At 40.7% G+C, this 72,089-nt stretch overlaps 1 protein-coding gene across 4 annotated transcripts; it reads left to right on the forward strand.

Moving 5' to 3' along the window:
• Positions 1–8,029: 8,029 nt before the first annotated feature.
• ZC2HC1A (zinc finger C2HC-type containing 1A) lies at positions 8,030–49,803 on the forward strand. 4 transcript variants are annotated; one of them, XM_070747954.1, is made up of 10 exons: positions 8,046–8,278; positions 26,170–26,246; positions 28,175–28,291; positions 29,717–29,858; positions 30,708–30,856; positions 38,429–38,504; positions 42,842–42,944; positions 45,491–45,601; positions 45,883–45,968; positions 48,653–49,803. In XM_070747954.1, exons 1-10 carry the CDS (start codon positions 8,263–8,265, stop codon positions 48,814–48,816), a joined length of 1,041 nt encoding a protein of 346 aa, XP_070604055.1. In that variant the 5' UTR covers positions 8,046–8,262; the 3' UTR covers positions 48,817–49,803. The 4 variants fall into 4 exon arrangements, with proteins under 4 accessions (XP_070604057.1, XP_070604055.1, XP_070604058.1 ...); XM_070747955.1 differs by lacking the exon at positions 8,046–8,278 and adding an exon at positions 8,459–8,689; XM_070747956.1 differs by lacking the exon at positions 45,883–45,968 and having other exon boundaries at positions 8,030–8,278.
• Positions 49,804–72,089: the final 22,286 nt, after the last annotated feature.

Below are 72,089 nucleotides of genomic sequence, written 5' to 3' on the forward strand. Positions count from 1 at the left end.
TGTTAGCATCTCTCTCTCTCATTGATTTTATCTCAGAACCAGTGTTTAGGTATCCATTACATCATTGGTTCTCAACCTGGGCGTCGGATCTCCTTTGGGGGGTCGAATGACCATTTCCCCGGGGGTCGCCTAAGATCATGGGAAGAGACAAATGACGTTAGGATCTAAAGCTTCTATTCTGGTGCCTTGGTACATATTTTTATAATCCGACCAATCAGGCATTTATAGTGGGGGTGTTCCTCTGACCTTCCTGCCAATCAGCTTAAAGCTCTGCTGGGAGAATTGGCACTAGACTTATGGTTGAGGCTCACCACAACAGAAGGAACTGTATTAAGGGGTCAAGGCATTAGAAATGTTGAGAACCACTGAGTTAGATGGTCTTGAGGGATTTAAATCCCCATGCACTGAGGCAAAATTTATCCAAGTGTGTTATAAATCCAAATCTGAGGATAGTTTTAATTGGGGGTATCATATATGCAAAGCCTGTGAATTCTGTGAGAACTCAGATCTGCTTTGCCTGGACAAGATATCTAGCAAGAAGAGAACCAAGTTCTTGTATGACTCATCTTTGCATTCATAAAGCTGAAGTCCAGAAGACAATGGCGGTCACATTGTCCCACTTGTTTGGCATACAGGAGTTGCAAGGAAGGACCTCTCTTATGTGGCGGCCACCAACTAATTGACAGCAAACACATCAAATCAATAGGGAATGGGAACTATTGTTTTGCTGTTGAGAGAAGAAAGTATCTCTCAATTGGCTCAACTTTGCAAAGTCAAAACCTTGTAAGAATTCTTGTTTTGCACATGCAAATTTTTTACTTTGTTCTCAGAAGACAACAAGTCCTGAAAGAGTTCTAACTGCATATATAAATGGGATAATTGATAATGAAGAACCCATTAAATGTTAAACAAATTGTACATTCACTGTTACCAAGATAGAGCTTGTTAGATATATTTATGAATGGAAGGGGTTCATTAATTACCATTTTAGAGAATCATGAGATTACAAAGTTTGCTAATGTGCTAAGTGTGTTGCAGAAATCTTACCATCCACAGAAACGTTATAGTGAATACATTTGCAATTGTAAGAAAAAATATGAAGTTTGTAGATGCTGTCTTTGTTGAAATAACCTGAATGCCAAAAATATGATAAGCAGAAATGCTAGCCAGTCACACCACAGTTTTGGACATGATATTAGGACTTTCTTAGCAAAGCTGCAAGTATGTACAGACATCAAATTGCAAATCTGCAACATACATAACTATCTAACAATATTTCCTTTATTACCAAAAGACATCACTGACATCAAAACAGGATGGAAGTCTTGAACAAACATGTAAATAGGATCACATTTCAAGTTGCTTTAAATGATAACTGTCCCTTTGGTCTGGTTTTGGCTTTAAGTATTTTGGAAGCCAAAAAAAAATAAATTCAATTGTCTTGTTCAAACTTAAAATTATTTATCCCTGCCCTCTTATTCAGGCTCCAGATCATATAAAGAAAACACATATCAAAGGAGAAACAAATGATAGTGACAGTGATAGTAATCTCACATTGTGTTAAGCCATGAATAAGTTACAATTGCTGGCTTTGCATAGTGTACTATACTAAAAATCAAATTTTACATAATCTTAATTTAAATAAACATATTCTAGATAATGTGGGAATCCAGCCTATGTGTAGGGGGCGTACTTTGTCAGCATTGAGTAACAGGTTGGTGGGGGAGCATTACCATACATCATTCTGGAGCTGCAGAACTTTCTTCAAACTTGAAAGAGGGCATTGAAGAAATTAATTTCCAATTTTCTTCAAGGAACTAATTTTTACTAAGAAAACATGAACAAAGGAAAACATTCTAAAGCCTGAGCATCCCTTAGCAGAAGTATGCAATCTAAGCCATTCTAGATATTTTTGACAGCTCTATTTCTGGCCATGAACTAATGGGTTATGGTATTTGTATTCCAAAATTTCTGCAAAACATCAAATTCTTCCTCTATTCTTTAATGTAGAGTATAATCAAGTAACATCTAGCCCAATTAAATTTTTAAATTAAAAGTTGCACAATAAATCAGAGGTCCCCAACCCCTGGTGGCTGTGGAAGCAGCTCCACTTGCAACCACAGCAGTCAGGTGAGCATGTACTTGCACATTAGGCACCACATCATCACCATTTGCAACCTCTGCCTGCAGCCCTGTGACTTTGCTTCTTGGCAGCTAGCAGTAAAGGTAATAGCAAGTAGCAATCCTATGACCAGGAGATACTCTCGCTATCAACTGAACTGGCTGGCAAGCATCCAAATTGTTATCACATGATCACAGGGATGCTACAACACCCCACAAAAATTAGAAGTCCCCTAGTTCACCAATATCATTACTTGTAAAAGACTATCTACTACTGTATTGCAAATTTTTGCAGAATTATTCTTCAGAGCCAGCAGGGGGTGTTCTAACATTACGTTTTCACCTTTATAAATTATTTCTAAAAACAATGTTTTTGTTTCTAGACGTTTTGCTAGAAAAGCATCGACAATTGTATGTTTTTGTGATTTAATTAGAATTTGCTTATTTGTTCATAATCTTGCATATCTAATGAAGCACTGAACTTTTGACTGTCATTGAAGTTATAATGTTCATAGCACATATTTGTTCATGATTTAATGGTTGACTCAAACATACTGTACTTACATATGTACATAATCATTTCATTTTATTTCACATTTTGCTGTATTAGAATTCCTTAATTAAAAATGATATTGCATCGTGTATTTTTTTCCTAATTTTCAAAATGTTCCTTTTCCCTGTGAAAAATAATTCTGTGTTTGAACCTCATTTAAAATTTCTTGCAAATGTATTTTTAGAGATATTTACAAGATTACTATACCAGCAAACTGACAAAGACTGCTTCCTTTGAAACAAAATCCCAAAGCAGATTTTTTTCATTATGTATTTCCTGGGATTTAATCAAAAAATGGCAAAAGAAAGGCCAGCGATAACTGTACAGGTACTGGATATACAGCAGACTAAACCCTCACAAATACTGACCCCCACCCTCCCCTCACTACCTGTTTTAGGAATAAGTACAAGAACTGAATCTCCCCCTTGGGAAAAGCTCATCAGTTCTGATATTCTTAAAAGTAAAAGGGGAAACAAAGGAACATACTACCAAACAAACAGTAAGAAGGCAACACATTACTGATACAGAATTAGCAGGCATGTTACTGTTTTCGGTGTCCATTTTCAAGCTGCCAAGTACGAGGGTCACCCAGACGTAATGCACCACATTTTTTTCTCAGCCTACAGTAATGCTACGAATGCGAAACTTTAGATATACATTATTTGAATTGTCAGGAGTGCGTGTGTAAATTTTGCGTTTCTTCAGACAGCATAGCTGCAGCAGTGTTTCAAAATGGTGTCTGTAAGTGATGTACGTTACAAGCAGCGTGTCGCCATTGAATTTCTCACTGCGGAGAAAGAAACTGTTGGAGACATTCACAAATGTTTGTGTACAGTTTATTGAGAATCTGCAGTCGACAGAAGTACGGTTAGTCGCTGAGCACAGAGGGTGAGGCCATTAGAAGAGGGTGAGGCCATTAGAAGATGGTTCGGCAGAGCTCCAACCTTCGTGACCAGAACAAGGAGTGGTACCAACGGCATACAAATCCTTGTGTCTCGCTGGAGGAAGGCCATAGAATGGGACGGAGATTACATGGAAAAATAGGGAGTATAGAAGAAACATATTGTGTAAGTTTCATTGTGTTCAATAAATAATTGTTGAAGAACAAAATGTGGTGCATTACTTTCTGGGTGACCTTCGTAAGTTTCCAATGGTTTTTAAATCTCAACTATCAACTAGTAACTCTTTAATGCCAAAAATTGCAGTGCTGTCATTTATATACAACACTATTTTTTGCTAATCTTAGAAATAACATGTCTATCACTGATATAATTAATGGTTTAATCTTGAAACATAAATTATGAAGAAATTCAACTTAAATAATAGTAGCCATTCATGCACATTATTGTGCTATATCTATCTACTGTAAGTATTACATTTTTCCCAATTCAAGAAGAAAATTTCCCACATCCAAATGTGTCAACAGTCCTGGTCTTTAAGCTCTTTTTTTTTTAAAGGTTGGTAGTTGAAGAAAACTTATACAATAATTAAAATGCTATTCATTGACGGAAGACAATAAACCTGAAGAGATAAACAAAGTCGAGAAAGAATGATTTTTGAATACTGGTAGACAAGTCATTAGATAAGCCATGCAGAGAATGAGGAAAGACAGGTGAGGCATACCCATTTTACTTTGCAAGACCTCTCTGGGCTTGTTTCAGCTTCAATTTGGATCAAGAATAAAATGTAAAGAAATTGACCTTTATTTTTATTCAGAAAAATGCCTCACTGACTGTTTAAAAGCCTTCTGCCTGTATTCAGTTGTCTCTGCCTATCCCATCATCTCTTGACAAGGTGGACACACTTCACTTACCCTCAGTTAAACAGTGGCAACTTGTGGGACTGCAGAAATGTGTCTATTTCTATTCCTGCCCTCTAAAATAGCATTCATCCAGGCCCATCCCTCCTCTGCTTTAAAAGGGCATTTAAAAAGCCTTTTTAAATAAGGCCGTAGACCCAAGTGGTTCTATGACCACAGCTGAGTGATGAATGATGAGGGATGGTGTAACTATACATTTTTGTTCTCTATTTGAAAATGATGTTCGCTTTTTTGCATCTTGGTTGTTTTTTACTGAACCGCTAATGCAGGAGTGTCCCACTTTGAAGTCTTGTGGACTTCATTTCCCAGAATTCTCTAGTCAGCCATGTTGCCTGTCAACGAAGCAGTGGAAGTGATGTGCCAGTGTCTGGAGGCTGTTGGGGCCTGGATGGGTGTCAACAGACTCAAACTCAACCCCGATAAGACGGAGTGGCTGTGGGTTTTGCCTCCCAAGGACAATTCCATCTGTCCTTCCATTACCCTGGGGGGGGAACTAATGACCCCCTCGGAGAGGGTCCGCAACTTGGGCGTCCTCCTCGATCCACAGCTCACATTAGAGAACCATCTTTCAGCTGTGACGAGGGGGGCGTTTGCCCAGGTTCGCCTGGTGCACCAGTTGCGGCCCTATGTGGACCGGGACTCACTGCTCAGTCACTCATGCCCTCATCACCACGAGGTTCGACTACTGTAATGCTCTCTACATGGGGCTACCTTTGAAAAGTGTTTGGAAACTTCAGATCATGCAGAATGCAGCTGCGAGAGCAGTCATGGGCCTACCTAGGTATGCCCATGTTTCACCAACACTCCGCAGTCTGCATTGGCTGCCAATCAACTTCCGGTCACAATTCAAAGTGTTGGTTATGACCTTTAAAGCCCTTCATGGCACTGGACCAGAATATCTCCGAGACCGCCTCCTGCCGCACGAATCCCAGCGACCGATTAGGTCCCACAGAGTGGGCCTTCTCCGGGTCCTGTCAACTAAACAATGTCGGTTGGCGGGCCCCAGGGGAAGAGCCTTCTCTGTGGTGGCCCCGGCCCTCTGGAACCAACTCCCCCCGAAGGTTAGAACTGCCCCTACTCTCCTTGCCTTTCGTAAGCTCCTTAAGACCCAGCTGTGTCGTCAGGCATGGGGGAATTGAGACATCTCCCCCGGGCATATACAATTTATGAATGGTATGTGTGTATGTATGTGTGTTTAGAAAATGGGGTTTTTAAAATGTTTTTAGTAGAAATTTAGATTTGTTGTAAACTGTTTTTTCACTTTGTTGTGAGCCACCCCGAATCTGCGGAGAAGGGCGGCATACAAATCTAAATAAACATAAACATAAACAATTCTGGGAGTTGAAGTCCCCAAGTCTTTTAAGATGTCAAGGTTGGAGAATTGTGCTCTAATACGGCCGACTTTAACTTCACCTGATCTGATATTGATTCACGGTCCATACATTATTACTAATAATTTATTAGGAGATCCAAAAGACATTCCTCCAGTCACCAGGATTCCAATCATGCCAACAACTCCTGTGTGAATCCTCGCCTTCCTGTGGAGAGGGGGGGGGAAATCCTGTCTTGTATTTCTGCTGGGCGTGGTGCAAAAGAAAAATATTTGTTTTATTTGTCAAACATGTATATGATAGTAGTAGTTTGTATAAACATAAGTAAAAAGTAAGGATAAGAAGACAATAGGACACACCCCTTAGAGACCTCTTAGAAACAGGGAGAGGTCCACTGTAGACAATCTAAGGTTAAAGTTTTTGGGGTTTGGGGAAGAAACCATAGAGTCAGGTAGTGCATTCCTGGCATTGATCACTTTGTTGCTGAAGTCACATTTTCGGTAGTTGAGTATGGAGCCGTTTACATTTAGTTTGAATCTACTACGTGCTCGTGTATTGCTGCGGTTGAAGGTGAAGTAGTCATTTAAAAGGAAGGATATTTTGGTATATGATTTTATGAACTACATTTAGATCGGATGGGAGGCAACATCGTTGTAAATTGTCTAATCCCAGTATTTCAAGTCTGGTGAAATAAGTTATTTTGTTGTATGTTTGGCCAGAAGGGTAGGGGGAAGTCATGGGCTGCCATTTTTTTTTTACTGCCACTGTGGGCGTGGCTTATTTTGTGGATGTGGTTTGATGGTCATGTGATCAGGTAGGACTAGCTTCACAATCATGTGACAGGGTAGCTTAAAGGTCATGTGACAGGGTGAGAGTGGCTTACCAACCAAGTACCCTTTTTCAGTTGATTATTTGAATAGCCACAAAAGGGACAAATGATAGACAGCATTATTTGTTGAGGAGCACAGTAACATTTTAAGGTTTTGTACTGAACTCACAAGATTCAGCATGATAACAGATTAGTCAAGTACAATAGTTAATTTATTTTAGGATGGATTTATGTTTCTCCCAGGCATGTTTAAATTCAGTTACTGTGAATTTACCAACCACATCTGCTGAAAGTTTGTTCCAAGCATCTAGTACTCTTTCAGTAAAATAATATTTTCTCCCGTTGCTTCTGATCTTTCCCCCAACTAACCTGATTGTGCCCCCTTGTTCTTGTGTTCACTTTCCTATTAAAAACACTTTCCTCATGAACTTTATTTAATCCTTTTAACATATTTAAATGTTTTGATCATATTCCCCCTCCTTTCCTTTCTGTCCTCCAGACTATATAGTATGCACAGTATATATACAGTACAGTATCTCCTAATATTTTATGCCCTGTATACAATATACAATACACTACATACAATATATAGTATCTCCTAACATTCTATGCACTATACAATAAATACTGCATAAACTTTCTATGCTCACTGCATCCCCCCTCCAGCAGCCCATTACTGACATTCTCCCAGATGTTCCATTTTATGTATGATTTGTTTGGATTGTATGACTGTTTTTTTAATAAGGGTTTTTAAAATTGTTTTTAATATTGGATTTGTATCTCGTATATTACTTGTTGTGAGCCGCTCCGAGTCTTCGGAGAGGAGCGGCATACAAGTCTAAATAATAATAATAATAATAATAATAATCATCATCATCATCATCTCTGGCATAAACCAGTGAAAGTGATCCCAGTGGTACTTGGCACGCTGGGCGCAGTGCCAAAGGATCTCAGCTGACATTTGAAAACCATCAGAATTGACAAAATCTCCATCTGTCAATTGCAAAAGGCCACTTTACTGGGATCAGCACACATAATTCGCCGCTACATCACGCAGTCCTGGTGCTTGGGAAGCGCCCAACTGGTGATGAAATACAAAATCCACCATAGTGAACTTGTTTGCTGTGTTGTATTGATGATGATGATGATGATGATGATGATGATGATGATGATGATGATGATGATAACAACGCAGTCCTAGGTACTTGGGAAGCGCCCGACTGGTGATGAAATACGAAATCCAGCAGTGATCTCGTTTGCTGTGTTGTATGGATAATAATAACAATGATGATGATGATGATGGGGGATCCTTGGGAGATAGGACCAATTAAAGGTATCGAGAGCAGAAAAAGGAATTAAAAGACACCGAAAAGCCCGCCCTTTTCCACGCCAGGGCGGCGACCGCGGAGAAGAAAGAAGCCGCGGCCCCTCCGACGGGAGCCGCAGCCGCAGCCTAGCCCGGCCCATCCGCACTGCGTGTGCCGCGCCGCCCTCCACCCACCCCCCTCCTCGTGCCGGGAAACCCAATAGACGCCGGGGATGTTAGCGGCTGGGAGGTGGCCGTGTTGCTACAGCAGCGCCCGGGAGCCGGAGACAGGCCGGGAGCGCCATGGAAGAAGTAGCGGGTAAGGGCGGGGACTGCGAGAAGAGCCGCCGACCCTTCGCCCCTCCGGGCTGGGCGGGAAGAGAGGGAGACGCCAGGCCCCAGGGAGCGAGGGAGGGAAAGGGGGGAAGAAGGCGGGAGGGGCTCTTCCGATGCCGAAACCCCCCTCCGCTTCCGGGAAGGCGGGAGGAGGCTCTTCTCCCGGGAAGGGGCCGAGGAGGAAAGAGGGGAGGGGGAGTCTTCCGAAGGGTTTACATCCCCTTCCCCGCAGCCAAGGCGCGCCTCCTGCGCGTTAGTTTGCTGGGCGTGTCGGGGCTGCCTGCCTGATTCCAGCCGCTGCACCGTCCCTCCTGCGGCTTCTCGGTGAATGCCGGGGCGTTTGGGACCCCTGCGGTCGTTTTGGAAGACGGGGTTGGAGGAGGAGGGATGGCTGGTGAGTTCCTAAACGGGGCCTTTCTTTGCCAGTCGGTGTCATTCAAGCCCGCATCTTTTTTCTCAACCGGTGCAAGTCGGTCACGCTGAAGCCCGAGGTCGGGTTTTTATTTTATTTTATTTTATTTACATATATAAGCCGCCCTTCTCCAGTGGCCTGGGGGGGATGTTTTGAACTCCAGGTGTGCTAATGGGATGATTTTTTATTTTATTTCATTTTATTTTTTTATTTATGTTGTTTTGTCAAGTACATATTAGTGATATATAAAGATATAATGATACCCATATACATGATACTAGTAAAAAAGAAACATTAGGACAGGGGACGGAAGGCAAGGTGGTGCACTTATGTACACCTCTTACTGACCTCTTAGGAATCGGGAAAGGTCAACAGTGGAAAATCTAAGGGTAAAGTTTTGGGGGTTTAGGTGTTGATACTACACAGTCTGGTAGTGAGTTCCATGCATCAACTACTCGGTTACTAAAGCCGCAGTCGAGTTTAGAGCGGTTTGCATTTGTTGTGTGCTCGTGTGTTGTTGTGGTTGAAGCTGAAGTAGTCGGTGATGCTAGGGAAAGTTGGGACTAGCATGCAATTTATATGATGAATATTAGCATGGAAATACTGAGAGAACTGTTTTTAATGTAAATATGTATTTAGACCAGTGGTTCCCATACTTTTTTGTGGCCTGCCCCACCTAAACATTTCTAAAACCCTGATGTGCCTCCCCCCCCCCCCATATAATTCTTACTATTCAAAAATGAACTCCTACTCTCGTGGAGGAAGCTTAAAAGGCCATTAACTTGGTTTAAACAAGGTTCCAATTGCGCCCCTCAAAAATCAAATTGTCCTCCTATGGGGTGTGGGCCCCACATTGGGAACCAGGGATTTAGACCCAGTTGAGATTTTGTATTCAATTAGGGATGCAAAGGGGGGGGGCAAGGAGGAGGGAGGATAGATTTATTGTTATTTGTGGCAAAGGCCTACTAAACTCTTTACTCTTGGATAGAGCCCTTTGTTGGTTTTGAAAACCTACCCTGTAGTGGAATTGGGTTTGGCAAAGCTTTCTTGCCACATTTAGTCAACAGAATCCTCGCTGAGGGTGATGACAGCACTATTTAAAGTGTGTTGGCATCTCTGTTGTTCTTTGTGTGGATTGGCTTGGATTGATTTTCAGCCTCTTTTATTTCATAAATCAAAATCAGCAATGCTTTTCTTATTCATTACGTTTTTCATTTTATATGTAGTGCAGAGTTTTTATTAAGAAAAAGAACAGTATAAACTTCTTTTAAATGGATACACTCAATGCAAACTGAAAAGCTGTTATTTCTGTACACACAGGATTACTTTGGGTAAATTTGTGTTTAAAATATGTGGAGTTCTATGCATATATCTATAGTATTATTATTATTATGCATATATCTATATTATATTATTATATATTATATATTGTATAATAATACTATATTATATTATTATATATTAAATAATAATAATAACAACAACAACAATATTATTTGACCGATAAAATGAATCCCAAATGTGTATCTTCAATCTAAGTGTACATGGATGTTAAAATATTTATATTAAAAGCAAAAATGTATGTTTTATGAATTTGACTTAAATTTTACATTGAGTCATTATCAGAGAATCAGATCTAATTACAGTATTTCTACGCTTTTTTCTTAAGCATTGAGTTTGATAAAGAAAAGGAGTGTTAAACTAATCTCACTATGGCATCACACCAAGTATAACTAACAATGCTTTAAGCCTATGAATATGATTTGAGACTAAATTAATCCCATTTTAATTGCCTGCTCTTCAGTTCTCTTCAGAACTTTTGATATGTCAATTTAGGTAAATTAGCAACGCACCTCTATTCCATCTTCTGATGCCATCCAGATATTTTGTGCTGTGCTTCAATTCCATTAACTGCCCAGCATGGCTGATGCCAGTACAATGTATGAATTATGTTAAAAAAATATTTTTTGTATAAGTTCACGCAAGGTTCGACAAACCCAGGCGCCTGGTCGCCAGTGGCGCCTAGAAAATGTTGTCTGGCGCCTAGAAAATGTTGCCTGCTGTACTGTATGTATACAGCAGCGTTTCCCAACCGGTGTGCCGCCAAGCTCCGGCTGGGCGGGGCGCTGCCGGTACTTCCGTCCCGGGGCTCCCGCTCGCAGCTGTCCCCCGGCTCCTGCTCGATGCCGCGGTGGAGCCCAGCAGGAGAGCGCCGAAAACCGCGGCATCGAGCAGGAGCCGGGGGACAGCTGCGAGCGGGAGCCCTGGGACGGAAGTACCGGCAGCGCCCCGCCCAGCTGGAGCTTCTCTGTCATCCACGGCAAGTGTCCTTTGTGGCCCCGCGGGAGGGCACTGGCGTTGGGAGCGGGGGGGGCAGCCGCAGCAGCCGCAGGCAGTCGCGAGAAGATGTTGGCGGCGAGAGGGAGCTCTCTCTCTCTCAGCTGACTGCAAGCGGGAGCCCTGACGGTGGCGGTTGGACCTGCGGCAAGTGTCCTTTGTGGCCCGGCGGGAGGGCACTGGCGATGGGAGCGGGGGGGGGTGGCCGCAGCGGCCGCAGGCAGTCGCAGGGAGATGTCGGCGGCGAGAGGGAGCTCTCTCTCTCTCTCAGCTGACTGCAAGCGGGAGCCCTGACGGTGGCGGTTGGACGTGCTGCTGGCGCTGCGGGCCTGGCATATACGGTGTCCAGCAGCACGTCCAGCTGCCGCCGTCAGGGCTCCCGCTTGCAGTCAGCTGAGAGAGAGAGAGAAAGAAAGAGAGACATAGCAAGAGAGGCAGAGAAAGAGAGACAGAGCAAGAAAGAGAGGCAGAGAAAGAGAAAGAGAGATAGAGAAAGAGAGAGAGAAAGAGAGACATAGCAAGAGAGGCAGAGAGAGAGAGAAAGAAAGAGAGACATAGCAAGAGAAAAAGAGACTTAGCAAGAGAGGCAGAGAGAGAGAGAAAGAGAAAGAAAGAGAGACATAGCAAGAGAGACAGAGAGAGAGAAAGAGAGAAAGAAAGAGAGATAGCAAGAGAGGCAAAGAGAAAGAAAGAGACATATAGCAAGACAGTGAAAGAGAGAGAGAGAGCAAGAGAGAGAGAGAAAAGCAAGAAAGAGATAGCAAGAGAGACAGAGAGAGAGCAAGGGAGAGAGAAAGACATAGAGGAAGGGAAGGAGGGAGAGAGAAAGAGAGAAAAAAAGAGAGGAAGAAAGAAAGAAAGGAATGGAGAGAGAGAAGGGAAGGAAGGAAAAGAGAGAAAGAGGGAGAAATAGAGCGAAAGGGAGGAAGAGAGAGGGTTTTTTTGTCCAAACTTTTCTTTAGCCCGCCCCGCCCCCCTTCAGTGTTCCCCAGGATTTTGAAAATATGAATAATGTGCCGCGGCTCAAAAAAGGTTGGGAAACACTGGTATACAGTATATTTTTCCCGCCTTGTGTTTACGCCCAGAAATGGTACATCTTGGCTTCCGTAGCTCCGCCCATCAACCTCAGAGCGAGCTGCTTTCCCAGCGTCCCCTGCGCTTGCGTGCGTCTCTCCCTCCCCCCCTTGCCTCCATTCCGCCTCCTACTCGAACCCCTTCACTCCCCCCCACCGCACACAGACGCTCCGATCTTGGCCGCTCACCCGCCTTCGGAGAGAAGCGGAAGCCCCTCCCCTCCCGGCGTGAGGTTTTGTTCATTCCTCCTCCGGCCGCGTGCGCGGTGACTTCCGACCAGTAACCCCTCCTCCCCCCTCCCCCCCTCACCCGCGTCCCCGGCCCGGTCTCCCTTTCCTTCTTCTCTGTTTCGGTTTCTGACTAACGGTCTCCCCTCGGATCCCGACGGGAGTACAGTTGAGCCGGCTCGGCGGAGCCAGGCCTGCGCCGGGGGGGAGGGGGTGAAAGCGATGTCAGGTGGAGACTCGGCAAAAAACCAAGTTTGCTTAAAAAAAATTCTGGCTCCTAAATTTTTTGGCTGGCTCCTAGATTCTGAACAACTTTGTCGACCCCTGAGTTCACGTTCCTTGGTGAAATTATTGTCATGGTGGGGAGAATATATATAATAGTGTTTTCAGGAGAAGAAACAGTAACCTGAGCTTGGGTTCTGTATAATTTTAAGTTTTGGGGGTCACACGACCACAGGTGTCATGAAAAATTGCAGACTCGGGCCTTTATCTGCTGCTGTGGCAGAGGAGAGAATACAGGTGAGGAAGAAAAGAAGATAGCATCAAATAGGATGGGTAAATGATGAGTGGGCAGAAGAAAACCCAAGAGATCCGGGTAGCCTGTCCAAAAGAATAGCTATTTTGTTACAGCCAAAACAACTGACCAGAGAATAGAATAGTTTGTCTATTGTATATTTCATAGCTTGGTTAGGAAGGCCAGTGGCATAGTGTAACACAGAGGTCTTCAAACTTGGCAATCAAGCATAGCTGGCTGGAGAATTCTGGGAGTTGAAGTCCACAAGTCTTAAAATTACCAAATTTAGGGACCTCCCCCCCCCTCCATACAATTCTTACTATTCAAAAAGTGAACTCCTACTCATGCGGAGGAAGCCTAAAAGGCCATTAACCTGATTTAAACAAGGTTCCAATTGCCCGCCTCAAAAATCAAATTGCCCCCTTGTGGGAATCAGGGCACTAGATGTTTCTCCTTTGGGGATGGGATGGGATCTGCGGCATTTCCTGCCTCCCTGCTCTGAGATGGGTAAATGGATGGATGTGACCAGCAAGAGATGGTCCCTCAGATAACCTGGTCCAAATTCAAAAACTGATGAGAACAAAAAAAGCCTTTTCCAACTATTTGAAGAATATAACATAGAAAAAGATCTGGTCCCCTCGTACTAGAGTGCAAGACCAAATGAGTTATTAATTTCAAATTTGTTATGAATACTCAAATGGACTCATAAGAATGATGATTTTATGCAACAGAAAAGTATGATACCCATTACATATTAGAAAAACCTATTAAAAGAAACCAAATTTAAACCATCTTTTCAATTTATTGCTTTCCTTTTCATGTTTCTTACTGATTGTATTTTAAAATATTTATTGAAATAATAATATAATAATTTTTTTTAAACACAGAGTCTGCTAGAGCAGGGTTTTTCAACCAGTGTGCCGCAAGAGAGAGAGAGAAAGAGAACAAGAGAAAGAAAGCAAGAGAGAGAGAGAAAGCAATAGAGAGAGAGAAAGAAAGAGGGAAGGAGAGAAAGACATAGAGGGAGGCAGGGAGGGAGAGAGAAAGAGAGCAAAAAAGAGAGGAAGGAAGAGAAAGAAAGAGGGATGGAGAGAGAAAGTAGGAAGGTAGAGAAAGAGGGAGGGAGAGAGAAATAGAGCAAAAGGGAGGAAGAGAGAGAGAGGATTTTTTTGTCCAAACTTTTTTTAGCCCCCCCGCTCCCCCTGCTCAATGTGCCCCAGGGTTTTGTAAATGTAAAAAATGTGCCGCGGCTCAAAAAAGGTTGAAAATCACTGTGCTAGAGAACATGATGGACCTCTTTGTTGGATGTGTTCAAATAGAAGACAACCATCTTTGAAAACATTTTTAATTTGGATTGCTGCCTTAGGCACAATTTAGGCTAAGTGGTCTAAATCAGAGGTCCCCAACCGCCGGTCCGCGGACCGGCACCGGGCCGTTGGGGGTTTTCAGCCGGTCCGCGGCGCCAGGGCCCCCTCGGCCTTTCCGCACCACCAGCGGCGCTCCCCCCGCCAGCCAGCCAAGCCCCGCGCCCGCCGGAACCGGCTCCTCGCTCTCCCCCCGCCGCCCGCCACGTTTGCAGGAGGTGGGGAGGGTCGGGCGGCCCGCCAAGGCCAGGAGGGACGCCGCTGCCCCCCCTTCCCTCTCTCCGCCCGCCGCTGCGCCTCCTGGACGCCGAGAGGAAATGCCGGCAAAGGCTTTTCTCAGCGGAGGTCTTCAATGTCGGGGGCGCACGGGCGGTTGCACGCGCTCCCTATCTCCCTGCTAGCCCACTCGGAGTATTCAAAATAAGAAAAACCTTTGCCGGCGAAGGCTTTTCTTATTTTGAATATTCCGAGTGGGCTAGCAGGGAGATAGGGAGCGCGTGCAACCGCCTGTGCGCCCCCGACATTGAATATCACCTTCGCCGGCCCCACCTCTCCTGCAAACCCCCTTGCTGAGAGCCCGGGGCGAAAGTGCTCTCGCAAAGGTGAGGCGGGCAGGGCGTGCGCGCGTCACCGCTGAGAAGAACGGAGAACGAGAGTGAGTGATAGCAACAGACAGCAAGATAGAGAGAAAGTGAGAAAGAGAGAGTGAGAGAAAGGGGGGGAGAAAGAGATAGCAAGAGAGAGAACAAGAGAGAGAAAGAGCGTGAGAAAGAAAACAAGAAAGAGTGAGAGAGAGAGAAAGCAAAAGAGACAGAAAGAAAACAAGAGAGAGAAAGTGAGAAGAAGAGAGAGAAAGAGGGGGAGAGAGAGAGAAAGAGAGGGAGAGGGAGAAAGAGAGGGAGAGGGGGGAGAGATAGCGAGAGAGGGAGAGAGAGAAAGAGAGAGGGAAAGGGGGGAGAGATAGCAAGAGAGGGAGAGAGAGAAAGAGAGAGGGAAAGGGGAGAGAGGGGGGAGAGAAAGAGAGAGGGAGAGAGAGAGGAGATAAAGGAAGAGGAGAGAGAGAAAGGAAGAGAAAGAAAGAAAGAGGGATAGAAAGAGAGAGAGAGTGAGAGATGCTCAGTGAGCCTTTCTTTGAAGTTGCCTTTCTTTCTTTCTTTCTCTTTCTTGCTTTCTTTCTTGCTCTTTTTCTTTCTCTCTTTTACCTTCCCTTCCTCTATTTCTTCTTTTCTTTCTCCTTCCTACCTTCTTCCCTTACTCTCCCCTTTCATAAGTTTCCTTGCTTCCTTCCTCTGTTCCTGTCCCTTCCCCCCTTCTTTCTTTCTTTCTTTCTTTCCTTCCTTCCTTTCCTCCCTCCATTTCTTGCTTTCTTTTTCCTTCCTCCCTTCTTTCCTCCCTCATTCCCTTCTTTCACTCCTTCCTCTCTTACTCTCCCCTTTCACACCTTTCCTTGCTTCCTTTGCACCCTTCTTCTGTTCCTGTCCCTTCCCTCTTTCCTTCCTTCCTTCCCACCCTCCGTCCATTCATTCACCCATTCCTCTCTTGATCGCCCCTTTTACGGCGCCGCTGACAGCTAGCTCCCCCCCCCCCCACCGGGCCATGGAAAACTGGTCTAGCTTAAAGCCGGTCCCTGGTGCAAAAAAGGTTGGGGACCTCTGGTCTAAATGGCCACAATTTGATGGTTCATTATAGCTTCTATTTCAGTTCTAGAATTAGATATAGAGACTGTATAGAAACATAGAAGTCTGACGGCAGAAAAAGACCCCATGGTCCATCTAGTCTGCCCTTATACTATTTTCTGTATTTTATCTTAGGATGGATATATGTTTATCCCAGGCATGTTTAAATTCAGTTACTGTGGATTTATCTACCACGTCTGCTGGAAGTTTGTTCCAAGGATCTACTACTCTTTCAGTAAAATAATATTTTCTCATGTTGCTTTTGATCTTTCCCCCAACTAACCTCAGATTGTGTCCCCTTGTTCTTGTGTTCACTTTCCTATTAAAAACACTTCCCTCCTGGACCTTATTTAACCCTTTAATATATTTAAATGTTTCGATCATGTCCCCCCTTTTCCTTCTGTCCTCCAGACTATACAGATTGAGTTCATTAAGTCTTTCCTGATACGTTTTATACTTAAGACCTTCCACCATTCTTGTAGCCCGTCTTTGGACCCGTTCAATTTTGTCAATATCTTTTTGTAGGTGAGGTCTCCAGAACTGAACACAGTATTCCAAATGTGGTCTCACCAGCATTCTATATAGCGGGATCATAATCTCCCTCTTCCTGCTTGTTATACCTCTAGCTATGCAGCCAAGCATCCTACTTGCTTTCCCTACTGCCTGACTGCACTGTTCACCCGTTTTGAGACTGTCAGAAATCACTACGCCTAAATCCTTTTCTTTTGAAGTATTTGCTAACACAGAACTGCCAATACAATAGTCAGATTGAGGATTCCTTTTCCCCAAGTGCATTATTTTACATTTGGAAACATTAAACTGCAGTTTCCATTGTATGGAATAAGCAATAATACCCTGCACTTACATTTCTGTGAATGGCATCCAATTATTTCTCAGAAAAACAATATTACATCTAATAAATATTTTAATTAGTAAAAGGGAAACAATTTCACAGAATTTTTTGTTGTTGGAGGCAGCTTCTCTGCCTCCAACAACAAAATCCGGAGTATTTCTGCTGATATAAATTCTACTAGATCAAGTATCATTTAGCCAGAGAGAAACTCAACAAACATATTGAGATACCTTCCATGTTATTTTAAAACCACACCATATAATTAACCAAAATTGTAGTACAATAAAATTTGTGCTTTACATATTACTGAGTTAAAACAACCACTAAAAATAACAAAAATAAATGAAGGTAAATTGCTATAATTTCCCTAAACCAAGTTGAAGTCCACAAGTCTTAAAGTTGTCAAGCTTGGACACCCCTGATCTAATACGTTGGGCCAAGGCCTGAGAGGACAGCCAGGATTTTATGGCCTCATAAAAGACCAACAGAGTCCAGACAATCTGAACATGGGTAGAACAAAGGCTGGAGCAAAAAAACTATCATTGAAGGAACCGGGAGCAGATTAAAATTAATCAGAAATAGACCCACAAATAACATGTTCCTGCTCTATGCAGAAATTTATAGGTGGTAACCAACACCCGGAAGCCTGCTGGGAATCAGAACAGCTGACAAATTAGTGGTGTCACATGGTGTCCAGTTACTTTATATCTACTACATAGCATTCAAGAAAAATCCTATGTGTATTCAAATAATTCAAATAGGAGTTCAAATGAGCAACCAAGGCATGATTGTGAGCAAGACCTTTCTGGTTTGTACAGGTAGGCAGAGATAATGATGAAAGAATGTAAGATTTAGAAGAGCAGTAAGCAAAAAAAAATCATCTAAAGTATAAGAGTAGATAAAGGGAGACTGCCAGACTGTTGGGAGCAATATCAACCCTTCAAAGTGTACCGGAGCAGGAAAACAGACACATATTGGGTATTCTGCCAGAAATTTTCTTTTTTCTCTTATACCAGTCAGAATCAAGGCAGGTTATTTAAAGCTTCTTTCTTATGCTTACTCTCCTAGGATTACATTTCCTTTACAGATCTTTTATCCATTAGCAGCTCTTACAGTTCTCCTCCAACTATACTCTGTCTTTTTCTACACCAAGGGGGCTTGTAGGGGGCTTAGATATGGCCTGCAGGGTTGCCCTGGAAGCAGCTAATGACTAGCCTGTGGTGCCTCTGCCAGTGAAAATGGAGCTCAGGAATGCTGCAGGTGGCCCTTGCAAACTCTATTTTTGCTGGCAGAAGGTTGCAGGAAGCTGTCGCATCGGAAAACACAGCTCAGGAGCCTGTTTCACTGGTGGAGTATTCGGGCCAGTACAGGCACCCTCGACACAAGTGATGTCGAGCTAGCTATGCCTACCCTGGCCACACACCCTGGGCACCCCCGAGTCAAACACAACCCTGATACGGCCCACAGTGAAATCGAGTTTGAGACCCTCTGCTCTACACAATCCAAGAATGGATGCAGTTAGTACACAAGATTTCTGAAAATGCTTTCTGGCTACAGCCATTATCTGTTCTTCAAGCAGGAGCCAAGAATCCAAGAAGATCCCCAAATTGTGCACTTTACAAATTGTGAGTTTCTATTCCATCCCATACTAAAGATGGAAATTCTCCAGATCTGAAAGTTCCCAAACCCACAGCCATTGAATGTTGCCAAGGTTAGTATGAAGCCCGTTCTAATCCTATCAAATCTCCATAGTTTTCAACTACTAAGAAAATAATTTGACAGCTTTATTTGATCAGCCTGGGATAGAGATATACAGTAGCTGAGTATCATCACCATACTGATGGTACTAAGCCCCATGCTGACATCAGATTCATGTAGATATTAAACAGGAGCAAAGTATAAAACCTTGAGCCCACTCTACTAACGCCAACTAGGGCCAGCCCTGTAGAATCACAATATCATCCTCCAAACTTCCATCCTCCAAAACTATTCTGGGGGGAAAGGTAATGAAAATGGGTGAGAGATCAAGTAGGACGAGGGTGATGCTGCTGCTCCACTGACTCATCCAGAAATTATTCACAATATCAGAACTACATCTGTATCCGAAACCCATTTCATTTATTTGTTTGTTTGTTTGTTTGTTTGTTTGTTTGTTTGTTTGTTTGTTTGTGTTTTAATATAGATTTACTTTTATAACTATAAACCACCCAGAATTATCTTATGGTAAGATGGACGGATAAAGAAATCGACGTAACGTAGAAAATCCAGGGTTTTTAAGATGTATTATAAGTACTGTACTTAAGATACTCCTTTCACCCATTAATGACAGTAATAAAATTTTTAAGTCCATCTTTCCTGTAAATGGGACAACAGAAAAACCATGCCTGCTTTCCATCAACAGTTGGCTGTGTTGCACATCTCCGCTATAAATAATAATATGTGGAAAGTCCAACAGGATGTTAGAATTTTCATGGTGGAACAGAAGGAATTGATTCAAGATTTCTGCACCATCCAGACACCTTTCAGTTCTACTCAAGGGTGATGAGGTCCCCCGAACTTCACACAAACATAATTGGAGTAGAAGCGAATGAAAAGCTAGACTGTTACATAGACTATTATCTTTATAATGGTGGATTCATTTCATTATGAAATGTTCACTCACATTAAGTAAGCAGACTTCCAGTATTGATTGTGTATGGCTCTGGATTTATATCATTTTTCCATATACTAATGGCCGCTGATGCTTTTTGGCTTGCCAATGTCATTGTATATACAGGTGAAACTCGAAAAATTAGAATATCGTGCAAACATTAATTTCAGTAATGTAACTTAAAAGGTGAAACGTAGTATATGAGAGAGACTCGTTACGGGGTGGCGCAGCAGGTAGAGTGCAGTACTGCAGGCCACTGAAGCTGACTGCTAGATCTGCAGGTCAGCGGTTCAAATCTCATCACTGTTTCAAGGTTGACTCAGCCTTGCATCCTTCCGAGGTGGGTAAAATGAGGACCCGGATTGTGGGGGCAATATGCTGGCTCTGTTAAAAAGTGCTATTGCTAACATGTTGTAAGCCTCTCTGAGTCTAAAGAGAAGCTTCCATTCATGCTTCAGTTCCTGTTTAGCAATTTGAAAGCAAGCAAATGCAAGTAGATTAATAGGTACCACTTCGATGGGAAGGTAACAGCATTCCGTGTGCCTTTGGCATATAAGCCATGGTGGCCACATGACCATGGAAAATGTCTTCAGAGAACACTGGCTCCTTCAGCCAAGAAATGAAGATGAGCAACATGCCCTAGAGTTGGACATAACTGGACAGGGATACCTTTACCTTTACTAAGTGTGTTTTTCAGAGTATAAAAAGGGGTGAAAACTTGGTTGTGTCTTAATACACCGAATGTACACTGCCCAGCCTCTCAAACAGAGGTTTTGGAAGCTGAAAAAAATTCTCTGAAATTGAGGTTTTCGAGGCTGGGAAAGCAAGGGGCAAAGCTCACAACCAACAAATCTGTTACTAAATTCACCTCTGGGAACAGCTATTTGGGGGTTTTCCAGGAGGCTGATCCACTCACCAATCCGCTTTTTTCTTATTTTCCTCCCCCAAAACTAAGGTGCATCTTATAGTCTGAAAAATACAGTAATCAGTATAGCAAATAGTTTGGGTTATGGCAATATGCGTATTTTTGAGCTTAAGATGGTGAGGTAATGGGGTGAATACATTAAATTACATGCGCTGAACAAAAGCTTTAGAATTTGTTGAGCTGTTTGCTCCTTTTCTGAATCAGCATTCTTTGTGTCAAAATGTTTATGTCTGAGTTCACATTTTATCTGCCACTGAGAATGTACATATAGAGAGGCATATGGATGAATGTCTTTGAGAAAGTGGGAGAGGGCAGGATTTACTTACCTACCGAAACACCATTTTCCCTTTCAGTCAAATGTTTATTGTGTCTAATTGATTTCTGTTTATTATACTGCTTTATTTTCTTTGGAAAATATATTTAGATTAGTAGCTTTTTAGTTTGCTCCCACAAACTCCAGTTCAACTCATAAAACCAAATTATTACAATAATAGATGTCCCATTAAAAAGTTTAAATTTGCTCTAATCTATGGATATTTAATTCTAATTTGAGATTCATTTGCAACTTATCTACAATTCTTTAAAAATATGTTGGCTATACATTCTTTTTCCTGCTTCCATTTTTTTTCTGGAGATCAGGGAGGTATTCTTAGATCTTTTAAGCCAAGAATTATGTGGTCCCAGAACACAATTCCTATTATTTCTGCCATGAACTGGTCTTTAAAGTGCTGGCAAACATGTTACATTGTGAATTATGAATAAAAACATTTGCCTGCTTCCTTTTCTATATGTACATGCAGAAATCTATGGCTAAAAATATAATATCCCAAATGTTCCAGCTTCATTTTTAATAGTATTTTTAAAATGTATGTGGTTGCACATGTGTAATGTAATTGTGTCATTTATATTTATGCACATAAATCACTATGGAAAGATTGTACATTTAAGATCATTCGTGATTTCATTATTTGTATTACATCATTGAAAAACAAAGGAAATGTTTAGTTTCCTAATAGATTACTTGTTTTTGGCAAATCAAAACTGCGGTTGGTTGGAAATATGCCAAGAGTTGTAGTACAGAGATAGGAGATTGTTGAAAGCAAATACAGTACTACTGTTGTTCAGTCATATGGAAATTGTTGAATATTGTAAAGCACTATTTGTACCATTATGTCAAAAGAACATAATACATACCTCTAGATTGGTTGAAAATCATTAGAAGCAATTAGTTTCTTAAAAATAATAAATGATTTTTATTTGCATAAGTGATTAACATTGTAAAATATATATTTATAAATAATTATTTTCTTAACATTATTTTGAAAATCTAAGATAAGGGCATATACTCAAGATCACCTGAGTATGAGCAATAACTGTATAAGCTCTTTATTAAATATTTATTTTCTTTAGGAATGTGGTAGGCCCTGGCAGAACTGAGTAATATCCACCCAATTCTATATTCTTTTCAGGGAAATAGACACTGAAATTCTTCTGATAATCAACTGTGACTCACAGCTTCTTTGCATTGCCTGTGAAGCTTTGTTTTCTAGTCAAATAAGCTTAATAGAAACATTTCACTTGATAATGAAACATTCATTCTCCTGTGTGCTGCTATGGAGAGTCCAAGTATGGGTTATTTCCTCATCTGACTGACCAGGGATTGAGTTGCAAAATTCTTTGGCCACGCCTCTTCATCTGGCTGAGCTCCAGTTTTTTCAACTCGTACAGAAGGAATGCAGATTGAGTTGCTCCAGATAATTCAGTGGTATAGTTATTATTATTATTATTTATTAAATTTGTATGCCGCTGCTCTCCGCAGACTCGGAGTGTTGTAATTAATTTTAATTTCGATTTAATTGGGTTTTATTGGAATTTTTAAAAAAAGAGTTTTAAATTCGCTGGAAGGTGTCTAGAGCTTTTGTTGGTAGGTGTAGCCTCCATGCCCAGCGCAGCGTTCGATTACAGGCTAGCCACCATTACCATGTGGTACCTGAAACACCAGCTTACAATTTGACTATATAACTGACTGGCTTCGAAGCCCGACATTGGCTGCCTCCTTTAGAGCCAGCTGGTGTTTGGCTCAATGCTGGAGGCCATTCTGTGGATGTTTTTCCCTCTAAAGCTCCAATCAGCTCGGAGCCCAGGTGTGGTGAGCACTTGGAGGAGCTTGGAACAACAGCTTTTTCTAAGCAAAGGCTTTTTCACAAGATGGAGAAATGTTCCAGCCCAAAAAGGCTAGAAAGAAGGCAGAGGACCCTTTTACAAAGTCCATCCCGCAAATACAAGTGCAAAAACAAAAAACAGTTCCCTCAACAAGTTATAAGAGTTTCAAGAAGAGGTCACAGAAAAAATCTGAAAAGCATCATTAAGTGAATGATGTGCACCCACCAAACGTTGGGGTTTCAGAGCCTTGTTTTGGGAACTTTACTGAACTCAATTTATTGAACTCAAATGTGATCTCACCAGTTCTCTATACAGCGGGATCACAATCTCCCTCTTCCTGCTTGTTATAACTCTAGCTATGCAGCCAAGCATTTTACTTGCTTTCCCTATCCCTGACTGCACTGTTTATCCATTTTGAGACTGTCAGAAATCACTAGCCCTAAATCCTTCTCTTCTGAAGTTTTTGCTAACACAGAACTGCCAATACAATACTCAGATTGAGGATTCTTTTTCTCCAAATGCATTATTTTACATTTGGAAACATTAAAGTCTTCCACATCAAAATGCCCAGTCAGGTCATGTGCTCCTAGGAATGATGGGCATTGCCCGCTATAGAGAAAGGTTCATTATTTCAGGAGCCAGTACAATTTGTCCTGATAACATACGTTAGCTTATTTGGTTGAGTCAATCTCAACAACAAGGACGTTCATGGTGGTTGGTCATGATGTTCTGCCCCAGCTATGGACCACAAAGAACGCAGCGCACACAAAGTCTCTACAAATCTTAGTTTACTAATTAAGGACTACTGATGAGCTTTCTTAGTAGTCATCAAACACTGTTTAAAGCAGTCTTTTCTGAACACCGGCTGTTAATTCATCTTCATTAACAGCCAGCCCGAGTCTACAAAATAATAACTCAATTCTGAGTAAACAGACTTGTAGATAACAGCGAATTCATGGTGGTTGGCAAAACAAGAGCTGATCAGACGTTTCTGGAATCAAGACAATAGGAATATGAATGATGTTATTTCCTGCAAATTTCTTCCTTTGTGATCATCCCTAGGCTAGAGGAGTGGCAAATTAGCACCAAGCCTTACTCCCGAGGAGACCTCCTGAGGAACCTTTCCTACCTTTTGGCAGCTCTGTATGCCCTTGCATTGAGAATAGGCTCCTCTTCTTCCTCATCACTGATGGGATATTCTGGAAGTTCTGAAGGCCCTGGCTGAATCTCCACCTCTGGCACTGAGCCTTCTCCAGTTTCCTCACTGTCCAACTCTGGTGCCAGAGGCACAGGCTTCTAGCGCATTGACACATCAGCTTCTGCATTGTCAGAATCAGCCACCAGCAGCACAGGCTGCTGAAGGACCACAAAAGATGGAACCTCCTCAACGACATCAAATGGCTGAAGCTGAAAGTGGGCCCTCTGTCACTCCATCACTTCCAATGGGATTTCTCAAACCAACACATACTTCTACTCATGGACAATGTCACAACAAAGGTGCATGTGAACAGGCTCCAGAGTGTTGATGCATGAGGCTCCGAACTTATGTGCCTGGGCAGAGTCTCACCTTAGCTCCTTACGAGCAGACCATATTTCAGGTGTGGCCAACATCCAAGTGGATTGGCTGAGCAGAACAACGCTCAACCAATCCGAATGGCAACTCCACCCAGTTCTTTTCAATCAGTTTGTGGACAGATTCGGATGTCTGTCTGTAGACTTATTCACCAGGCCTTAGAATGCACAACTTTCATGATTCTTTTCCATATTACACAATCTAGGGGCAGAAGGGAACCAATGCACTATGACTTCTTTGGCCAGAGGAACTGTTGTATGCCTTTCCTTCCATCCCTCTGATCCCATGGGTCATCCAGAAAATCATGGAGAAGGAAGCATTGGTGATCCTGGTGGCTTATTATTGGCCAATGAGACAATCAGGGGTCCAGGAGTGGTTGGAGTATCGGACGATCTACGTCTTCTTCAGATCTGTGTCTTGGCTGAAAAAACTGGAGCTCAGCCAGAGGAAGAGTCATGACCAAAGAATTTGCAACTCAGTCCCTGGCCTATCAGATGAGGAAGTAACCCATACTTGACTCTCCAGAGTGCACATAGAACAAACATTCAGATAGGACAACATACATTTTAAATCTCCTTCAGGAAAATTTGGATATTAATATTATTAATATATTGCTAGGAAAGTATGGTTTTTGTTTCCTTTTTTCTTTTGATGAATTTTCCAGATAATCTAAATGTAAAATCCAAAATTTATATGTGAATGGCAAGTACCATGAGTTACATTCTCATTTTTTTTCAGTCTGTATACATAAATATATTATACATTTATTATATTGTTTGCAGTATGACCAGTCCTTTGTGCTTATAGAATTATTCATTTTCTTGCCCAGTTTAATTACCAAAACATTCTGAATGCTATGGTATGCTTTGTTTTAATTTTTTTAAAAATGGAATACTATGCACTCTACCCTATTTTAAATTAAATAAGCAAATTTTTTGAAAAAGAAAACACATGGGGTTTTTTAATGTTTAATGGGAAGCATTGCAGAATACAAATAAGAGTCCAGATTCTTATACAGTGACACCTCGTCTTACAAACGCCTCGTCATACAAACTTTTCGAGATACAAACCCGGGGTTTAAGATTTTTTTGCCTCTTCTTACAAACTATTTTCACCTTGCAAACCCACCGCCGCCACTGGGATGCCCCGCCTCCAGACTTCAGTTGCCAGCGAAGCACCTGTTTTTGCACTGCTGGGATTCCCCTGAGACTCCCCTCCATGGGAAACCCCACCTCCAGACTTCCGTGTTTTTGTGATGCTGCAGGGGAATCCCAGCAGGGGAATCCCAGCAGCGCAAAAACGGGCGCTTCGCTGGCAACGGAAGTCCGGAGGTGGGGTTTCCCAGCAAAGGGAACCTCAGTGAAATCGCAGCATCGCAAAAACACAGAGGTCCGGAGGTGGGTTTTCGAGGACTTCGGTGTTTTTGCAATTCTGCGATTTCACTGATGCTCCCTTTGCTGGGAAACCCCACCTCCGGACTTCCGTTGCCAGCGAAGCACTCGTTTTTGTGATGCTGGGATTCCCCTGCAGCATCGCAAAAACACAGAAGTCCAGAGGTGAGGTTTCCCATGGAGGGGAGCCTCAGGGGAATCCCAGCAGTGCAAAAATGGGCGCTTCGGCTGGCAAAAGGGGTGAATTTTGGGCTTGCATGCATTAATCGCTTTTCCATTGATTCCTATGGGAAACATTGTTTCATCTTACAAACTTTTAACCTTAAGAACCTCGTCCCGGAACCAATTAAGTTTGTAAGACAAGGTATCACTGTATTTTTGAATTCTTTGATTTTACCATCCAAGTCCTTCAAATTAGTTCAGTTTTTTAAAACTATTATTGATCTATCAGGGAATCTTTCCAAGGACTATACATTTATCAGTATTGTAGACAAAGCTTGGGAAAAGGATATGTTATGCTTACAAGTAAGAAATGCAGAATATTTCCATCTTTAAAGAGCATTTTCTGAAATAAATCTACAAGTTCATAATTATAATTATAGTTTAAGATTCAGTATCAGCCCATTTTAAGTAGATCAACATATTGTTATTGGCTAAGAAATGTTAAATAGGATTCCTGTTGCCCCAACAATTGTTTTAATCTTTTTTTTTTCAGATTATACAAATGCACAACAGGTTGAAGAATTGTTACCTTGTCGGATTTGTGGAAGGACTTTTTCCCAATCTGCATTAGTAAGTATGAGTACCTGAATATAATGTCAGATGAATTTATTTAAATCAAGATGAGAAATGCTAGAAGCTCCGGAGGCGCAGTGGTTAAAATGCAATATTGCAGGCTAACTCTGCCCACAGCCTGGAATTAGAGCCTAACTGATCTGAAGGTTGACTTCGCTTTATATTCTTCCAAGATCAATAAAATGAGGAGCCAAATTGTTGGGAGAAATAAACGGACATTTGTAAACCACTCAGTGATGCTGCAAAGCATTATGGGGCAGTATATACAGGGTGCATTCCAAAAGTAATGCAATTCTTTAAAAGTAATTTATTGAACAGATTTGCACAAACACTTAAAATACTTCAAAGAACTGTCCTTGGGCCACTACACATTTTTTCCAGCGACTCTGCCATGACCGGTATGCGCCCTGGAAGGCATCTTCAGGGACCTCTCACAAGGTCTTCATCACAGCTGATTGGATCTCCTCTATGGACGAAAAACGGGATCCTTTCAGGGCTGGGAACAAAAAGAAGTCTACTAGGGCGACGTCAGGACTATAGGGGGGTGGGGCAGCATTGGCATCTGGTGTTTGGCCAGGAACTCACGGACTTGTAGTGCGTTGTGGCCAGGACCATCACACTATGCCTGCTGTCAAATACAGTGGTACCTCATGATACGAACTTAATTGGTTCCAGGAAGAGGTTCGTAAGGTGAAAAGTTCATAAGATGAAACAATGTTTCCCATAGGAATCAATGTAAAAGCAAATAATGCGTGCAAATCCTTCAGGAAAATCCCAAACTTTAGAAGGGAGGCGAACAGAGGGCAGGGAGGAGCAGCTAAAGGGGGCGGGTGGAAGAAGCAAGGCTAGGCTAAAGAGTGAGTGGGAAGGACGAAAGGCAAGGGGGGCGCCCCTCCCTTTTCTTTCTTAAAAAGACACCCTTTCAGTGCTTGCAAACAGGCTGTTCTCCTAGTTATTTAAATGGAGTCTTTTCCCCCTCCAAGCCGCCCCTCCCTTTTCTTTCTTAAAAAGACACTCTTTCAGTGCTTGCAAACACGCTGTTCTCCTAGTTATTTAAATGGAGTCTTTTACCCCTCTAAGCCACCCCTCCCTTTTCTTTCTTAAAAAGACACTCTTTCAGTGCTTGCAAACACGCTGTTCTCCTAGTTATTTAAATGGAGTCTTTTACCCCTCTAAGCCGCCCCTCCCTTTTCTTTCTTAAAAAGACACCCTTTCAGTGCTTGCAAACACGCTGTTCTCCTAGTTATTTAAATGGAGTCTTTTACCCCTCTAAGCCACCCCTCCCTTTTCTTTCTTAAAAAGACACTCTTTCAGTGCTTGCAAACACGCTGTTCTCCTAGTTATTTAAATGGAGTCTTTTACCCCTCTAAGCCGCCCCTCCCTTTTCTTTCTTAAAAAAAGGGGGGGAAATAAACCCCTTCATCCCAGCAGCAGCGGCTTGGGTTTGTAAGGTGAAAATAGTTCGGAAGAAGAGGCAAAAAAATCTTAAAACACCGGGTTCGTATCTTGAAAAGTTCGTTAGAAGAGGCGTTCGTAAGATGAGGTACCACTGTAATTGCGGTTTGGGTGGTTCAAAACAGGCTCGCATTTATGACAGTTGCAGCGTCCTACAATATGATTGTGGCTTAGGACCTTTCAAGCTTGCTTCTGACAAGAAAACTTAATGCAATGTAGTACTTAACAGCTACAGTAGTTTGCTTAACAGTCATGATTAAAATAGTAGTAGAATCAGGTCTGATCATATGATTCATTTAATGACCACATTGCTTATCAACCAAAATTCTGGTCCAATTATAGTTGTATGTTGAGGACTTCCTGTAAGCTTTATATCTTGGGTTCTTTGCGTCTCTTACTTGACATAGACCAATAATGATTTTTTTTTATCCAAATATAAATATTCCATTTTTTAAACTTTAATTTCACAGAAAAAGCATTCCCCCATTTGCCAAAAAACTGCTGCTAAAAAAAGAAAAGCATTTGACTCTAGTAGACAGAGAGCAGAGGGAACTGATATTTCCACAGTAAAGCCTATAAAACCACGGGTAAGTTCATAAATGCTGAAATACAGTTATTATTTTAAAAGTATGTAATATTGGTTGCAAATATGTAATGAGCTTTTAGGAACTTACTCAAAGTAGTATACTGATTTATTTTTTTCTTTGATTAAGGAACTTAATCATATAATTATCTTTATCATCAACTCAAAATACTGATTTCAAAAGATTGTATATTACTAGGAATACTAGGGCTGTAGGTTAGTTTTGGAAAAAGGTAGATGCAAATAATTTATACAGCAGTACTTGCAAGAAAATTGAAAACACATGATGTTTTCATTAAGGAAAAGTTAAGTTTGACTAGAAGTAGATTCTGTTATTTTATTATACTATAGAAGCTATTATATGACCTCGAAATCCTGAAAAATTGCAGCCGATATTGAAAACTAGAGCAGGGTAATATGCCACTAGGAACAATGCAAGAGTTTAGCATTTGATTGTCTATGATAAGTTTTTTTTAAAAGAAAACTGAAAAAACAGACAACATTATTGTGTTCTATTGAATATTGCTTCATCTCAGAAGCTTAGCCTTCTCCCTAAGAGAAAGATACAAAATACATAATTGTATATTCTGTACTAGGTATATTTTGTTGGTATTGGGTAGACGCAATGCTTTAAATTAATAGTTACGTATTCCTATGTCAGCAGTTAATATAACAGTAATTACTTTTAAGTTGACTGTAGTACCTAATTCAAATATATTGAAATATTGAAAACAAGAAAATAGCTCTCCTTAATGACAATAGGGAAAATGCAACAAGCATTCAGAATAGGAAGTGATTATAAACAGACATTGTTCTTGGAGTTCAGTTTGCATGGAACATTAAATTTACTTTTTGTTTGCCTATTTTTCATAAGTGCTATGACAGCGCTTATCTCAAAGACTATCATATTTTTCTGAGTATCAGATGCACCTTAGTTTGGGGAAGAAAAATGGGAGGAGAGGGAATCTACCTATCAGGCATTCATTTGGCTAGTGTCCTTAGTCTGTTCAGCTTCCGTACATTATTTTATCCCCTGATTAGGGCTGAAAAAGTAGGAATGAAAACAAGCCTGTAAAGACTTAGGCCTGGAAAAAACTACTTGGGAGGGAGTAGGAATTTAAAAAATGCTGCAAACCGGGAAGATCGTTAGCACCTCATTAGAACTGGGGGGGGGGGGAAGCTTTGAAAAAGCTACATTTGGAGTATAAGACGCACTCAAATTTTCAGCCTCTTTTAGGTAGGAAAAAGGTATGTCTTATACTCTGAAAAATACAGTAAGTGTAGTTTGACAGATAGCCTGGTTAAAAAATAATACAATATTTTGTATTCAACTGGTGGTGTTTGGGTTATTGCCTACTGTACTGAGTACAAGAGAAATCATACATTTTACATTGCAAACCTAGGTCTGCTATCTGTGTTGTCTCCTTAGCCAGAACCTCCAAAGAAACCATCAAGCTGGAGACGAAAGCACGAGGACCTGATAGCAGCTATAAGAGCAGCCAAAGGAGTAGATCAGGTTCTTAAAGAAGGTGGAAAATTGCCGCCGCCACCACCTCCTTCTTATGATCCTGGTATATAATTTGTATATATTTTAGCATATGTTCATGCAGTATTATTTTTGAATATTTACAAAACTCTATTAATCAATCATACATGGTCACCATGCTTGTTTAGGGCAGATATATTTTTATATCCGGATATCTTTATATCCAAAATCCTCTATATCCTTTTTTTTAAATTCAGAGATTAAGGAGCAATGGATGCTTTGAAAAAAAATTAGATTGTCCCCATCATGTCTGTTTTGTATATTTGTCTTCTCTATATGCAAAGTTTTAATTATATACTGTATATCTTTTATGAATGACACAGACCCAGATCTGATACCATGATTCTTTTTTAAAATCTTCACAATATTAGCACGTATGAAATAGAGGTGAAGGGCTGTTTATTACTGCTGAACTCTAAAGCAGTTCAGTGGGTGGGATGTAGTTGGAATATGTTCCTTTAAAGAGTTCTATTGATTAGATGGAAAAGAACTGATTGGTTCCCTGATTATTCTCAAAATTTTGAAAGAGATCTGGAAATTGTGAAGGTAGACAGAAATAAAGTGAAGATTGTTTTTAGCTGAGGGGTTAAGAGAAAATAATGGAGTGTTCCAGTAACTTGATAATTTACATACATTCTACAGATTGATATACTATATTTCCCCCTCCCCTCCAGAATTTATATAGTCCAATGAAATATTCAAAGCACACACACACACACATTTTTGGTGGAAATAGCAGCTGTTATTAATGTTATTACATCAGGATTTTAATTCTAAGGCTGTCTTGAAAGCAAAATTGTGTTGGTCAATTGAGTGAATTAATGAAGAGCCATTTGTGTTATATTTGTATTGCATAATTTTTTGTTGAATATAGATTATATTCAGTGCCCATACTGCCAGAGGCGATTTAATGAAAGTGCAGCCGATCGACATATCAATTTCTGCAAAGAACAGGCAGCACGTATTTCTAGTAAAGGGAAAGTGGTTAGTGAAATTAAAGTGAAGCCTCCTGCTCGAACACAGGTAAATAAATTTACTATCCATCATTTCATTCTTTTCACCATTTTACTGTTTTAAACACAAACATGTCTTAAAGTTAAGTCACAACTTGGAAGTTCTTAAAACTTGCCTCCAGAAGTTGTTAATGCTCCAACACTGGAAGTTTTTAAGAGTTTGAAGAATCATTTGTTTGAAATGTTATAGGGTTTCCTAACTGAAAGGGGGTTAGACTAGAAGACCTTCAAGGTCCCTTTCAGCTTCTGCTATTCCATCCCATTCCATTGTTCCTTTTGGATATTTAAGAAACTAATAAAACAATCTGACAAAATCTGGGAAGAAGCTAAGAAACCAGGAGTAATTAATTAATACAGAACCCATACACATTGCTTTTTATAAGCCTTTATGGAAAGTTGCACATTACAGATGGGCCATTATTTTAATTATTTTAGCTGTTTCATTGAAGAAATAAAAAGTCAAAACAAATCTCAAAGTCTAATCACTTTGTCTTAAATCATTTTCCAAAAGTACCCTTTTTGCTTTGAAGTCTTTTCAATGTTTGCTTTATTATGTAGAATACGTATTTAGTCACATAAATAATTTATGTAAAAGTAAGCTTATATTCATTCATTTATAAATATAGCCATTTGTTGTTATCCAATATCTTGGCTGTCACAGCATCCTTATGGCAATAGACTCCATAATTTAATCATGACAAATTTTCAATTGCATTAGTATCTATACTTATGATAAGTTTAGAGTTATTTCCATTCTTCAGAAGGGGAAATAAGAAACAAAGGTTAGCCAAGCCAAACCATACATTCCATGTGTAATCCAATACTAATTTTACTTTACACTTCTATTACATAGAATTAATTTCGATTCAGTGTTAAAGATCATTGTTCAGTGTTAGAGCTCATGCTTTACAGATTTGTCATGTTACTTAGGAGTTAGGGCGGAAAAGGTAGAAAGAAAGGAAAGGAGTCTTCTCTTTTTTGTGATCTTGGAGAACTATTGCTACAGTTCTCCAAGAACAACCATCAGAGCCTATGACTCTCTATATGTGTTGAATATACAGTGGTACCTCTTCTTAAGTAGAAAAGTTTGTAAGAAGAAGCAATTTTTTCCCATAGGAATCAATGTAAAAGCAAATAACGCGTGCGATTGGGGAAACCACAGGGAAGGTGGAGGCCCTGTTTCCTCCCAGGAGATTCCTAGAGAGGCCCCACAGAGACTTCTCCGTACTGAAGGAGCGGGTCCAGCAGTCACATGGGTTGCTCACGTCCAATCCGATGGAACTGAGCCTAGTATTAAAAAAGCTTGCCGGATCCGCCCCTTCCCCAGAATTCGCTCAGTTCGCATATCCTGCGGTTGTATGTGATAGCTCGTTCAACATTCTAACACCTTCCCTTCGATCTTTCCTTCAAAAAATAGTAAGATTTATTGTCTTTATTTATTACTTGCACCATTGCGCCAGCCGTTTAAGAAAAAAAGTAAAAAAGCGGCTCGGCTTTTTCCCTTAGGAGAAGTTGCGGTTTCGTTTTCCCCCGGCGGTTTTGCCGGTTACGATTCCTGCGGCCGCTAGTGGATTCTTCTAATCCCTTGGCCTGGAGGTCCTGGTGCAAGTATTTATCGATTACATTATTGATTATTTATCGTATAAATATATTTAAGGGCTAAAAAAAAATACCTCCTGCGGAGTGAGACGCCTTCCAGTCTCCTGGACTTAGTCGATCGCTTTTCCCTTAAGAATTTCTACGGAGCGATCTTTTCGGCGCGAAGGCCTTCGCGCCCTTTTTTAAATCTAGGCCTCTCGTGTTGGCCTCCTGCCAGCCGCGTAGGCCTCAGTCCACCGCGTGGATCCCGGAGCGGGCCTTGGGGGTCCCAGGCTAAATTCTCCACCGGCTAAGCCTCCAACCAGAGTGCCTTGGTTTTACTTAATTATAAAGTTTAGGGAGGCTGGCCCCGCTGGATTTGGGGGCACGAACTCTGGGTTTGCCCAGATTGTCCTCACTCTTCAGCAGCTTCGAGGCCTCGAAGCAGGATCCATTCCTCTTGGGAAGTCCCTGAAATTCTTCTCCTTATTATTTAATTATTGGCTCAGCCTTGTCTTCTGTTAATTGTCAGACTATGGCTTCTTTTCCCAAGAGAGGCACAACTAAAGGTCCCAGAGAGGCCAGGCCTACTGGCGATGAGATTACTAGCATCCCCCAGGCCTCTTCCTCCTCTTCTCCAGGGGCCCGCCCCCCGACCAAGGTCACCAGGGCCGAGAAGAGAAGGGACCTAGCCCTACAAAAAATTCATGACAAATCAGCAAAACGTTTGAAAGTGCAGGCCCAAGTAATCAGTAGCCAAGACCCCCCAGAGGCCTCTAGCCTGCCTCCTTCTGGGGTCCCTGTGTTATCTCTGGATGAGCCAAACCTAGACAGACCCCAACCTAACCTATGGGGCATAGGTCCAGAGGAACCAGATATTATTGAAGATTCCCCCCAGCCAGGATCTTCCCAGGCCTTTAGGGATTCTTCTGCCATTTCTGCTGATATTTCCAATTTACCTCCTGAGTTCCAGTCTATTTTTGCTGTGTTGTCCAAAGCCATTGATGCCAAACTCTCCACCATCAATGCGCTTCCTCTACCTCTTCCTCCTTCTCGTCCCTCCCGCCCCTTGGGTTCTTCCCCAGCGGTCAGAGCTCCTATTCAGGATGATTCAGATTCCTCCCAGGATGAATACGAGGAGATGGAGGATGATGAGGACCCTTTCCAGGGATTATCTGATGATGAGGAATCCCAAATAAAGGTTCCCCCTCCAATTACTATTTTCCCCTCTCAATTATTCAAATCTCTTCTCCTCAAAGCTAGAATTTCTACGGGATTAGCGGCCCAGGAGAAACAAGCCTCCACTTCCACTGATCCCCCGGAGGAGAATTTACCTTACTTCACAGAGGAACAGGAGGATAACGAGGTAATTCCTATGCCTAAATTGTTTAAAGATGCCTTACTCAAACAGTGGGAATTTCCAGCCTCTGGCCTTAATCCCTCCACCAAGGACAGAAAGTTGTACAAACTTTCCTCTTCCTATGAGGAACTTCTATCCTTTCCTAAACCGGATGAACCTGTCAAGATTCTTCACTCGGCAGCGGCTGTGCCAGGAGAGGCGGAGGAAGTCCTCCGCCCAGAGGACAAGCGCATTGAGCAAATGCTCAAAAGGGGATTCACCTCTGATTCCTGGGCCATTAAAAGTTCTGCAGCGGCTTCCTTTTTTTCCAGAGCCATGCTGCTGTGGCTTCGCCAACTGCAACAGCATATTCCTCCCGATGACTTGAGAGGTCAACAAGACTTCAACAAGGTCTTTGCAGCTGCCCAGTACGTGGCTGATGCCACCTTGCAATCTACTAGATTTTCTGCTAAGTCTATTGCAGCTTCTACAACGGCAAGAAGACTCCTATGGATTCGCCCTTGGCAAGCGGGAGTTCGCCAAAAGTGGCAGTTATCCCAGGGGCCCTTGAAGCGCGACCTGCTCTTCGGTGATCTTCTGGATCCACTCCTCACGGAAACCACGGACAAGAAGAAAGTTTTGGGTCCAACCACAAAAAAGGCTACCAAAACGCAGTCCTTTCGTCGCCCAGGGCGCCAGCAAGACCAAGCGGCGTCCTATCAGAGGTCTCCAGGTCAGTATTCCCCCCGCTTTCGTTCCCAAGGTAGGAACTCCAGGGGTAGAGGGTTTCGTTTCCAAAGGGGAGCTTCATCTAACAGGGCTTCAAAGAAACCTAGATGGTAACCCTTCCTCTATTCCCATAGGAGGTCGCCTAGCTCATTTCGCCTCTAATTGGCGTTTCACCTCCAAAGACCCTTGGGTCATTGACACTGTTCAAACAGGTCTTCTTTTAGAATTTACTTCTCCTCCCCCAAGACGTTTTATTTCCTGCCCTTCTCCCAGGTCATCCTCTGATTGTAACCGTATGGAGGAGGCCATTTCTCATCTATTGTCCATCAGAGCCATTCAACCGGTCCCTTCCGATCAGAGGGGCCTAGGTTTTTACTCCATTTTATTTATGGTTCCAAAGTCCTCCGGAGGTTGGAGAGCTATTTTGGATTTAAAGAAACTAAACCTATTCATAAAATATAGGAAGTTTAAGATGCACTCCTTGCCTTCTATTTTGGCCGCCATCCACTCGGGAGATTTCATGACTTCCTTGGACCTCACTGAGGCCTACCTTCACATTCCAATAGCCAAATGCCACAGAAAATTTTTACGTTTTTCCTTTCAACGTAGGCACTTCCAGTATAGGGCGATGCCTTTTGGCCTTTCCTCAGCCCCTCGGGTTTTTACAAAACTCTTGGGGTCCCTGGCGGCCTATATCCGGGCGTTTCCTATTCACATTTTATGTTATCTTGATGATATTTTGATTCATGGGAACTCCCTAGAGAAAGTGAAAACAGACCTTTCTGTTACCATGTCAGTCCTTCAGGACCATGGATTTTCCATCAATTTTGATAAAAGTCATCTCCAACCTTCCACATCCATTGCTCACCTGGGGTCCATTATTGATTCAGAATCCTCCCAGGTGTTTCTCTCTCCCGAGAGAAAACTCAGTATAGTGGAGTTAATTTCTAACATTTTATCTAATCCTTCAGTAGCCATAGTCACTCTATCTTCCCTTTTGGGGAAGATGGTGTCATGCATAGGCATCATTCCCTGGGCTCGCCTTCATGCTAGGGAACTCCAGTGGCTCCTGTTACCTTTTCAGAGATCGGGGCACAGCAACTCAAATCGACGCATTGTCATACCACTGAGTGTTCGCAGATCCTTCAAGTGGTGGAAGTCTCCGGCCATGGACAAAGGATCCCCGTTCAGGTGCCCGGATCAATTTGTCATCACCACAGATGCCAGTCTATCGGGATGGGGCGCCCACGCCCAGGGGATGATAGCCCAGGGCACGTGGTCCCCGCAGGAAGCTTCCAGGCCAATCAATTGGCTAGAGTTAAGAGCCGTTTCCCTGGCTCTGAAGCATTTCTCTCCTCGCATCCCCAACCGGCACGTTCTCATTCTCACCGACAACATTGCCACAAAAAGCCATATCTGCAGACAGGGGGGCACGAGATCCAAGGCTCTCATGAGGGAGGCCCTCAAGTTGGGCCTTTGGGCGGAAAAACATCTCCAGTCGCTCCTAGCCGATCACATCTCCGGGAGTCTCAACGTCCAGGCGGATTGGCTATCCCGAGCAACGATAGACCCAGGAGAGTGGAACCTCCATCAAGACCTGTTCCATCAAATCACCCTCAGATTCGGCCTACCAGTCCTGGATCTCTTCGCGACCAATGCGAACGCCCTACTCCCTCGCTTCTATGCCAGATTTCCATCCCCGGGAGCGGAAGCAATCAATGCCCTCCGGAGTCCATGGCCTCCAGGCCTACTCTACGCATTTCCTCCAATTCCAATCCTCCCGGACGTGATTCACAAGGTCCTCACCGAGAGGGCCCGAGTAATCTTAATCGCCCCTCATTGGCCCCGCCGGCCCTGGTTCGCGGATCTCCAACAGCTGTCCGTCCAGGACCCTTGGCGACTCCCCGTTTCGGGGGATATGCTGCGGCAGGGGGCCTCTTTCCATCCAGACCCGGAGTGGTTCCACCTCACCGCCTGGCTGTTATCAGGAGAGATTTAGAACTGCGTGGCCATGACCCCGATTCAGTGGAGGTCATCTTAAAGGCCAGAAGGGGCTCGACCAATCGAATCTATGACCACACGTGGTCCAAGTTTCACCAGTGGTGTCTACAGGAAGGTTTCTCCCCTCTGTGCATTCCCATACACAGAATTATTTCCTTCCTTATGCAAGGCTTCCATAAAGGGCTTTCCACCAGCACCCTCCGGCGTCATCTGGCAGCCATCTCATCTGTCCTGGGGGGCCCCCGCAGACAGCCTCTCCGATCCTTCCCTGAAGTTCAGGAATTCCTCAAGGGCATAGCCAACCTCAGACCTTCCAAGGTCCACAGGTATCCATCCTGGGATTTGCCACGGGTTCTCCATTCCCTCACGCAGGCTCCATACGAACCCCTAAAATCGGCATCCCTCAGATACCTATCCTTTAAGGTAGCCTTTCTGGTGGCTATTACCTCTGCCCGACGCATTTCGGAGCTGGCTGCCCTCTCAATCAGGCAGGACCTTTGTCAATTCCATCAGGACAAGGTAGTTTTGCGACTGGACCCCACCTTCTTACCCAAGGTCAGTTCCATGTTCCACAGATCTCAGGATATTGTCCTACCTTCCTTCTGCCTCCAACGAGACCATCCCTTGGCAATTAGATGGCACACCCTGGATCTCATCAGAGCGCTGAGAATATATATCCAACGCACAGGACCCTTTCGGAGGTCAGAAGCACTTTTTGTAGCCTATCATCCCAGAGTCATGGGGGCCAAAGTGTCTTCAACAGTACTGGGCCGTTGGATCAGAGGGACTATATCTAAGGCCTATGAGTCGGCCTCCCTCTCCGTTCCAAGGAACATCACAGCGCATTCCACCAGGAGCGCAGCCACCTCGGCCGCTTGGGCGACTCAAGCCCCGTTGGAGGAGGTCTGCAAAGCAGCTACTTGGGCCTCGCCAAATTCCTTCATCAGGCACTACAAGATTGATTCTTACGCTTCAGCGGACGCTGCCTTCGGCAGAAGGGTACTCCAATCCGTTATCTCACACGATAGCAATCTAATCCCACCCTAGGGACCATCTATTGGGTATGTCCCATGTGACTGCTGGACCCGCTCCTTCAGTACGGAGAATAGGCGTTGATTGCTTACCTGAACGCCTCTTCTCGTACGGTGAGCGGGTACAGCAGTCACTTCCCGCCCTTGTATGTGTCTTCTTTACCTTTCTATACCTTTCTTTCTCTAACAATGAGAGTTGAACACTACAGAGCTTCACAACTGAGCCTAGTCTATGGATTCGCGAATTCTGGGGAAGGGGCGGATCCGGCAAGCTTTTTTAATACTAGGCTCAGTTCCATCGGATTGGACGTGAGCAACCCATGTGACTGCTGTACCCGCTCACCGTACGAGAAGAGGCGTTCAGGTAAGCAATCAACGCCTATTCTCCACGGCTTTTCCAGCCCTGTTTTCTCCCAGGAGATTCCTATAGAGGCCCCACGGAGGCTTCTCCCTGCCTTTTCCAGTTACAGTTTCAGAGGCTCAGGTTTTTAAGTAGAAAATGTTTCTTGAGAAGAGGCAAAAAAATCTTTAACACCCAGTTCTTACCTAGAAAAGTTCATAAGTACAGGCGTTCTTAGGTAGAGGTACCACTGTAACTCCTGGACACTGGCCATTGGTCTGTGGTTCGATTGATGTGCTTTAGTAGCAAATAACACACAGGTCATACTGGTTTATTCTTGTTCTTTTACAATACCTCTCTTTGTTGGAAGTTCCTCCTTAATTTAACAAGTTATCATGCTTGTTAAAAACAAAGTAACATGCTTTAATTGTAATACAGAAAAAGGGTAGGGAGTTTGCCTTAAATATGGGACACTAGAAATGTAACACTGGATCAGCATGGTTGTGGAAGATTATTTAACCTGTTAAATTACTGGCTTAATGGATATTGTATTTGTTATTTCAGTACAAGACACCAACAGGAAAGAAAATACCTTCTGCAGGGCTAACACCGCCATCCTTATCACGCTTACCACAACCAAGTAATGGATATGTGTGTGTGTGTTTCTGTTGTGTGGAATTCTGTAATTAGGCCTTCTCTAGTAGCTCCCTTAGCAGAGGGAATTTACATTTTAAGACAGATTTAGCCCAAACTGCTAAAAGTTAAGATAAATAGTGCTAATACAGATGAACCTGTAATATGCAGAAGGTGAATGAAGTTCTGATCATATGTTTGAGGTGATTATATGCTATAATAAACATTTTAAGTTCTTCTCTGCAACCACATCTAATAATTAAAATGACAATTTCAAGACGCTTTTTTAAAAACTGAGATGAGTAATTTTGAAAGCAATTGTACTGCTCCAGTGGCCTGCTTCATAAGATTCCTAGAAGAAGAATAAACAAGAGAGTTGAATAGTTACTGCTATATTAATGTGTCATTTATCTCCTTACCTTTCTCTCATTGCTTCTCCTGGCTTGTTAATCCTGTAGAAGAAAATTGTTAACATTGGAATATCATTTCTAGACGCGTATAAAAGAGTAGGACAAGGATCTTATTTTTCAATGCCATTTACTATTAATATTTCCCTTTATTTTTGAATAAATGAGTCACAGCAGAGGGGACAGATTATATGGTGGTCTCAAATCTTAGAAATGGCTACCAAATCAATCTGAATAGAATAGAATAGAATTTTTATTGACCAAGTGTGATTGGACACACAAGGAATTTGTCTTGGTGCATATGCTCTCAGCGTACATAAAATAAAATACACATTTGTCAAAAATCATGTGGTACGACACTTAATGATTGTCATAGGGGTCAAATAAGCAATGAAGAAGCAATATTAATAAAAGTCTTAGGATATAAGTAACAAGTTACAGTCATACAGGCAACATGGGAGGAAATGGGTGATAGGAATGATGAGATTACTGCTAAATTATAATTATTCATGTGAAATAAAAAGAACAGTAAAACATCCATAGATTGAGAGAAAATACTTTTGATTAAATTACAATTAAGCTAGATCAGTCTTAGCATTTTCCTGAGTATCAACTTATTTTCTTGGCCTTGCTCTGAATTTTTTTGAGATATGACTGTATTGTCTGTGTTATTCTCCATTGCATCTGGAAGGAGAGTCCAACATGGGTATTACTCCAATCCTATTGGTAGAGACTGAGTTAATTTATACATATTAATTGAGCACCGCCCCCTCTGCTCTCCCCATGAGCCAGTTTTAAAAACTCAGTCTAAGTGTAGAGACATGCTGAGTTTGTTGAGAGACCCTATAAGGGGTTAAATTGATTTAATAATAGTAAATAAAATGTATAAACCTGTTTAATCTGTTTTTCTTTCTCTTTCAGATTGGAAAGTCAGAAGAGGAACAGGAGATGGGGTCTCTGCCCTCCGTGGGCAGCACCCCCAACGATCCTCCTCAGGGGTTTTGCATTCCCCCCGAGGGAACACCCCGCAGAGGAGCAGCCAGCCTGGGGTCCCTGACCTTCGAGGTCATACCAGGGCTGTGAGCCGAAGGTGGAGGGGAATGCCCCTCCACTGGGAGGCTCGGAAACGTCCCGGATCGGCCGGCATGGAGCCGCTTCACAGCTGATCGGGAGATCAGCGCGGCGGCTGCCGCTGAGGCCATTGGAGTCGCCGGAACAGCCGCCGAGAGCCGCGAACAGCTGGGAAAGCCGTGGCCCCTCTCACAGAGACGCGGAGGCCGGAGAGAAGCGGGTCCCAGCTCCGGAGCCCGGAGCGACCCGAAAAACATCCCGGACGCCGCAGAGGCGCGGGCGCCGCCATGTTGGGGGCTGGAAACGAGGAGAACGCGTCATTAGGCGCGAAAAATCGCTCCTCCCCCCCCGACGGCGGAAAGAGCGCGAAGGGCCAGGAAGCCCAGGGCGCAGGCGCAGGCTCAGGAATAACGAGGCGCCATTTTGCATGACTCGACGGAGGCAGCAAACAAGGCAACCGGAGGCAAATAAATCTAATTTCTGGGATCCACGAGCTTGTGAGGTACCAGGCACTGTGAGTACTATGGAGGATCGCCAAGTCAGCGATAAGCCCGCTTCCCCTAGGCCACCAAAAGACAAGCCAAAGGGGAAGGGAAAGGAGAAGGCAAAGGCCCCTCATTCTCCTGCTTCCACCTCTTCTATCAAGGAGGCCGAAAAGCGCATCAAAGCGCTTGAAAAGAAGCTGGAAGCTGCCTTACAAACATCTCCAGCAGGGCTCCCTCCAGCACAGCGACAGGGATCAGACCCGGTGTCACCCCCAGCTACCTTTGGGCCTATGGGGGTCCATCATGAAGGGGACTGGTCCCCAGACCGGCAGTTTTTGCCAATGCCTCAAGTCATGCCTTCCCCCAGCACTTCCTGGGCCAGACCAGGGTCAGCAGGGCCTTTGGAGAGGAGCTCCCAGGGACCATCTGCCACCTTTACCCCCACAGCAGCTGGATGGAGATCACAGCCTGGGGCGTGGCAGAATTTGCCCCCAGATTTGCAGGACATTATAGCCAATGCGTATTCGCAAAACGTGGCCATGGGAGCACAGCAACATGGCAGGCATTCCCAACTGGCGAGGGATTCATGGTCGGCACCGCCCCCCTCGGGATTGGGGTCCTTGTTGGAAGAGCCGGATCAGTTGGAAGGCAGTGACCCAGAATATGGCTTCTCAGAAGATGAGACAGCGCCAGAACAACCGCCCACGGTGGGTTTATTTAAACCAACGCTTTTCAGGCCCTTGTTATGTAAGGCCAAGCATGTGATGAACCTTCCCGGCTCAGCCAAAACAACAGAGACCAACGACACGGCTTCACCATCAATGTGGAGAAAAGCCAGCTCACGCCCACCACCAGTTTGCTACACCTTGGTGCAGTCATAGACACCCAGACAAGCACGGTGGCGCTGTCACCAGAACGACAGGACAACATACGGCGCCTGGTGACCAATACACGACGGGGACCAATCCCCTTATCTCAACTGTCAAAGATACTAGGCACCCTAGTGTCAGCCATTGGTATCGTCCCTTGGGCCAGATGCCACATCAGGACATTGCAATGGTTCCTGTTGCCAGCCCAGAGGACAAAGGTGAGCCACTCACACCGACTAGTACACCTGCCTCAAAAGGTAAAGGACTCTCTGGGATGGTGGACATCGACCGCAATAACCGTCGGATCTCCATTCCGAATACAAGACCAGATCATCCTGACCACAGACGCCAGTCTTACAGGGTGGGTGGGCCATGTTGGGTCCCAGATGGCTCAAGGCCTGTGGAGGGCGGAAGATCTATCGCCCATCAACATAAATTTCTTAGAGCTAAGAGAAGTTTTTCTGGCTCTACAGACATTTACACAGTTGGTTCAGGGACGGCACGTGTTGGTGCTCACGGACAATGTCGTGACCAGGGCCCACTTGAATCATCAAGGGGGTACGCGGTCACAACGCCTCATGGAGGAGACGAACAATCTCTTCAACTGGGCCGAACGTCATCTACAGTCCCTGTCGGCAGAGCACATTGCGGGAGTCAGCAATACGCAGGCAGATTGGCTAAGTCGGTCTACCTTAGACCCATCAGAATGGAGGCTAGAACCGAGCATTTTCCAACAGATGAGTGTCAGATTTGGAACCCCATCAGTGGATCTGTTCGCGAGTTCCCTGAACGCCCAGTTGCCAAGGTTCTACACAAGGTTTCCAGACCCGAGGGCGGAGAAGGCCAACGCCCTGTTGACACCCTGGCCCCCGGGATTACTGTACGCCTTTCCACCAACGAACCTGGTACAGAGGGTGGTGGAAAAGATCTTGAAGGAGAGAGCGGAAGTACTGTTGGTAGCCCCACACTGGCCTCGCCGACCGTGGTTCTCCGACTTGGTGGCACTGTCGGTGTCACCCCCTTGGAGGATCCCGGATCAGATGATTGCTCTCAGCCAGGGGGATCTACAACATCCAGACCCCCAGTGGCTTCAACTAACCATTTGGCACTTGAGCGGCTCAGACTACAACAACTGAACATACCTGACAAAGTCATTGATACCATACAGGCCGCAAGGCGCCCCTCCACGTCTCGCATTTACCAAGCAACGTGGGCCTTTTGTAAGTTTTGTAAACAAAGCCGAGTGAACCCTAGGACAGCGTCGGTGATCTCAGTCCTCGGATTTCTATGTATAAATTAACTCAGTCTCTACCAATAGGATTGGAGTAATACCCATGTTGGACTCTCCTTCCAGTGCACTGAGAAGACCGTTCAGGTAGGTACAACGGTTCTTCTGCTGGCAATTTTTGTATTGGGTTTTGCACTAAGGTCTTAAACTGTGCATAAGGATATGGAAATGTGAAAATTCAATTGTAGTGAAAGAAACAGTGTTTTTCATGTTTTCTTGACAAGGCTCCTCTGCAAATAAAACACTGTCTCCAGGTGGACAAGTGGGAAACAAAACCCAGAGTTCTCCGGCTCATAAAAATGTAATGAAACCAAGTCCGCAAATAGGGTAAGTAATATTCTTAAAATAAATCTGCCAATGGGATTCGCAGGACAAGATGCTGAAAGTTTCTAGAACTATACTTGACCTGCTCTTGTTTCCATGGAAATCTGATAATAATGTAAGCAAAGTCCAACTAGTCTGTATTCCTTGATGAGAACATTAGAGGAAATTGTATATCAAGTGTTCCTGTCAAAGAATTATAGTCATTCAATAGTTATGCTATTTAAGTGGCAGTGAGAAGTCTGAAAGCAAAAACAACTCAGATATGGTTTCATGACTCCATGTGGTTGCCTTAACCGCATTTTCCATATCTCAAAATACAACTTGAAGCTGTTTTGGGATACAGATAACTAAATATTTGATTTAATCTTAAAAAGGTCTCTTCCTGTTCCATTCTTAAGCTCAGAGCCAGGCTAATTTCTGAGTCTTTACCAGACAGTCTATATCAAAATGTCTTATAAATGTATCGGTTCCCATGAATGATTTCATTAAGGTTGTAAATGGATTTCAACTATGAATAATTAATTATTTAATAATAACAACAATAATTTATTGGATTTGTATACCGCCCCTCTCCGTAGACTCGGGGCGGCTAACAACAATAATAAAAACAACATGTACAATCCAATAATTTAAAAAAACAACTAAAACCCTATTATAAAACCAAACATACAAACAAACATACCATGCATGACTTGTAATGGCCTAGGGGGAAGGGCTATCTCAACTCCCCCATGCCTGGCGGTATAAATGAGTCTTGAGCAGTTTACGAAAGACAGGGAGGGTGGGGGCAGTTCTAATCTCCGGGGGGAGTTGGTTCCAGAGGGCCGAGGCCGTCACAGAGAAGGCTCTTCCCCTGGGGCCCGCCAAACGACATTGTTTAGTCGACGGGACCCAGAGAAGGCCAACTCTGTGGGACCTTATCGGTTGCTGGGATTCGTGCGGTAGCAGGCGGTTCCGGAGGTAATCTGGTCCAATGCCATGTAGGGCCTTAAAGGTCATGACCAACACTTTGAATTGTGACCGGAAACTGATCGGCAGCCAATGCAAGCCATTCATTTGCTATTGAATATTCTTTATAATCCTGAGATAATATTTCTCAATGACACCATTAAGCTGTGCTAATACATACAAAATTACAAATGATTTTAGTTACAAGTTGAATGAAATGATTTTAAGAGGTTTAATGACTTCAGTCATTTGGTATATCACCTGTCCTTTTGGCATCTTTGGCATATCTTAGGAGTGATTAAATTTTAAATTTCTTCTATTTCTGCTTATAGCATTCTGTATTATGGCTTGTGCAATTTTTCAACAAGATGTAGCATTTTTAGGGCAGGAGAAGACCTCCATCTATCTTGGGGGGGGGGAGAGGAGAAAGCTTACCCACTTTTTCAGGTTGCAGCTCCTAATATTTCATTTATAAATGCAGTCATCATTTAAAACAGTTTGGGTTCTGATATTTTGCTTGGCTCTGCTTGCTAACCCTTCTACTATCTTTTTTATGCTTTCTCACCTATGTTGATATTATAGTTTTGAACATTTTGAATAAAGAAATTTTGAGCCTCTTGATTATCCTCCTATTTTCTTTACCAGCTGGAGGTGTTCTTCTTTGAAATAAAACATTTGATTGTGTTCAATTACTGGATGATAAAGAAATTAAAAAGTAAAACAGTTTGTCTTTATCCTCTAGATGGCAACATGTAACTTCTGTATAAGAAGGATAATGCTACAAAAAGTAGGAAAGTTTAAGAAATGAAATTCTGATGTTATATAAAAATCAGACAATAATTTATTTAAATAATTTGACTTTGGATAAATTCCTACTGTTCGGTTTTGTTATAAATTGTTGAGTGAGACAGATAATGCTTTTAATGCACACTATTTTTTAATCTCTCAAATATTGTTTTGTGTTTTTTGAATAATTTGATACTTAATATTTTTATTCTACAGAGCAAATCCATGATAAGCAAAGGACTTGCTTTACATTAAATAACATAAGAGTATGATTCTGCATTTTTGAAAAGTACTAACAGCACCATTTCATTGTAGTGATATAAAATGAAGTGATATAAAAAATCCAGAAAAGTGGATAGCGATTTTGCAAATTTTCTTTAGCGAACTCTTACATTAACACTAGTAACAGTGACTGTTTCTTAAACTTTATCAATTATTGCCAGGCACGCTGAATTTGGTAATTTTTGTAATGATAATGGACATAATTTTCTGATGAAAAGAGATATATTCTGGGATATAAGTAGCAGTCAAGAGAAGACAAAAAAGGAGGCAAGCAAGGGAAGACTGGAAAAATTGGGATGGACAGGATAAGGTGATATGTTGTGCTGGAATATCTACAACCGCTATATTTTGGAAGACACTAAAAAGATCACTGAAATAATTAGGCAGATCTGTGGAATATGCTGTGCTAGAATTTGATGCGAAAAAATTGATGCATCTAATCAAGGTTTGCCATACTTGTTAAGTTTAAGAGAAAGCTAAATACTAGATAATTTTAATTATGCATAATTCATTTAATAATAATATATTTTAAGGGGACCCATGAAACCACGGATGGGAGCATCTACTAATATGACACGAGGCACCATTCCGGGTATGATGGCAAACAAAAGAAAATCATTGGGTACTGAAACTTATACCACCAGGTAAATTTGATTTGTATCATTTAACCTTAATTAAGATGAAGTAATTGCCATCTTAGCTGACAATTGGTGAAAGAAAAGGATAAAAATGTGAAAATGCAGAGAAAGGCATGAAGGGTCAGGGTTTTTTATTTTAAAAAAAAACAATAAAAATTAACCATATCTCAGTGAAATATATCCTGCACTGTGCAAATAAAAATTCTAATTTAAACCATATAAATGTGGAACTTAACTTATAAACAAGTCAGGTTTTTCTGAAAGTCATTATTTTTTTCTCCCCATAGTTTCAAGACCTTACAGAAATTAAATCTACAGTGGTACCTCATCTTACGAACGCCTCTTCTAACGAACTTTTCAAGATACGAACCCGGTGTTTAAGATTTTTTTGCTTCTTCTTCCGAACTATTTTCATCTTATGAACCCAAGCAGCTGCTGCTGGGTTGAAGGGGTTTCTTTTTTCCCCCTTTTTTGAAGAAAGAAAAGGGAGGGGCAGCTTGGAGGAGTAAAGATTTTGCATGCTTGCAAAAGCACTGAAACAGTGTCTTTTTAAGAAAGAAAAGGGAGGGGCAGCTTGGAGGAGTAAAGATTTTGCATGCTTGCAAAGGCACTGAAACTGTGTCTTTTGAAAAAAGAAAAGGGAGGGGCGCCCCCCTTGCCTTTCCTCCTTCCCACTAACCCTTTAGCCTAGCCTTGCTTCTTCCACCCGCCCCCTTTAGCTGCTCCTCCCTGCCCTCTGTTCGCCTCCCTTCTAAAGTTTGGGATTTTCCTGAAGGATTTGCACCCATTAAGTTTGTATGATGAGGTACCACTGTATTCATAATTCTAATAGCCAAACTAGATACCTCAAAGGATAATTGGGATTATAGTGGAAGCATATTCCCCCAACCAATTTTATTTTGCAAAGCAAGGAAGTAGCTGTGCAGAAATTCCTTCTCATTTCTGTTTTAAGTTCTACGGGTGGCAGACCAAGCCGGATATTTTCTGTTTGGTACTTCTCTATCAATATGTATACCAACATACTATGTTTCCCCAAAAATAATACAAGGGCTTATATTTTTTGAACACCCCCCCCCCCCCCCCAAAAAAGTGCCCTTAGCCTTATTATCAGGGATGGCTTATGGGAGGGGTGCATGAGGCAGGGCAGGCCGTGAGTTAGGCATCCTAACTGATACATGTACCAGCATTGCATTCCTCGGCGTTGTGTCAAGGGCAACCCATTCTAAAAGAAAACGTCTCACGAGTGCAATCAAACTTCTTGAACTCGTTTAGTTTAGTTTAGTTTATTTAGATTTGTATGCCGCCCCTCTCCGAAGACTCGGGGCGGCTAACAACAATAAAAAACAATGTAACAAATCTAATATTAAAAAATAATCTAAAAAACCCCTATTTAAGAGACCAATCATACCAACAAACATACCATGTATAAATTCTATAAGCCTAGGGGGAAGGGAGAAAAAATTTTCAATTCCCCCATGCCTGACAACAGAGGTGGGTTTTAAGGAGCTTACGAAAGGCAAGGAGGGTGGGGGCAACTCTGATATCTGGGGGGAGCTGGTTCCAGAGGGTCGGGGCCGCCACAGAGAAGGCTCTTCTCCTGGGTCCTGCCAAATGACATTGTTTAGTCGACGGGACCCGGAGAAGGCCAACTCTGTGGGACCTAACCAGTCGCTGGGATTCGTGCGGCAGGAGGCGGTCCCGGAGATATTTTCTTTTAGAAAGCCCTGCCCTGGACACAACCCCAAGGAACCCAATGGAGATACAAGTGTCAGGTAAGACACGTGTCTTGCAGTGGGACAGAATTTGGGGATGGCAGATTGGGCACAGTGGGGCGGGTTGCGAGATGTGCTTCCTACATGGGACTTGTAGCTCCATCGTGTTCCTGGTGCTGTATCCACTGATCCACCTCAGGCTCTCGGTTAAAAACCTGCTCCTGCCTGCAATGAAGGGATTGATGCTCACCTCCTGTTCATCGCAGGCAGAAGCGCGTTTCAAACTGACATAGGCAGAGCCCAGATGATCCAAGCTAGACCCACGGTGTGTGTGCACACCTGCCCCTCCCTTGCTCTCACTCTCCTGCCAAAGAGAAAGGCTCCCGGCATGTCTCCCCCTTCTCCCAGAAAGTATTTGGGGGAGGCATAACTTTCTTAATTTTCACAGCAACTCTGTGAGAAGTATTAAAAGTTTAAGGGATCCTAATTCCCCCAAATTTCCATGTAATGTTTTTTTGGTCCTTGATTTCCATTTTATATGTGAATTTCTTAATGAGACATAAATGCTTACAGGTACCATATTTTTCGGAATATAAGATGCACTGGAATATAAGACTCACCTTAGTTTTCATCTGGCTAGCGTCTTTAGCCAGCACATTATTTTTGAAAGCTCTGGCTGGGTCTTAAAAAAACTTTATTCGGAGAGAGTAACTATGAAAGAGCTTGCAATCTTGTAACAGCTGGGAACATTGTTAGCACCTGGTTAGAGCTAGAAAGAAGTAAAGAGTTAAAAAAAAACCCATACAAAAACAGGGTTTGGAAAACATTCTTCGCAGAGAGTAACAATGAAAGAGTTTGCAAGATGGTAAGAGCTGGAAGCATCGTTAGCACCAGGTTAGGCCTGGAAAGAAACTTATTCAGAGTAGTTAGAGCAATGAAAAAATCCCTGTAAAGTCTTAGGGCTTGGAAAACATTATTCGCATAGAGAAACAATGAAAGAGCCTGCATGGCCAAGAGCTGGGGAAATCATTATCAGCTAGTTAGGGCTGGGGTGGGGGGGAAGCTACATTCAGAGTATAAGACAACCCCAAATTATCAGCCTTTTTTAGGGAGGAAAAAGGTGCATTTCATACTCCGAAAAATGTGGACCATAAAACATTTAGTCAACATATTAGCAGATTTCTAAAAAAAGTTTCTTTTGGGGAGGTTGTTTACTTGGGTCAAAAATTCATATATCAATTCTTTATTACCAAAAATAATATTTTAGATATTCACTAAAATATGTATTTCTTTATCTCTAATCTTTGTTGTGTTTATTATTTCAAATTTTTAATGCTTGATACAGATCTGGATTCGACAGTGGGGACTGTTCATCTATCAATGGAGGAAGTTCAAAAAGCAGTGAGGGAAATTCTCATGCACAGTTACCAAAATTCTGTTATGAATGTGGTACCAAATATCCAATTGAATCTGCAAAATACTGCTGCGAATGTGGCGTTCGAAGAATGATTTTGTGAATACACCTGTAATGTAAAATGAGAAGTAGATTTCTTCTAAGGCTGTATGAAAATCTCTGCTACACTTTTCCACTAGGATTTGCGCTAAAACACCATGCTAACGTTCTGGGCAATTATTTTTTGTTGTGAACTAATATATATAAATATATAAATACACTGTACATAAATGGTTAAATACCTAAAACTGTGCCATTCAAGATGGTATACTTGACATATTGTTGGAGAATATTTAATGGATCAAAACTTAAAATCAAGCGCTTAGGTTTTTTGTAATATACGTATATATTAATCACTCATTTGTAGTTTTTGCCCTAAATCATTTAGTCTAAAGAACGTGTTCCCGTAGAAAATGTTATACATGGAAATATTGATATTTGGTTCACAACCTAGCTTGTTAGTTGACTGTCATAAATTTTATTATTTGTATATGTTTAATGTAAATTGAAATTACTAGTTTCACATGTACTATTATAGTTACCGGTAGCTAGTTGGCATTTTACCCTCTTTCTTGTTGCAAAAAGCTATAACACGTTTTTGTGCACAGATATTTTTCTATGTGGAAAACTTCCCATGTGTTTCATACAAAAAAAATGAGTTGCTAATAAATTAATTAAGTTATCAAATATAATTTAATCATGTTCTTAGGATCAACTTCTTTTCCTAAAAAAACAGGGCTGAGATCAGTTTTAAAAGCTTTCCCTTTTGATTTCCAACAAAAAAAATCATTGAATATTTTATAATAATGACATAATAGTTTCAGAAAAATTACATCCCAATCATGATTTTTCTTCTTCCTATTACTTTGACTTGAGGGTGTCTTTACCATTATGATTTCTTACTCAGTCTTATGAAACTAAAACAAAAAGAATTATCTTAAACTTAAACTACATTAGTATTAAGTTACATTTTTTTAGTAAACCTCATTTTCTACAGTAATTTCTTTTACCACAATAAAGATTTACTTGTGCCTTTCCCAAAATGAATCTGGTTTATTTTTAATTTACTATCGCTATTTCTAAGTCTCTAGTTTTGTAGGTTTAGTAATAATGTATGTGAAACAAAAAGTCAATTTACAATCTTTGACCTGAATGATGTAGGCTTTATTTTTAATACTATCTTCGTTCTAGTCAAAACCTGTTTGCTATGACTGATGACAATGCATTTGAGCAGGATTTGTCCCCATTTTTCAGTATGTTGTCCAATGGCATATTGCAATTTTTAACTAAAAGAATTAACAGGTTAATTGGTATATAATTGTATTTGTGTATTAGAATTCTCTATAAAAAGCATTCAAAAATGTAGTATTCCAGTTTTGTATTGTTATCTAATCTTATGTGTATTAGTGAAAATCAATCTTTTAATATCTCAATATAGATTAGCATTTTTGTTTATTTAAAATACACTGGTACAGTTGAGCTTACCATTACAAAAATGCAGAATGCACCGTAGCTCTTCCTTGGATTATATGGATTTTGCTCTGACTTGCCTATTAACTGTTAGTACTGTATAACTTAATATGCATCCTATTCACCAAAGAACCCACATATTTGTTGTATAAAAAGTTTTCACGTAATCCTGCAGATGCTTTATTACATCTCATTATTGCATCTCTTTGATATGTTTTAATATAATGAATCTGGTCTTCGTAACAAAGCAATAGTCATTTTTTTATTAAATACCAGTAGTTACATGAGCATTATTCTTATTAGGTACATTTTGTTTTCCTAAATGTTCTTTAAGAACAAAAGCATTATATAAATGCTTGTTCTAGTTTACTTAGTATTTTGTTAATAAAACTTCGATTGTGTATATAATTGTTATATCTTAAAGAATCTTTCTCGGGGATAGAAAAGGTATTGGGAAATAAAGTCATTAGGTGAGAATGAAAATACTTATAACTATAAATTATAAATCTTATAAAGTAACTTATATAAATTATAAAGTAACTCCTACATTAACTTTTTGCTGGGAAAAGGATGGGTACTAGCCTAGAAACCAGGAGCCTGTGATTTCTATCCCTGCCTTAGATATAAAAACCAGTTGGGTGTGATATTGGGACAATCACTCTCTCTCAACCCAACTCCCCTCACATTGTGGTGGTTATGAGGAAAATAGGAGGAGGAAGCAGTATTAGGGTACATTCACCTTTATGAGCTACTTGTATAAATAATAAAGGTGGGATATAAATAAATAACTAATTAAATGTGTGTCCCAATATACAACTATGAAGAGTAGACAGAAAAAACAGGATATTAAGTATTCCTCCCAGGCTGCTAGTCCACCTCAATTCTACATTTCAAAACCCTGAAGAAAGGGAGTATTAACCACCAAAGGTGATAAATCCTTTAAAACTCCTCAGATGGCATTTAAACTCACATTGAATTGGATTTTCATTACATTTCATTTCATTTAAACTCACTGGTCTGGATTTCTAACCCTCACCATTAGCCTCGGAAGGAGTGAATCAGCAAACAAATGAGCCTTCTGTCCTCATCTTAATATTTTACCTCAGCTGCAGATTGCCAGATATCTCTGCTCAAAAGGAGACTAATTAGCATCGTCAAAAAGGCTTGAAGAGTTGTTAACCTTATCCTACGTAGCTTCTGCTCTGGTAATCTCATACTACTAACCAGAGCATACAAAACTTTTGCCAGACCAATCCTCAAATATAGCTCATCTGTCTGGAACCCACACCGCATTTCAGACATAAACACTCTAGAAAATGTCCAGAGATAAGAGCCCTCCACTCTTCCACTCGCAACAGTATACTCTGCGCAACTAGACTTACAATCCTAGGTTTAGAAATCTTAGAACTACATCGCCTTAAACACGACCTAAGCATAGCTCATAAAATAATCTTCTAGAAATTTCTTCCTGTCAACAACTACTTCAACCACAACACACGAGCACACAACAAGTACAAACATAAAGCACTCTATACTAAACTCAACTGCAGGAAATACGACTTTAGTAACCAAGTAGTTGATGCATGGAACTCACTACCTGACTAGTATCATCATCTAACCTCCAAAACTTTACCCTTAGACTATCCACTGTTGACCTCTCCTGATTCCTAAGACGTCAGTATGGGGCGTGCATAAGTGCACCAGCCTTCCTTCCGTTCCCTGACCTAATGTTTCTCTCTTACTACTATCATGTATATAAACATTGTTATATCTACCATCAATACGTACTTGACTAAACAAATAAATAAAATAAAAAATTCCAGGTCAGCATTGTTGGCCTTGAACGTGTCAAGGCCTTAAACATCAAATGCCAGAGGTTATGTAAGGGTTATTAGAAATTTGCTAATGCTCTGACCAAACAGCTCATCTTTGGAAGAACCAATGAACCCACATTCCTTTCTTAATTTTTTAAAATTAATTTTTGATTGTGAAAGATTGCACATATTTATCTTAATAGAAGCATCATGACATCCTGAATAGGAAGTTAATTAAATATGGCATATATCATGGTATGTCCATTGAGTGGACAAGCAAGATCATGGTCTGAGAATGTTAAAACAGTTCCTCATCATTACATTAGTAAGTAGAATACTACAGGGTTGTTTCGGTCTTTGTGCTGGTCAAAATTTTTGACTTGGATGAGGTAAAGGAAATGATCATCAGATGGATGAGACAATTAGTAATATTTTTAAAATTCACAATTATTTGGATAGCTTAGAAAAGTGGCAGAAAATAACAATGAAACTGAAAAGATTTATTTTCACTTATGGAAAAAACACGTACATTTGTTAAAATGTTAAAAATATTGGATTTGTGAGTAATCATAAGCTAAATATTAATAAGCAGTAATATTAAATATTAATAAGCATCTCCAAGATCCATTTCTGGACACTTAAAAGTACAGATGTTGCACAAAGTACCAAGTCATCCATCTCTTCATGGAAAATATGTTTAAGGTGCTACAAGTGGTTCTCAAACTTCCTAACACTGCGAACCTTTAACACAGTTCTTCACAGTGTGGTGACACCACCACCACCAGCCATAAAATAAATATAGTCCTCAGAGAGGGGCGGTATACAAATCAAATTATTATTAAATTATAATTATTCCTAAAACCATTGGGAATATGTGTTTTCCGATGATCTTAGGCGACCATGTGAAAGGGTCATTCACTTCTCAAAGGTCACAACCCACAGGTTGAGAACCGCTACATGCATCTTTTGTGTTCAGTCATATTATGCAGCTTTTTTTAAAAGGAGAAACTAAAATTGCACAGCCTTGCTAAATAGGAGTCGGAAATATGATGGGGCTGATAAAAAGTCAAAATTAAAATTTCCAAACTTTGAAAGTAATAATTTTATTCAGTATTGGTTGGACGTCAGATAAGATAATATATTAATGCAGGCTGTTTCTCTCCAACTTAAGAAGTTGTTGAAATTTCTTACTTGAACTGTAAGAAATTATTGGTAAGTATTACTACTAAATGAATTGTATTATTGGGCGAAGGGGAAATTGTCTGAAGAAACTACTAGCCACCATGGAACAACATGCCTCTGCCAAACAGCCTGTTCTAGTTCCACTTTTTGAAGAAACACCTGCAGAACTGGAGATTGGGGCATCACGTGAGGTTTTCTTTTTTAACAAGAACCCAGGGTTCAGACTGACATTCTATTATATTATTTGGTGAGAGTTATTCTGATTTGAAATTCTTCATCTTTTTTTGCAATAATGTTCCAGGTTTTGAATGTTAATTTGTCGGCATAATGGGTAATGGAATAATGCTGAGGAACGGTTGGAAAAGCTACAATCAAGTTAGAATAAAAGAAATGTGAATCTGCATCAGACGTGTAAGTTGAGAGAGCATTTCAGACATAATGTTACCCAGGTCCCGTCAAGACAAAGTCAGGGAGAAGGGAAGGACATGTGGACCTGGAAGGTTGCTATTGTAATCTGATAATAAACTATAGTGTTAGCTTGCATGTCTTCAAGTTTCCATGTTTCATCTGCTGGCATCAGTCTTGCAAATCACAATTATCTCATGTTAAGGAAATTAGACATATTTCAGCTTTGCCAGATAAGAAATTATCACAAGTAATTAATGCTTTGGAATAACATGTTATTTGTTGAGTAGGACACTTAATCCTCTATAGTGATACTTTGTCTTACAAAAACAACTAAGAAGCTGCTGGTTGCCTGGCACTTCAGGTGTTAGGATATGAGAAGGATATATCCATCACCCTCCTCATATTCTAGTTCTTGGGGCTGCTTTCATCCAGTCTGCTATGGATGCTGTATGGGTATGGCTAGCTGATGAGGCCAAAATAAGGCCGAAATAGATCTATCCTAGTCTCCCTTAATTTTCAAATTCAGCTTAAACATGTGACATATATATATATGTATATACAGTGGTACCTCATCTTACGAACGCCTCTTCTAACAAACTTTTCAAGATACGAACCCAGTGTTTAAGATTTTTTGCCTCGTCTTCCGAACTATTTTCACCTTACGAACCCAAGCAGCTGTTGCTGGGATAAAGGGGTTTCTCCCCCCCCTTTTTTTGAAGAAAGAAAAGGGAGGGGCTGCTTGGAGTAGGAAAGATTTTGCAGAGAACAACATGCTTGCAAAGGCACTGAAAGGGTGTCTTTTTAAGAAAGAAAAGGAAGGAGGGAGGGGCCGCTTGGGGAAGGAAAATTTTTGCAGAGAACAACGTGCTTGCAAAGGCACTGAAACGGTGTCTTTTGAAGAAAGAAAAGGGAGGGGCGCCCCCCTTGCCTTTCTTCCTTCCCACTCACCCTTTAGCCTAGCCTTGCTTCTTCCACCCGCCCCCTTTAGCTGTTCCTCCCTACCCTCTGTTCGCCTCCCTTCTAAAGTTTGGGATTTTCCTGAAGGATTTGCACGCATTATTTGCTTTTACATTGATTCCTATGGAAAACATTGTTTCATCTTACGAACCTTTCACCTTACAAACCTCCTCCTGGAACCAATTAAGTTCGTATGATGAGGTACCACTGTATATAAACTATATAAATCACATGTTTTTGCTGAATTTTTAAAATTAAGGGAGACTAGGATAGCACTATTTCGGACTTGTTCTGGCCTCATCAGCTAGCCATACCCTTACTGGGATTTGATCCGGCAGCTTCTGCCTTGTAAGGCAGAGAATTAACCTCTAGGCCACCAGATCTGATCCCTTCAGCTTTGTACCAGCTTTGTACCTTTGATCCAACAGAAAAAACTATATAAACTATATAAAAACTATATATATATAAAAAGCATCCATAGCAGACTGGATATATATAAAGTCTGTCTATATACTATATATACTATAAAATGTCTCCACTCCCTCTTCAACAAGTGGTTCCATCAGATTCAAAAGGTGGCAAGATGGCACCCATACAGTATATGGAGTGGAGACATTTTATAGTCTGAAGGAGGAAATGCCTTAGGTCTATATCAGCCTTGCCAAGGGGCAGCAGGCAGACTGGTGAGATTCTTGTACACCATAAAATGGTATGATCTGTCCAGAAGTAGGAAACAAAGCAGTAGATTGGGGATGGGTCATTCTGAAGAAGGCCTGACTTGGGGTCACTAAATTTTACATTCTAATACTACATTATAAACTGAAGCTGCTAGCAATAAGCCTGTGCATTCTTTCATTTCCAAATGCATCACATTGAATACAACACAAATAGCATGTACAGTATTTGTACTCCAGTGTAGCACTGGATCAGGATATATGTGCTAGTTTAAATTAATGAATAACAACACTAAAAGACAACAGATTCACTTAACTGCTCTCTTGCTACTATAAATCCCGACCCTGGGGAAGGAAATGTCATCCTGTTCTTCAAAAACACAACAAGTCAGTTCTTCCATCACCAAATCAAAGGTTTATACACATTATGGATAAGACCAGAAGAAAAATGTACAGTTGAAATGAATGGAGAAATCTACATAGTTCTATTCAATGAACCACATATGTTAGCATATAAAAATGAGTTTCAAAATATATTGATTTACCAGATAACCCTTATTCAACAATCATTTAAAACAATTCTAGAAAGTATTACAGTAATGTCTCATCATTTGTGAATATATGTATTAATGTTCCAAATTCAATATTTTCAGGATTTAGTATAAAGTTGCATCTTAATCTGCTTTACAGAGTGACAATCTAAGAGCAAAAAACAATCTGATCTTTCCATTGGATGTATCTCCTTCCTTTAGAAGAATAGAGTTGGAAGGGAGGCTCAGCCAATCTCATTGTACACACGTTGTATTCTGACAATAAAGGATTGAATTAAATTGACATTGGAGGTCTTCTAATCCAACACACTCCCACCCCACCCACCTACCCACCCTGCTTTAGCAGGAAACCCCACACCACTTCACACAAATGGTTATCCAAACTCTTCTTTAAAACTTCCAGTGTTGGAGCACTTTCTTCTGGAGGCAAGTTGTTCCACTGATTAATTGTTCTGTCAAGAAATTTGTCCTTAGTTCTAAATTGATTCTCTTCTGGATCAGTTTTCACCCATGCTTGTTGTCCTGCTTTAGAGAATCTTGTCCTGCCCTTCTTTGTGGCAGTCCCTGAGATATCAGAGCACTGCTATCATGTCACCCTTAGTCCTTCTTTCATAAGATTAGACATATCCAGTTCCAGCAACCATTCGTTTTAGCCTCCATTTGTTGCTCTTCTCTGCACTCTTTCTAGAATCTCAACATCTTTACATTGTGGAGACCAAAACTGGATGCAGTATTCCAAGTGTGGCCTTGCCAAGGCACTATAAAGTGCTATTAACCTTCATGTGATCTTGATTCTATCCCTATTTATGCAGCTAAAACTGTTAGCTTTCTTGGCAGCTGTAGCACACTGCTGGCTCATTTAAGTGATTGTCCACTAGGACTCCAAGATCCCTCTCACCATCACCAATATTGAGCAAAGTACCACATATACTGTACCTGTGCATTTTGTTTTTCTTGCCTAAATGTAGAATTTTACTTTTTTCACCATTGAATTTTATATTGCTACATAGCACTCAATGTTCAGGTCTGTCAAGATCCTTCTGTATCGTAAGCCTTTCTTCCAGAGTTTGTTATTCCTGCTAGCTTGGTGTTGTCCGCAAATTAGATGACTTCTCTATCTATCCCCTCATCCAAATCATTGATGAAGTTGTTGGAAGAATACTGGGCCTAAAATAAAGCCTTGGGGTACCCCACTTCATACTTCCCTCCATGTAGTAGCAGTTCCGTTACACATTGAGTGCAGTAGGTCAGCCAGTTATGAATCCATCTGGTGGTGATGCTGTCTAACCCACATTTTTGTCCCACATTTTTCTATTTTATCAAGTAGAAGGTTATGGTATACTTTATCAAATGCTTTACTGAAATCCAAGTAAATTATATCAACAGCATTCTTCTGGTCCACTAATTTTGTCACTTTGTCAAAGATTAGTCTGGCATGATCTGCTTTTGACAAACCCAACATATATCACATTGATATATGAAATTTCCTGATCATTTTTTTTCTGGACTAATTGATTCTACTTGATTTCATTTTGTCTCAGAAAACATGTTCTTTGGAGTTACTAATATTAGATGTTAATTAATAAATTGTATATGCTGCTCATCTCCTGGTGACTCTGGGCAGCTGAATAACTTTATCATCCACTCACTTAAAGCCCCATCTAATGAGCAGTGGAGGAAAATAAGTTAGAACTAAGTTTTTGTTTATTGGAGTGCGAGTCTAGCCATAGCCATGTATCCTTAATCTTTAATAGTAAATATTTAGTTTCCCGTGAAATTTATATAGCTATGTCAAGGAAGGTTGGTAAAAATAGAAAACTTAAGTACTTTTCTTTGGAACTGAGCATAAAGTACTTTTCTTTGGAACTGAATATGAGAATTAGTACAAATTATCTTTCCTCCCCATTGAATGTTTGCGTTGAATTCCAAGGATAATGGTTTTTGCAAGATGATGCTTGAATCAAATTAGCTATGCATTGATAAACGAGCATACTAAATGAGTGAAGGAAGATAAACAATGAGTGTGTCCACTTTAGAACAGAAACAGGATGCCCCCCCCATGCTTGACAACATAATTCTTCCTTGCAGGTTGTACATATTGGGTGATTGGTCCCTCCTCCCCAAAAAATGGTCCAACAGTCAAATGCTAGGTTCAAGACATAACAAAACACGGAATGTGGAGATAAGAGGGAAACTTTGTGGAAATAAAGTAAGTAGGAAGTAAATAAGAAACTTGAGAAAAATGGATTACTTTTGGGTTTTATAGGGCTGTTATCAGTGTGACAAGGAACTCTACCAATATATTGTCTCAAATTCCCCTGCTCCCTCTCAAATATTGTAATTGGTTTCCATAAGACTTTCCATTCGTTGTTATTAGAAGCTAGAACTGTGAGTTATAACTCCAATTCTCTTATTCCTCCAAGAGTTCACTTTCTATAGAGCAATGCATCTTCTTTTTAATGTTGGCAAGTGAAGAAAGCTAAGCAGGGCCAACAAATACTATTAAACAAGATTGCCAGGAACTCAAAGGTTGACTGAGAGAAACAACATCCTAGAAGTCACAAAGATACTTTTTCTAAAAGGCAACTGGATTTTCTTGGAGGTTTTTTTTTCTTTGAAAACATTTTGTTTCTCATCCAAGAAGCTTCTTCAGATTAGTTCTTCAGAAGTTAAACATTTTTAAAAGAAAAAACAACCAAGAAAGTCCAGTTGCCTTTTGAGAAAAATTACCTTTGGGCAAACTATGACCTGAATGTTAGTCTTTATAAGACAACAATCTGGGAGAAGTTACTTTCATATTTTTTGCAAGAAAATCATGAATATGTCCATGAAGGCACCAACAGATAACCTGAAGTAGCGTTTACATTTTAGTCAATTTCTGAAAACACACTGTTTGCATTCACACATTCTAAGATTAAATCAAGTGGATAAAGACACTATTTATTTCATTTTGAATAATTTAACAAGGTTTGGAATTGTTACTTTAGTTTGGACTTGCTTTGGAAGACCCCTGCTTTGATTTTGTACCTCCTATATCTGCACACACATCTAGTATCTGTGCCTTCTCTTGAAATTGGCTAGGACTCTGCAATCCAAATGTACTTAATTTAATCTCTGAACATAAGATCTTAAGATGGTTTTTTTAAGAGTAGACATATTTTGAATCTGAAATATTTCAACATTGTGACTCTTTTAAGTATTGCATGCAGGATGTATAGTCCTATTGGAAGAGGCATGAAGCACTTGTCAGAATGTTTTAGGGTGAAGGTATGTCCAATAAGTTTAGACCAGCATGCCTGAATATGAAACAGGATGCTTGAAGTTACAGTTTTCTAAACTTGAAAGATTTGAACACCCCTAATACTTATATTGTTAAATATCAGTAAGGGGCATTCTATTATCAAACAAATACTTTCCCCTCATCCTCTAATATTCTCTCATAACTTAAAAAAATTAGTACAGCTGCAATAATTACTTACTGCAATATGCAGAGTACACAATTCTAACTAACTTAATACTATAAAATCAGTTGCATAAATTGCAAGTTAGAGACAACCATAATGGTATTGTATTAAATAAACATTTATACAGGGCTGATTAATTTTTAAAAACCCTTAATATTCATTTTTGCAAAGTACCACAAAATTCCTGCATATAATAAAGAAATTATATGTTTTCAATACATTGTCCTAATTCTTAAAAGCTACAGTGGGGGGAAGGGGGAAGCATTTAGTCAGACACCAATTGTGCAAGTTCTCCTACTTAAAAAAATGAGAGGCCTGTAATTGACTGTATATATGTACCTTTGTCATAACGATACCCCAAACTGCTACTTTGCTCTTAATTATCACTCTTAGTTTTCTTTCCAAATTTATTAACTACCATATAAAGACAATATGTTCAAGAATCTTTATGTTGGTGAAGATTTCTTAGGATGCAAAATGTAAAACAAAACCCAATAAATATGGACCATTTCATTCATTCTATTATGTTATTTTTTTTTTAACTTTCATTAGCACTTGAAAGCTTTAATATGTTGGCAGCCTGCTTCTCTTTATCCAACTTTTTCTGTTGTGGGATTCACGGAACAAATTCAACAGTCTTGGCAAGGCATTAGCAGAGGATATTTGCATAATTTTCTGTAGAAAAAGTCTTATGTATATCTGGATTATAAAAGCTGCTCTTAACTCTTATAAAAGTTAAGGAATAGCGATAACAAACAAATTTAAGTTAAGGAATAACCATAATAAACAAATTTCTTCCACCAGACACTCAAGGCTGAAACAATATTCTTTAGGCCACAGAAAGTATGGGTCCAATCACATTTTCTGATGTTTTTCCTGCATTGACGATAACACTGATGACTGTGATTGAATGGTTGTAAGATATAACCAATCTAGATAAAAACATACATGTAGACGTTATTTATAATTAACCCATATTGCAATGTGCGCATGACCCCCCCCCCTCCATGTGACCCATCCTCATGCATGCTGCGAATCCCAATGCATGGACTCCCCCCACATTCCCATGACCCCTGCACATGTGTGCACAACCCCCCACACATGTGCTCCACCCCCTCGCACATTATTTGGCTTCCAGGTTGGTACAGGAGGCTTTCCAAGCCCAAAACAGTGGGGGGTGTCTCATGTGGCACCCTCACACCACGTTTAGCACATATAAGTCCTGCACCAATCTGGAAACCGAAATAAGACATGTGAGGCCCATGTGCACCCCTACAACCCATTATGGGCCTATTATAGACATATAAGGCTTCCTGCACCAACCTGTAAGCCAAAATGGGGTGCGAGGGCACCACACAAGGCATCAAAATGCAATGCAAACACCTCCCATGCATGCGTTTTGCCCCCTGTGCATGCATGGCAGACCCAAAAACCAACTGGCTGGTGGAAGGCACATGCACATGCGCAGTGGAGCTGGGCTGGGATGACGGCTAGAATGCCTGCAGAAAGGGTTTTGCATGCTATTTGTGGTACATGTAACATAGAAACATAGAAGTCTGACGGCAGAAAAAGACCTCATGGTCCATCTAGTCTGCCCTTATACTATTTTCTGTATTTTATCTTAGGATGGATATATGTTTATCCCAGGCATGTTTAAATTCAGTTACTGTGGATTTATCTACCACATCTGCTGGAAGTTTGTTCCAAGGATCTACTACTCTTTCAGTAAAATAATATTTTCTCATGTTGCTTTTGATCTTTCCCCCAACTAACTTCAGATTGTGTCCCCTTGTTCTTGTGTTCACTTTCCTATTAAAAACACTTCCCTCCTGGACCTTATTTAACCCTTTAATATATTTAAATGTTTCGATCATGTCCCCCCTTTTCCTTCTGTCCTTCTAGGTTAGCTATCATGGTCATAGAATATACAATGAGTTATCAGTTACCACCATGAACTCTAATTCTGGATTTTTAAAAACTATTAAAAGTAATAATATGCAATAGAACAAGGCAGCAATGAAACTTTCCTAAACACATACCTTATTTACTATTTTTGATGTCAACTCTGAAACATGGTTCATGCTGTTCTTTAAATGTGAAATTTTAGTACAATTTGCCTTTATCTTCAGACACGATGTCAGGAAATCTAAGGTTGCATTCTGTAAAGAAACGTAGTCTATTAAATTGGAGATCTATGTTCTATATAGAACCATGTTAGATATTCTTCAAATTATATTGCAATACAGATTAAGAAAATAGGGCTGGCTCTCTTTAGGGCAACAAGAATGGAAAACTCAGAGATGCACACTATTTATTTATTTATTATTTATTTATTTATTCATTCATTCATTAGATTTTTATGCCGCCCCTCTCCGGAGACTCAGAGTAGCTCACAACAACAAAACACAGTACAAATCTAATCATTAAAAACAGTTTAAAACCCTTAATATAAAAACAGTCATACATCCCAAACAAACCATACATAAAATGGAACGGCCCAGGGGAATCAATTTCCCCATGCCTGATGGCAGAGGTGGGTTTTTAGGAGTTTGCAAAAAGAAAGGAGGGTGAGGGCAGTCCTGATCTCCGGGGGGAGTTGATTCCAGAGGGTCGGGGCCACCACAGAGAAGGCTCTTCCCCTGGGTCCCGCCAGATGACATTGTTTCATCGACAGGACCCGGAGAAGGCCAACCCTGTGGGACCTAACTGGTCGCTGGGATTCGTGCGGCAGAAGGCGGTCCCAGAGATATTCTGATCCGATGCCATGAAGGGCTTTATAGGTCATAACCAACACTTTGAATTGTGACTGGAAACTGATCGGCTTCCAATGCAGACTGCGGAGTGTTGGTGTGACATGGGCATATCTGGGACAGCCCATGATTGCTCTCGCAGCTGCATTCTGCACGATCTGAAGTTTCCGAACACTCTTCAAAGGTAGCCCCATGTATTTATAAATATTGGTGGTAAAAAACAATATTTTGTCAAGCTAGGTGTACATTTTAATCTGGAATGCTTCTTATCATATGTAGTATAATAAGCATCTTTCATCTGAAACTACTCAAAAGTCTACTGATGAACACTTCATGCCAATATTAGGATTTCATTATATTCAAAGCACTTTTTAATCATAGAATATAATAGAACAGAACACAACAAAACAGAACAAAACAACAGAATTATTTATTGGCCAGGTGTGATTGGATGGATTATACAAGGAATTTGTCTTTGATGCATATGCTCTGAGTGCAGATAAAGAAAAGATATATTTGTCAAGAATCTTAATGATTGTCATAGGTGGGTAAAATGAGGACCCGGATTGTGGGGGCAATATGCTGGCTCTGTTAAAAAGTGCTATTGCTAACATGTTGTAAGCCGCCCTGAGTCTAAGGAGAAGGGCGGCATAAAAATCAAATAAACAAACAACAAACAAACAAATAAATAAGGTAAAAATAAGCAATCAGGAAACAATCTATATTAATAAAAATGTAAATGTATCTTTGTCAGGCACGGATAATCTCTAAAGGTACTTCACCGATTGCTTTGAAATTTTGACACAGCATTCCATTCAAATAGAGCCTTCTGATATACCTATATTATATAGATACCTACCTGTGACAGGTAAAAACTGGCCAAAAACATAGAATTCCCTGGTGAAAAACATAGTAGGTGTGTTTTGATTGGTTGGTGAAAAGACAGGTGGTTGCTTTGCATGGAGACTGGTGACAAACATAGCAGGCACATTTTGATTGGCTACTGATCAACTGCCATTTTTCTGTTCTGGTGCTGGCCCCAATAATTAGATGTACACCAATTATATAATTAATAACAGGATTTAATATATATAAAAGTTCCAAAATAGTAAAAGCCTTTAGAAAGTCTTTTCAGCAAGAGAAGCAAACTATCATCAAGTTATCCTTTGGCTAAAATCCCAGAGTAAGGTTAACGCTGTAACAGTTACCAGTTGTAGACAGAGTTTTTAGATGATTTCCTCAATAAATTAACTGGAGGAGCCAAATTTTTTTTAGCAAAGCCAAGAAAGTTACTGTTTAAATCCAAAACCGAAAAGCAAGAGACAAGACAAATTGATTACACAACGAAGGGCATTGTTTCTTTGCAACAAGGTGGGGCATGCCTCACACTTAAATAGTGTGAGGGCGTGACCCAATGACCCAACAGCATTACCTATGAGTGACATTTCTCCTAGCCAATCAGGCATCTCTCTTCCTTGACCTTTGCACTCTCTGACACCCAGTATAGATTCCATCTCTGCCTCTGATTTGCTGAACTCTGGACCAGCTGTGTCCTTCCCTGATTCGTTGAGCCCTGGATATGCTGTGTCATTCCTGACAAGAAGTGTTGTGTCATTCCTGACAGAAAATGCTGAAGGCCCTGGCCCCTCGTCACTGTCAGGTGCTGCATCACTGCCATGCTGATAACTGCCTCAGGCTGCTGGTCAACTGCCATAGAAAAGTATCCTTAGAAAATAAAGGAACCAGGTTTGGCTGCAAACTGTGGGGTTTGCCAACCATGCTTGGTTGGAACCAAGAACCCTGCGAGGTAGGCCGGTCTTATCATATTTTGGCAGATGGGTCAGGCAAGTCTCTTAAACCAGGGGGGACAGGAGGAAGGGAGGGAGACAGAGAGAGAGATGTACAAATGTCAGCTTGGATTGAACTGAGAACCCTGCAAAGTAGGCCGGTCTTATTGTATTTTGGAAGATTGGTCGGGCCACTCTTAAACCAGAGGGGGGGAAAGGGAGGGAGAGAGATGTACAAATGTCACCCTGCTCTCTAATGTTAAATCCCTCAAACTGTATGATATAACTAAGCAGGGGGTTGGACTAGAACATCTCAAACATCCCTTCAAGCTCTGTTATTCTGAATAAATTGAGCAGAGGGTTCAAAAATTTAAATGTGCACTTTCTTATTTCTTTCTTTTCCACTTAACTACACTGAGCCACAGCAATATGTAGCCGAGTATAGCTAGTATTAATATAAATCATAAGGATACAAGCAATAAATTGTGTGCTGTTTTTATATATTGGGGTTTCTTTTTGGACTTTTTAATCTAAAACTGTAATCTCGATTTTGAAATATTAGATTTGTTACTACCGGTATGTACTGTTCTTCACCATTGTTATGAGCCACCCTGAGTCTGCGGAGAGGGGCGGCATATAAATCCAATAAATCTAATCTAATCTAACAAATTACAGTCATACAGTCAAGTGGGAGGAGATGGGTGACAGGAACGATGAGAAGACTAATAGTAATAGTAATGCAGCCTTAGTGAATGGTTTGACAATGGTGAGGGAATTACTTGTTTAGCAGAGTGATGGCATTCCAGAAAAAAATGTTCTTGTGTCTAGTTGCAAACTACCTAATAGCAAGAAATTGCTTCTTAAATACATGACAGACATAGAGGTAATATATTGACCTCTACATAATTTTAAAACAGCTAACAGAAAGTTTGACCTGATGTATGTGTTGTGTACTGTTACAATGGAATTTAAGCTCCTATTATTGTTTGTTTAGCTGCTTTGTCTTCTACTGAGAGGAAGACTTTTCTAGACAGTAACACATAACTTTTTTAAGGAATGAGGACCTCAACCCAGCTATTCCTTTCATATCAGCTAAGCTCTTTCTTTCACTGTATTTACATACCTATAGGTTGTATCTATCAAGTTCTGCATAGCATAAAACCAGGTTAATTGAAGGACTGCTTGCCTCCCATAGTATCCACCCAACCAACTCAGTCTGGCAGGGGGGTAGCATTCTCAATATCAAAAATGATTCATTACAGAGAAATCATTGAGTCTGTCATCCGCACCTCTATAACTGTCTGGTTTGGTGCTGCAACCCAACAGGACTGACACAGACTTCAGAGGATAATCAGAACTGCAGAAAAAACAATTGCTGCCAACCTGACTTCCATTGAGGACCTGTATACTGCACGAGTCAAAAAGAGGGCGGGGAAAATATTTACTGACCCCTCACATCCTGGACACAAATTCTTTCAACTCCTACCCTCAAAACGTCGCTACAGAGCACTGCACACCAAGACAACTAGACACAAGAACAGTTTTTTTTCCGAACGCCATCACTCTACTAAACAAATAATTCCCTCAACACTGTCAGACTTTCTACTAAATCTGCACTTCTATTCTACTAGTTTTTCTCATCATTCCTTTCACCCATTTCCTCCCATGTTGACTGTAACTTGTTGCTTATATCCTAAGATTTTTATTAATATTGCTTCTTCATTGCTTATTTGACCCCTATGACAATCATTAAGTGTTGTACCACATGATTCTTGACAAATGTATATTTTATTTTATGTACGCTGAGAGCATATGCACCAAGACAAATTCCTTGTGTGTCCAATCACACTTGGCCAACAAAAATTCTATTCTATTCTATTCTAATTATTGATTGTTATTTATGATTTTCTCCTAACCAAGCAGCTTTAGGCTGAGATAGAGAGATTAACTCCAAGCCACATAAGGAACTCATTGTTATCTACCCACTTTAGCCTTCTATGTGGAAAAACTGCTTCAACAATGAATGCATTTTAAAATTAGAAATCGCTGAATAGTTTTTGGTCTAATATTTTGTTTATTTACCCATTCAAATTCGAAGCAGGAAAAAAGTATTGTTGAGAAATAAAGAACAATACTTATTCTACAGTTTTGAAAAGCTATTCATCACCAATGTACCTCCTCCCATACCTCTTGTTTTCAGAAAATTATTTAAGTTTCTATCCTGCACTGAAGTAGCAGTGAAGAAAGATTAAAATACTTTACCAATGCAAAGCCGGAAAGTAATTTTGGTTTAATGTATTAAATAAAAAACAATTAAGCCAAACCTTTTAGCAATAATAGTTGGGAAAAAATGCTTTATTAGGCAAAATGTTACAAAGCATCCTTATCCTTACATTTTGAAAATTCAGATTCAACCCCCAACAATTCCATATTGCTACATAAATTGGCATGTCAAATTACAGACAGATTACCTGATGAAGTATCTTTACCGCACATGAATGGGGATCACATATTCTGATGTTACAGTTGGATGTGATGTTCCGACTAATGAGTTTCTCCTATTTTAAAAAATCATATATAAGAAGCAGTATATTAATTATTTTACAACTGAGTACTGAATATTACTCTTTAGTTTTAAATTATATATTGTTACTAGCACATTAACTTAGAGTTATTAATTTTTTAGTTCATGTCTAAATATTTAAATTGTTTTATATAAACAATGAAGTTATCAAAACACATGAATATTTTGGAATGTTACCGTACACGGAAATAAATTTTTAAATGTATTATTTATCCAGTAAATTGTTTTTCCTGCCTTAATGTTATATAACTCAAGGTAGCTTGCACAATGCTTCCGCCTTCTGTTTTTTCCCATCACAGCAATCTCTCTGTGACGAACAGTAGCTAGCTTCTGTGTCCAAGAATAATAATCCAAGTTCCAGTATCCAGTATCTCAATCACTACACTAACTGTAAATCAAAAGAGATGCTTTGTATTTCAGTTTCAATAATGAATTATGTTAAGTTGAAAGCTTGAAAATAGCAGACAGTACCCCATGGAGCTGTTAGAATGCCCTTTTGTTCAGCAGAAACGCTATAACCGGAGTTGAAGAGGAACACGTTTTTCCCAATTGTTCTTACCTATATTATGTCATGGAATCAATCATAAACCAATCCATTACACTCCACCTCGAAACTAATAACCTACTTTCCAACAAACAATTTCTGAAAAAAATTATTTTGTAATCTACAACTTTTATACTACAAAAACATTTGGGCCATTCAACTTGACTAAGGTAAATAAATTGATGCGATCTACATCAACTTTTTCAAAGCCTTTGATTCAGTTGTTCATGACAAACTTATTCTGAAACCTAAATCCTATGCTATATCTGGACTACTACACGATTCCTTTCTAACAGACAATAAGTGATCAAAATGAGCCGGTGTGGTGCAGCAGATAGAGTGCTGTACTGCAAGCCACTGAAGCAGACTGTAGATCTGTAGATAAGCGGTTCAAATCTCATCACCGGTTCAAGGTTGATTCAGCCTTCTATCCTTCCAAGGTGGGTAAAATTAGGACCCGGATTGTGGGGGCAATATGCTGGCTCTGTTAAAAAGTGCTATTGCTAACACGTTGTAAGCCCCCCTGAGTCTAAGGAGAAGGGCGGCATAAAAAGTTGAATAAATAAATAAATAAATAAAAATAAAATAGGAAGTCCCACATCTAATCCTGCTCCTGTCAACAGTGGTGTCCATCAAGGCAGTGTTTTAGAACCAATACTCTTCATACTTTACGTAAATTATCTTTGTGATCACATCATACGCAATTGCATTCTCTTTGCTGATGATGTTAAACTATTTAATACCACCGACAACATTGCTACCTCAACCACGTAACTGAATGGTAAAAAAACTGGCAACTTCAAATCTCTACCACTAAATGCTCTGTCTTACACATTGGTAAAAAGAATAATAATACTAAACATAAACTTGGAGGAATTGAACTTGTTGATGACCCCCACTCTGTCAAAGACCTTGGAGTATTCATATCCAATGACCTAAGTCCTAGAGCACACTATAACAACATTGCCAAAAAAGCTTTAAGAGTTATTAACATAATCCTTCGCAGCTTCTTCTCTGGTAACATTGATCTGCTAACCAGAGCATACAAAACATTTGTCAGACCAATCCTAGAATACAGCTCACCTGTATGGAACCCACATTGCATATCTGACATTGACACAATTGAGAGAGTCCCGAAATGTTTCAAAAGAATATTCCTTCACTCCTCTTCCCGCAACAAAATACCTTACTCTGCCAGACTTGAAATTCTTTGATTAGACATCTTACAACTCTGTTGCCTCCGTTCCGACTTAACTATAATTCATAAAATCATATACCAAAATGTCCTTCCTGTTAGTGACTACTTCACCTTCAACCGCAACAACACATGAGCATGTAATAGGTTTATTACTAAATGTCAATCGCTCTAAACTAGACTGCAAAAAATAGGACTTCAGCAAATACATCAATGCCTGGAATGCACTGCCTGACTCTTTGGTTTCTACTCCTAACCCCAAAATCTTTAACCTTAGATTATCTACAAATGACCTCTTCCCCTTTCTAAGAGGTCTGCATAAGGGGCGTGCATAAGCGCACCATTGTGCCTACCGTCCCTGTCCTACTGTCCTATTGTCTTTTATCATTACTTTTATCATTACTTTTCTAATGTTATGTTTACACAAATTACCATCCTATAATTGTCTGACAAATATATATATAAATAAATATAAATAAATAAATATATCTCCCTGCGCCATGATTCCATGATTGCTGTAAAAAGCTCCCAACCCCCTGAAGCAGATTTGGGGTTATGCATAGAGACAAATCTGCAAAATCATTCTTATTCTCCTGAAAGAAATCTTGTTGGCCTGTAAAAATCCAATCAAAAAATAATGCTTTTGTAAAAGGGAACTAAAAAGCACACACATCCTAGTGTCTCTTAATTTTCAAATTCAGCAAAACATGTTACACACATACACACATACATATATGGAAAAACTGTAAGCTTATCCTCTACCTAATGCCCTGAAAATATACAGTTTCTACTCACAGACATGCTAGTTAGATTGCCTTTTTTCAGCAAATGTAGGAAACAGCATAGTCAAAAAGGCTACTTTAGCAGAATGGGGAAAAAATTGAACTGCCATCTATCATATTTTTCAAAGTATAAGATGCCCTGGAGTATAAGACGCACCTTAGTTTTGGGGAAGGAAAATGGGGGGGAAATCTGCGTACCAGATATTCGTCAGGCTAGTGTCCTTAGCACATTATTTTACCCCATGGTTAGGGCTTAAAAAAAACCACCCTATTTGAAGAGAGTAACAGTGACAGCAGTTTTTTTACAAGCAGGTAAAAGCTGGGAACATCGTTAGCACCTCATTAGGGTTGGAAAGAAACTTATTTGGAGAAAATAAAGCAATTAAAAAAGCCTGCAAAGACTTAGGGCTGGGAAAACATTCTTTGGAGAGATTAATAATGAAAGAGCTTGCAAACCAGTAAGAGCTGGGAATATCATTCTTGTAAGCCGCCCTGATTCCGCAAGGAGAAGGTCGGCCTATAAATCTAATAAATAAATAAATCATTAGCACCTCATTAGGGCTGGAAAGAAACCTATTAGGAGCAAATAAAGCAATGCAAAAAGCCTGCAACGACTTAGGGATGGAAAAAACATTATTTGGAGAGCATAACAATGAAAAAGTCTGCAAGGTAAGAGCTGGAAAGATCGTTAGCACCTCCTTCAGGCTGGGGGGAAAACTTCGAAAAAAGCTATATTCAGAGTATAAAATGCACCCAAATATATTCTTATATTCTGAAAAATAAGGTATATTTAGTATGAATCTTAATTTTATGAGGCAGCACTTAAAAAGTAAAGAGATTTTTATTGATATACAATACCAAGTAATACTGCACCAAAATCATATATAAGGATCTGAAATTTTAAAAAAGCTGAAGACACAAATAGAGAGAATTTCTTGGCAAAGTAACCAGCTCTATCTTTTTGTATAGCATTGCATGGTGGTCAGTAGAATACATTCAATATCAAAAACAAAGTCTATGGATTTATAGATACGTTATTTCACAGATCTTGCAAAGAGAAATACAGTATATTTCTTATGGGAAGTAGTTCAGGTTTGTTTTGCATATTACTCTGATATACACAGTATGAGCAAAGATCATACAAATAATTCTTACTTAGTGAATGCCACAGACAATGACCATTTGCAGTTATTTCTTTACGGTAACTGTTATTCATTTTTATTTTGATGAATAGCCAATTTCTAGATTTTTAAAAAAATATTAATTTACTACTTACTACTTTACTTACTTACTTATACAAGAAGCAGACTGGTTATTCAGTTTAGTCTCAATCTAGAGAACCTTTTTTCCTATGGGTGCCAAAAATGCATGTGCATGCACTATCACGCATGTCAGAGTGCCCACATCCATACTTCAATGCCTGGGGAGGGTGAAAACGACCTCCCACTCCCATGGATGCCCTCTGGAGGCTAGAAATGGCCCATTTCCCAACTTCTGGTGGGCCAAGTAGACCCGTTTTTCATCCTCCCCAGGCTCTAGAGAGGTGATCCCAACCTGGGGGTCGGGACCCCTTTGGGGGTCAAATGGCCATTTCACAGGGGTCACCTAAGACCAAGGGAAAAGACAAATTTCCCATGGTGGTAGGCACTAAAAGCTTCTATTCTGGCTCCTTGGAACATATTTTTACAATCCGACAAATAGGGCATTTACAATGGAGGGGTCCCTTTGACCTTCCTGCCAATCAGCTTAAAACTCTACTGGGAAAATTGGTGCTGGACTTATGGTTGGGAGTCACCACAACATGAAGAACTGTATTAAGGGGTCACGGCATTAGAAAGGTTGAGAATCTCTGCTCTAGAGGCTTCCCTGGAGCCTGAGGAGGGGAAAAATTCCCTCCCCATTCCTCTGAAGGACCTCTGTAAGCCAAAATCGCCTTCCCATAGCCTCCGTGTGAGCCAAAAATCAACTGGCCAACGTGTATGTTGGAGCTGAGCTAGGGCAATGGCTTGTGTGCCAGCAGATATGGCTCCGTGTGCCATCTGTGGCACCAGTGCTATAGGTTCGCCATTGCTACTATAGAAAAAGGACTAAATTAATGCTGGGTCATTGTATAATCCAAGTGCATTAAAAAAAGTTACCCTCTCCTATAAATCTAAGAATTTGGCTCACTTTGGAAATCAAGTCTTATAAAACTACAGGAAGGGAGAAAATGATCCAGATATTTGGTCCAATTTATTGAACAAATTCCATTGTTTGTGCAAGGTTTGATGCCCCTTTTTGCATATTATGGTAGGAATTCGGCTGATTCACAAGAAATACAAGCTGACCTAGGGAGTCAATATATTTGCCTTGAGAGAGGGGAAAAATGACAGTAGAAGTCATTCTTTCTAGATCAGGCAATAAGTGACTCAAATGAACCATTGCAATAAGAACTAATGTACATTTCCAGCACTGTATTTATAAGCAGTGGAAGACAAGCTTAAATCCCATCCCCTCATTCCCCTTATGAAGGTGTTTTTTTCCTTGACCAGTACTATCTTTCTTTCTGAAAGTTCTACATAAATTATTTTTAATGTCATTTCTTCAGATATCTATGTTAAAACTATATTGTAAAGAAAAGTTGTAGCTGTTTTAAATACAAAAGAAAAATTGCTACCCACCAGATGATTAATGACGTGGACTAGAAGTTTGTCATAATCATTTCGGATTTCAGTCATTTTATCAGCTGAGGCTTCTGGTACCAGAACTAAGAACAATGGCAACATCATGAAGATATACCTTAAAGAAGCTAAATCAGAATTGCATTGTATTACCATGAGCATCAGTATTATACATGCTAATATGCCATAATATTCAATACTACAAATAGTCCTCAATTTACAACTACAATCAAAGCCAGAATTCCATTTTCAAGCAAGGTAGTTGTTAAGTGGGATGTACCCAATTTTATGATTTTTTTAATGCCACAGTTAAGTAAATTGCTGAAGTTGTTAAGTGAACCATGCAATCATTAAGCAAATCTGGCTTTCTCCATGGACTTTGCTTGTCAAAAGCTGGTTGGGAATGGTGATCATATAAAACAGGATGCTACAAATGTTTCAAATACATGCTAATTGGCAAGCACTTGGACTTGATCATGTGACTGTGGGGATGTTGCAATCGTTGTA

The sequence above is a fragment of the Erythrolamprus reginae genome, chromosome 3 (assembly GCF_031021105.1).
Source record: "Erythrolamprus reginae isolate rEryReg1 chromosome 3, rEryReg1.hap1, whole genome shotgun sequence".
NCBI lineage: Eukaryota > Metazoa > Chordata > Lepidosauria > Squamata > Dipsadidae > Erythrolamprus > Erythrolamprus reginae.

Coding starts and splice junctions, on each gene's coding strand:
- ZC2HC1A (XM_070747954.1), top strand. Junction 30,857..38,428: donor AGCCTCCTGCTCGAACACAG/GTAAATAAATTT, acceptor TTGTTATTTCAG/TACAAGACACCAACAGGAAA. Junction 45,969..48,652: donor CTTTTCAAGATACGAACCCG/GTGTTTAAGATT, acceptor TGCTTGATACAG/ATCTGGATTCGACAGTGGGG.